The following is a 63,014-nucleotide window of genomic DNA, read 5'->3' on the forward strand; positions in this document are numbered from 1 at the left end:
AACAGTACAAGTGCATTGCAGCCGGTGGAGATTACTTCAAAGCGGACTAGAGTTTCATGCATGTACTATCAATAAATCTGCCCATACAAAAAAAAAGTCTGGAAACTTATTGAAGGCACCTTGTCTCATAAAAATATATATATTATATCTTTTTAACAATAAATAAAATGTTTTATATATTTTTAAGATATATATATATATATATATATATACATATATTACACGGGACTTTGCTTGATGAAAACTAAATAATTTACCTGTTGTCAAAGTAGTTAGAGTTCAATATCAGCTTGAAGTACTTGCTTGTCTAGCTAGACTGAAGAGCTGTGATACGGTGAGTATGGAACTATGTGTGAGATATATATATATATAGTAATTTATAAAATATATATGGCGATTAAGCTACACTGAATATTCTGCGTTTCATCCAACTATAGGATTCGTCAGGCTTATGCATAAGCCTGACGAATCCTATAGCTGGATGAAACACAGAATATTCAGTGTAGCTTAATCGCCATATATATTTTATAAATTACTAACTAGCTCTACCTACGTATTGAGCACTTTTGAAGTAAATACTTAAAGTTTACGCATAAATCTATACTTTCGTATATTAAATTTATGCGAATAAATGAAGTAGTTATATATATATATATATTATATATATATAAGCTGTACCCTGCCATGCGTTGCTGTGACTCAATTAGGTGTAATGGAAATAAAAAGAGAAAATGCATGTTTCTTATATTCTTAGTACAGCAATCCACTCCAAAAAGTGAAAAAGAAGGCAAAAATAAAAAAAAATGGTACTCTTGCAGAATTTTATCTGGATCCTCTGGAGTTTCCGTCAATCATGGCTTGGGCTCGACCAACAATCAGTGGATTAAGTTGAATATTGCTAAAATGTTGAAACATTAAATCGACTTTTTTTTTTTGTATTCAAAAATGTGAGTTTTTAATTAATATTTGAGTAAGTGGAGGGGGGGGGTAACTATACGCAGATTCAAAAAAGAAGTCCAAAAACACATAAATGAAAACAAAGCTAAGTTACGTTTCTAACTAACTGGGTAATTTTTTAGTGTTTTTATTTAATGTAACATGTTTAATCAGCTAGAAAAACTGTTTGTTGATGTATCTGAAAAAGACAAATGGTCACGGACTGTTGAATACATTAAGTTTGGTAAAATAAGATAAAAACTAAAAAAACTATACAAAACAGTGTCAGAAACCCACCGAACATATGTTACCGTGACATAGGCTGACATATTCGGTGGGTTTCTGACACTGTTTTGTATATTTTTTTTTAGTTTTTATCTTATTTTCCCAAACGTAACGTCATCAACAGTGTCCGCCACCATTTTGTATTTACATTAAATAAAACAGGTTTGTATTACTAAACACAGATACAAAAAAGTTGTCTGAAAAAAAATAGATAACAAATAAATGTTACCAAAGGCAAGATAAGTTACTTTTCTACCTAACTGGATAAGTTTTTAGTGTTTTTATTTAATATAAAATGTATAATCGGTTCGAAAACATGCAGTGTTTATCAGTATATTTGAAAAATACAAATAGCGGCAGACTGTGTTGAACACATTAAGTTTGGGAAAATGAGTTAAAACTAAAAAACTATAAAAAATACTGTTAGGAACTCACTCAATATATGTTACCGTGACATAGGCTAACATATTCGGTGGGTTTTTAACAGTATTTTGTATGGTTTCTTAGTTTTAACTTATTTTCCCGAACTTAACGTGTTTAACACAGAGCCTACCGGCATATGTAATTTTCAAATATAGTGGCAAACACTGTTTTTCGAGCCGAATGAACATTTTACATTAAATAAAAACAATAAAAAATTATTCAGTTTGGTAGAAAAGTAACTTATCTTGCCTTTGATAATATTTGTTATACATTTGTTTTTTGTTAACTTTTTCGAATCTATGTGTACAGTAATACAAACCCAATAAAAACACTAAAAATTATCAGTTAGGTAGAAAAGTAACTTATTTTGCCTTTGAAAACATTTACTTGTTATATATTTGTTTTTGTTGAAAACTTTTTCAAATCTTTATGCAAGAACAAACCTGAAGGAGGTATTTTCCTGTCTATTTTTATTTTTGGTACCGCGCTATTTTAAAATAGTTTTTCCAAGTTAAATTTAAATTTCACAATATTGTTTTTATTTATTTTTTTACATTAGGTCCACCTCCACAATGTTCTTTAAAATGACTATTTTTAAAAGTTTTCGACTATGCTGAATAAGAAAATATCATTTAAAATTTGCAGAAGCAAGTAGTTTTCAAGATATATAGACTTGTACAATGCACTATAATTCACTGGTGGCCATGAATAAACACTCCCAACCTCCCCATATTAAGAACGGCTTTCGGAATAAACACCCCCAACCTCCCCATATTAAGAACGGCTTTCGGGATAAATACCACAATTTCTCCCTATGTTAAGAATGGCTTTCGTAATAAACATCCCCAACCTACCCATGTAAATGGACCTAATGTGAAAAATTACCTTTTGTTTTTGTAATAAATTGTTAGTTGAAAGCACAGAATAGTTACAAAACACCATCCCCTCCCCATAATAAGAATGTCTGAAAAAATAACAGTTTTCTTGGTAGAAACTTTTCTGTATTTCACCTAACAATTTCTTTAATAAAGAAAAAGCATTCATATTTTCTTATATAAAAACAACTTCTGCAAAAAAAAAAAAAAAGAAAGAAAAAATGTGTACTTTCAATTTTGTTAAAAAAGTTTTCTTGAGAAAAAAAAAACTTTAACCTAACAATTTAAGGTAAAAAAAAAAATGCAAAAACAAAACAATTGAATCTTAATCGGACCTTATTTCCAAATAGGCTCTGGCTACAATGTTGAATGCGTTGTCCTTGTTGTTGTTTTTTTTTCAAGTTAAATTCAACTTTCACAATTCCTTTTTTATATAATTTCACAATATCATTTTTTAATAATAAATTGTTAGTTGAAAGCACAGAATAGTTGCAAAACACCTTCCCCTCTCCATGGCAAGAATGGCTGAAAAAAAAAAATAAAATAAAAAAGGTACTATTTCAGCATATTACCAAAATTCATATGTATCGTGAATTTTCTTAAAAAAAAAACTGTACTTTCACCTAACAATTTATAGTGTTAATAATAAAAAAGTTCATATTTTCTTATATAGAAACATCTGTTTAAAAAAAAGAATGATTTTTACAACAAAGATGGTTTTGTTAAGGTTCTTCGACTTTTATGTTTCAACTCAAAATGCACCTTCTGGCAAGCAATTTTTTTTAAATTAAAAAATTGGGAAGATAAACAAATGAATTTAAATTTTTAAAACAGGGGATGGTTTTTTTTACTTATCGATTAAAGTCGTCAAATCGTGGTGTATGAATTGAAATGGTATAACTACCGGAAGTAAAACCAAGAAGTCTCGCAGAATCGACTTAAAAAAATATTTTTATTTTATTTAATTTATAATTTGCAGTATTAATTTATTTTAATAACATGAAAACATTCCTCAACTCTAAGGATAGACTATCTGAAAATTTTAATTAAATTGGTAATGTAGAAACATCGTTTTATGAATAACTAACAAACCAAGAATTAGATTTATATATATATATAGATATATATACGAATGCTGAGATTTCTAGTAATGACAAAAATATTAATATATAAGAAATGCAGCTAAAAATGTATAAAAACTTAAAATTCACGAAAAAAAAAATATGAAAAAAGAAATTTATGAGAAAAATGTATAAAAAAATGTACGAAAAAAATATATGAAAAAAAATGTATGAAAAAATGTATAAAAAAATGTATGAAAAAAATGTATAAAAAAATGTATGAAAAGAGAAATTTATGAGAAAAATGTGTAAAAAAAATGTATTAAAAAAATGTATGAAAAGATATGAAAAAAGAAATTTATGAGAAAAATGTATTAAAAAAACGAATAAAAAGAAAACGTATGAAAAAAATATGAAAAATGTACCAAAAAATATATGAAAAAGTATATGAAAAATGTATGAAGAAAATGTACAAAAATTTTATGAAAAAAAATGCACGAAGAAATATATAAAAATTGATAAAATAAAATGAAATGAAAACTATGGAAAAAATATGAAAAATAAATTATGTATTTTTTTAATTTATGGAAAATTATGGTAAAAAAAATATAACGATAAAACTATGGAAACAAAACAATTATGAAGAGTAAAAAATATAAGAAAAAAATTATGAAGAAAAATATTTCATAAAAAAAAAAATCAAGCAAAAATAAAAATTTAAAAATAAAATGAAAACAATATTTGGATCATGTAAACAAAATACAATTTTTAAACATTTTTTTTTTTGATAATTTTTAAATTACTTCTCAATTATTTAAAAAAATATATTAAAAAAATTGTTAAAGAAAAAATAAATTTTTTTAAAATAAAATAAATAAAGTGGGGATTTTTAAGCTTGAGAACTTTTATTAATCTGTGGCGGCCCTACACAAACTATTTATTAGCTGAACAGTTAAAACCATAGCAAAGACAAATCTGGCTTAATGTCAGGCTGCTCAATCGAGTGGTACGAGAAGGGTTGCGTTTGATTGTCACCTGACGAACAAAAGAAAGGCTCCGACTTCATGCACATTCCAGGTGTACCACTAGTAACCCCGCCCATGTTAACATTCCCACCCATACCAGCTGAGTTTACATCATAGAGGCTAGGCTCTAGTGTTGTTTGGGCCGTACTGAAGCAGGCTGAGAAATCAGACTTGGAAAATGCATCTGCCTGGCTGAAATGAGTCAGAGCTTGGTGATAATGGTCATGGAGTGAGCTTATGTTGGGCTTTATGTCAAGCATTTCAGAATTGTTGCAGGAGAGGGAGGAGAAAAGGCAGGATTTTTGGGTGGACGTTTGCGGGTTGAGGAACCCCCCAAGTGGTACATATGATTTCTCAGTATTGTTATTATCACATTCAAAGATGTCCGGCTCAGGAAGAGACTGAAGAAGGCCGTAGAAAGAATTTGAGGGGTGAGCAGGATTTGAACCAGACAAGTCGGCCTTTCGGTCGGCAGGATTCTGGCTGTAAGGTTTAAGACAACTCAGTTGTTTGTCAGAAGGGTTAGTTCTTATGTTGCTATAGTAATGGTTTGATTGTAGATTGGGGTCGAGATTTCCAATGGGAAGGTTTGGTTTGATATCTATCTCATGTTGGTTGGCGTAATTCATTGTGAAAGGTTGCCCAAATCCCCTCACGTCACACCGTTTGCAACCAAAGAGCTGATGGTTGTTCCCAGCGTAAGAACAGGACTGATTCTGAAGTTGATTGCTCGTAGAGTTGGTCGGACACGCCTGCTTTTTATCGTTTTCATTCTGACTACTTGAACTGCTCAACGACGTCATCGCATTCTTATCTTCTTTGGTGTGGTTACCTGTTTTACAGTTCTCGCATCCGAATTGCGATTCTCCATTGTGCGACTTGCCGTTTAAATAGGCACACGAGTTCTGCAACGGTTCAGTGCTGGAATTTGAATTCACGTCAGGCTTGATGTAAATCTGACTTCCGAATGCTGTTGGCTTCACCTCGTTCAAGCTGTTTGTGTGGCTTGGGTTTTTACAATGGTTGCAGCCAAAATGCTGCTGTGTGGGAAGGGATCGACTATCGATATAGGTGCAGGCCTGGTTCCGGTTGAAGTCTGTTGCATTTGAACACATCGGATTCGCGGGCATATTTGTGACATTAGTGAGACTATTGTACGATCCAGAAAACGGAATGCAGTAATTGTCCCCGTTGAGCTGACACATGTGGTATACAGATTTCTCGCATAGCGTGCAGCGACGGGATTTATCCCCTGCTGTGTGGCCGTGAAATCCAGTGTTCATATATAAAATATTCTGGTTGTCACAAGACGGTGGAGCGGCCATCACCGAGTCAACACCAGCATCCAAAGACCTCTGGAGATGTCGCTGCAACTGGCAGGTGTGCGATACCGATTTCTCGAATCCATGGCAATCGAATGGTTTGTTTTCATTCTGAACGAGTAGTTGTGTGTAATGGCCATTGTTCGATTGTAGATTACGATGACGGTTTATGTGGTGACCACTGACAGAGAGAGGTTGATCTTTGTTTCCTTCCAGATTGGCTGTTATCGTGCCATTATTTAGCGGTTGACCATTAATATAATTCGGCATTTTGTTTGCTGTACTGCATTGGTCAAAACCAAAGGGCATGTTACTTGTTTTGCAGCAAAGATTTCCGTTAGCTGACGGATAAGAATGGGGCTGAAAGTTGTTACCGCAGCATGACGGTTTTGAACGTACATCGGTGGCTTCCGTCTTGCAGATTGCTTGAAAGAGAGGATTCTCGACCCTTTCTCCGTGATTATAATGCGTCTTGAGATGCCGGTTAAGGTCGTGCACTTGGGTGAAGGACTTGTTACAACGATGGCATTCAAACGTGCCGTTTGCAGTGCCGATGTTACAGGGATCATTGGCACCGAGAGAAGACATGTGTGTGCGCAGGTGGACGGTGAGGTTGCCCGACCGCGAGAAGGTCTTGCGACAATGATGACATTCGAATTTCTTCTCCCCCGTGTGAGTCCGGACATGCACGCGAAGGCTGTCCGAGCGTGAGAAGGTCTTTTTGCAGAATTTGCACGAGAAGGGACGTTCACCGGTGTGAATGCGGGTGTGAACAGTCAGCGTGCTCGAGTCGGAGAAACGTTTCTTACAATAACGACACTCGTACGGCTTCTCTCGCGTGTGCGTTCGGATATGTCGGGTTAAATGACCAGAGTGATTGAACGTCTTCTTGCAATATTTACATTCGGTCATCATTTTGACACAGGTTAGGTTTCTGCTTTCGGAACCTTCCCCCTTTTTTCTCTTTTAAATGTTTTTTTTTATTTTTACTTTTTTTAAAAAAGTAAAAGAGTGAAATCTTCTTTCTTCAATTATTTTCTTTTTAAAAAGGGTACAATATCCTTTTTTTTTACTTTTTTTTTAAAAATAAAGAGTAGAATCTCTTTTCTTTTTAAAAAAAAAAGAATATCCTTTTTATTTATTTAATGTTTTTGAAAAAAAGGTAGAATATCTTTTTTTTTTAAAAAGACTAGAATCTCCTTTTTTTTAAAAAAAAAATAGAATAGTAGGATCCTTTTTTTTTTTAAAATGTAGAATCTCTTTTTTACTTTTTTTTTTTAAAAAAGAGTAACATCTCCTTTTCTTTTTTTTTTTCTAAAATCAAACTTGGATCTCCTCTGATAATGGATACAATTCAATACAAGAAAATAAAAAATTTTAAACCGCGGACAAATTTGCAAAACACTTATACCAACAAATAAATTCTAATCAGAGTCCATATTTGATACTGATATATCCCGTGAAAAGGATATATTCGTTTGAAGTAGCGGAGTGGGTTTTGCTACAGTTTTGAGTAAGATGACCAGAGAGATTAAACATCTTGCAATATTTACATTCGGTCATCATGTTGGCACGTATTTTGGCTTCCGAGACCCTCCCCTTTTTAAAAATCAAAAGAGTACAATTTCTTTTGATAGATGCAATGCAAGAAAATAAAAAGTTTTAAATTTGCAAGACAGTTATACAGCGTCCATATTTGATAATTACATAAATAATAAATTTTTGTTCACTTTTTTGAGGTTGGCTTCATTTACAATTTTCTTTTTGAAGAGGTCTAAAGTGTAAAAAAAATATAAGGGGGGGATTAAAAAAAAAATCTACATAACCCTCTGTATTTCTCCCCCCTTTTTTGTTCAGTTTTTTGAGGTGGGCTTCATTTACAGGTTTCTTTTTTAAGAAGTCTAACGAGTAAAAAAAATATAAGAGGGAGATTTTTTTTTTTAAAATCTATATCACTCCGTATTTCTCTCCTTTAATTTAATATTATGATGATCCTTTCAGTTTGTTTGGAAAACGGTGTTGATACATGAATGCAGTTAAGCTGTTGATCCCCAAGCCACACGTTCGAGGGTCAGTTCGGTAGAATCTTTAAAGCAGAATCCTGCGTTGAAGAGTCTGAAAGAGGTGGCATCATGCACACAAGAACTCGGACCTGCTTTCTCCAAAGAAGTTAGGAATTAGGAAACATTTTTTTTCCAAAGTTTTTCAGCTGAAAAAATAAAAACAGAAAAAAAGTTCACAATTAGACATTTTGTAAAAATAGAGTCATGTGTTACATGGGTTTGAAATTGTCATAAAAACTACTCTGCTCAATGAAATAAATTATAATTCATTGAAAGTTGTTTGTAAGAGTCAATGTTCATTTGATTTCATAGTAGTAAGATATATGGCACAATCACGTTGACACATCGGTTCTTGCCAGATCACCGAAGTTAAGCACTGTTGAGCTTGGCCAGTACCAGATGGGTGACCATTTGGGAAGGCGAGGTGCTGTATGTACCGTGAGGTAAAATACCAGGTTGAGAAACTGGCGTGGTCTATCCTTCTCTCAAGGGTAGATGGGACTCGCTTAAGCCGTGATGGCGTCATGATAAAAAATACCCTTGATAACCCTGGCAAAGCATCAAGTATTCAGCTACCAACAAGATTTGAATTACACTACAAACTCGTGCAGTGAGTTCAATCTTGGCTGCGGCCATGCTGGATGGATTAGTAAGATAGTCTGTGAGAAAGATTGGAAATATTTCAATGAATAAAGTTTATATAGATTGCCAGACAACAATGATTCAATGAGTTGTGTGTGTCTCTGTGTGTGTCTGTGAGTGGAGAGAGATGTTGCAGAGATGAGCACCCACAGAGAGGAACCCAGCAACACTGATCCATAGATTTAGGTTGACTGGGTTCCACTGGTTTATTGAAGAAAAATTTAGCTTTTTAAAGGATTTAGGTAGCCCCCATACAGACCATTTTATTAGCTGAAAGTATTTTGTTCAAGCTCCTTAGCTTAACATTCACAGGAAACATGAGTTGGAATAGATACAGCAAAATCATTGCCAAGACTGCTGTGAAGAAGGTGGGCTTTCTCTACCATGCTAGAAAGTTACTTACGCCTGAAAGTATCCTGTACCTCTACAAGGCCACCATTCGCCCATGTATGGAGTATTGTTGTCACATTTGGCTGGTGCATCTGCTACTAGTCTCTCCCTTCTGGACAGGGTCCAAAAGAGAGTCACCAACCTGATCGGTCCCAGACTGTCATCTAAGCTTCAGCCCCTGTCCCATCGACGAAATGTTGCATCCCTCTGCTTGTTTTACAAGTATTTTAATGGTGGATGCTTCGACGAACTACAAGCCCTTGTACACCCTTCGACGAAAATATCCCCCGACAAACCCGACAAACAGCAGAGTCCCACCCCTTCACAGTAGAGATCCCCAGATGTAGGAAGGCCTTCTACTCTAATAGCTTCTTCCCCAGAACTGCTAAACTTTGGAATTCTCTTCTGGTTTCCTACTTCCCTAACCGTACTGCCATGCACAAGTTCAAGTGTAATGTGAACAGACATCTTGCTGCTCAACTCCCTACTTAGTATCCCTGTAACTTAGGTCCCTGATAGTAGTCCCCTACATCAAAGTAGCACTATGCCTTGTTTGGGGTGAAAATGTAATAAAAAAAAATTTAAAAAAAAAAAAAAAAAGAAAGAAAATTCAGAAAGTTTTCTTGATTGGTTCAAAATATAATTATTTGTTTTTATTCAGGGTAGTGTCTGTGCAGATGATATGCGCACAAACGCGTTTACGCATTTTGAATGTGTACGTCGATGTGTAAACATCGACTACTACAAGTTCACATAAATACTAGCGTTGGAACAATTAAGCACGACCAGAATCGGAACACTTTGTGGTATTGGAATCGGTATTAAATTCAGAAAAATCAGTGCACTTTTTTCTGATGCCAAAAACGATTCTTTTAATCTTTTTTTTTTTTTAACTTAAATTTCTAATGCTGGTACTAATTATTGATTTTAAACTACCAGCAAAACTGAAATCTATGGATCAATTGCTACAAATGTAGTGCACATAATATTACATGGGGTTTTGCAGTAGTCAGGAAAAAAAACAAAAACTTTAAAACTAAGTATAGGGTGTCCAAAAAATCAATGAAGGGTTTTGATCTTAAATAGATTCTTTATTTTTGACTAGTCTGGGTACCCGGCATTGCTTGGGTCTTTGGAAGTGTGTATTGAGCAAAAAAAAAAAAAATGGTAGTAGACTCAAACCTGTACTGCAAAAGAGGAAAAGAACGTAAAAAAAAAAATGCGACGTCTTTGTTGTTGCATCTGTCAAAATTAAGTCCAGTCAATCGAAAAGAGTAGATGACTTTCTAAAATATCTGCGAAAAAAAGCAACCCCTCATTGTAGAAAACTGCCCCATTGATGGTGAAAGAATTAATGCTTTTGGCCAATTTTTCGATATTTGTCATCCGAGAGTGCAAGGTTTAATACCAGATACTGGTTTCATCATGTTCTGATAAGTTTGTCAGAAGTTTTCGGCAGACATACAAACATACATACACACACACATTTAAACAGACAAGTGAAATTTTAAAGTCTGACAAAGACATTGGGAAATTAAAAAAAAAAAAAAATGCAAAATTCAAACAATCTTTATTTATAATGTCTTTCAAATGTTGACCATTTTCAGCTTCGCATATTTGTGCTCTTTCCAAAACAGATTTGACTAGCCCCAACTTTTTCTTTCTTAAAGAAAGAGTGTATGTTAACAAACCCCAAACCCTGCAAGAATTGAAGGCAAACATCAAGAATGAAATAAGGGAGTTTAATCGCAATCCAGAGAATCTGCAATCTGTCATAATGTTTTGGAAAGAGCACAAATATGCAAAGCTGAAAATGGGCAACATTTAAAAGACATTACTTTTCATAAATAAAGATTGCTTAAATTTTGCACTTTTTTTCTCAATGCAAAATGCGTATTTCTCAATATATTTTAACAAAAAGATTCCTCATATAATAATATTTAACAAAAAAAATATTTAACGTCTACACAGAATAACATGAAACCAATCATTGAATTAGAAAACAATAAGAACAAATAGTGAACTAATGAGACATCCTTTATCAAAGTAATATGCAAATTAATGATTGCAAACATGTAATCAGTATATTATCACAGAAAATTATTGCTCTTCTATTATGGATATAAATTTGACGTTTTAATCTCGCTGTCAGTGCAGTAAATGACCCAACTTTACAAATACAGATAATATTGTGTTGCAGTAGTTTTATATGAATGGAGGGTATGCTTAAAGAAAATTGGAAGGTTCTATTTATAGACACTGGCGATAGGAACTGACCAATCAAATGGAACCACGTTCTGCTAACAACCAATCAGAAACTGGAATTACTCCATAAAAATATTAAATCTTTTAGAATTCTCACACATAATTTTTTGTGTTCACACAAGAAATATCTTTGCTCTTTGTCTGTCAAATTTTAAAGTTCAATGCTTATACAGATCAGCTACCCACCAAAAACTCTTTTTCATCTCCAGGACTTATACAGATTACCTACCCACTGGAAACTCTTCTGAAATTAAACATAGTTTTCAATTCAAAATCTTGCTTTCAGTTAAATAAATTATTTTGTTAAAGTAAAGACTTCTGGCAGAGAAGCTAATAATAGCGGAACCTCGTGGAAATTTCTACAACAATCTGTGATATTTAATTTGTTAATAATATCCCTTCAGAAGTAACAAATGTTTGTATTATTTGGATTATTCCAATTATTGTTATTTTCACGTTTCCGTCAATATAACCTCTGATCTTCTTCAGGTGTATTTTGTCAAACTCTGGAATTTTTCTGTCGGACTCAGGAATCTGCAGACCCATGATGTAGTGAATAAAGTACTTGGTAAAATTCAGTTGTAAAGTTACACTCTTCTGGAGGTTGAAGGTTCAATCCTCAGTGTCAGCGACACTCAAAAATACAATTTCAGATTATTTAGGACTTCCACCCTGTCGTGGATGATGAAACGAGAGTTTGCTACTCTCATCGATTAAATAAAGGGTTCTGTTCAAAATTCTGTGTAAATTTTCAAGTTCGACAAAAACATTCCTGAGTTTGACCTGGAGAAGGTCAGAGGTTACAGTGACTGAAACACTGTGAATCAAGATGTGAACAGTAGTCCGAAAAATCCAAATGTCAGGTTGACAAGAAAGTTCTTGCAGTTTTAAACTTTTACATTTAGATGGACATATCTTTGCTCAAAAAAATTTATTGATCAAAATAACACACTTTTGCCAATGCAAAACAAGTGTATTGATGTCAGTAATGTAAAAATCTTGCATTCTGGTGGCGATGAAGTCGATGAAGGCGTTTTTGATATAGCTTAGGTTTTTGAAGCATTTCTCACGCAAAAAGTTGTCGAGATGCTTGAAAAAGTGGTAGTCGATAGGTGAGAGGTCTGGAAAGTATGGCAGATGAGGCAGAGTTTCGTAACCCATTTCATTCAACTTCTACAGGGTCGGTTTAGTAATGTGTAGTCAGGCATTTGTGTGGGGGAGAATTGGGCCTTTTCTGTTGACTAATGCTGAGTGTTGTTGTCGAAGTTTCTGATGCATTTCATCCATTTGTAGTCAGTACTTCAAAGCCATAATGGTTTCAGCTGCGTTCAAAAAACTGTAATGATGAGACCGGTCAAAGCGGCCACCAAACAGTCAGCATGACCTTCTTTTAGTGCAACTCTGACTTTGGGAAATGTTGTGGAGTTTCGTCAGCATCTAACCACTGAGCTGAGCATCACTGGTTGTCGTAAAGGACCCATTTTTCATCGCAAGTCACAACCTGGTCGAGAAATGAGTCCTTCTTTTGCGTAAAAGAAGGGAAGATGACACTTCATAACAACGTTTCTTTTGATTGTCGTTCAATTCGTGAGGCACCCATTCATCAAGCTTTTTGTCTTTTCAATCTCTCTCAAGTGGTTGGAAATTTTCGTATATGTTACGCCTAATTCAGAAGTAAGCTTTCGAACAGTTGTGTTTGGATTGGCTTCATCTAAGGCTCTTAATCGATTGTTGTCAACATCCGATGGCCGACCACTACATTCATCATCTTCAAGACTCATCACCACCACGAAATTTCTTAAACCACCATTATGCTATGCGTTCAGTAGTGGCTTTTTGGCCTAGCTTGAACTGAAATAAGAAAATTGTGCGAATTTACTTTTTTCCATCTTGTTTTCAATGTTTTGAAAAGAAGACATAATTGTTTTAAAACGACTGCAAGTTAAACAATTAGATCGAGTGAAAAAAAAACTCTTTAAAATGATCTGTAAATTAAAGGTATTATAACAAAAACTTATTTGAAAATTTCCGCAAGAACTTTCTTGTCAACCCAATAATACAAATAATCAATCCTCATCTCAAAAATGCAGAAATGTAATGAATGTCTGTTATGGTCAATATTATTAATCTTTCTTGAAAAAAATTATCATTGTCAGCTAAATATTCTTTAAAAAAATAAATAAAATGAATATATTGCTTATTTATTCAAAATTGTAGCAATTTGATTCTTTTTAATTTTTTTTTCTTTTACATGGAAGGTCACCACTTATCAAGGCCCAGAAGCCACCTTAGGATAAGGATTAAGTGTTAGGTAGATAGTGAGACAACATGATCAGTTATGGTGGAACTTGGGTAGGCCTAGATTATCTAAATGGGCGATTCAATAGGAATTTATTAATATTAGATTCGAAGACGGCCATGTTATAGTCAGCAGGGAAGCAAACCCATAGTATTGCGTTTCACAGACAGACAGTTCTAGGGAAAAAACTTTGCCCATGGAATTTTTTTTTAGTTTTAAGCACAGATAGAGAGTGCATAAAATTGTTGGCAGTTGTGTTTTTTACCGTTAAAATAATTGCAAGTCAAATATTCTTCACATCAATAAAAATGTTACTTTTGGAAACTGTATTTATTGAAAATTGTATTTATTGAAAATTGTATTTATTGAAAACTGTACTCATTGAAAACTGTAATTATTGAAAATTGTATTTATTGAAAATTGTATTTATTGAAAACTGTAATTATTGAAAACTGTAATTATTGAAAATTGTATTTATTGAAAATTGTAATTATTGAAAATGGTATTTATTGAAAACTGTATTTATTGAAAACTGTAATTATTGAAAATTGTATTGTTTTAATTAATGGGATACCATAATTTGATTTGAGAATAATTAATTTTAAAATGAGCACAGTCGAAATTGTTTACCCTAGTGATATTATATTAATCACCAATCACGATCTTTGCTGACCAGGCAATTTCATTTTTTTATCATTATTATTTATCTATTGATTTTTTTTAATAGAAATCACTCCAGACAAGGCATGAAGCCATTTGATATAAGGAGCTAAAAAAAAATATTACTTCAAAATAAAAAACTAGCCAATGATAAATATATATCGATAGATTCCAACCTGAAAAACAGCAATTCTTCCCTCTTTGTCAAAAACATCGCTCATGGAATATGAGAACTAAAGGACAAAATAAAGGAAGCAAGAGTTACATGGTTGCTTCCGAAAGTAAATCCAGGGTTTGCTTTCTACTCATGGAGAGCAGGAAGTAACTATGTGTGTAAGATGATAACAGACAAACAAACATGAAAAATTATATACACGGTGGAACGATAAAATTGTCGCCCTAAAAAAGGTGACATGATTGAATTTCTGTCGACGAAAAACGGTTTTCTTTTTTTGTTGCAGACCATCTACTAGTTGGCCAGTTGTGTACAAAGCCTTTGATCATGTCTGAAAATGACACAATGTTCAACGAGCGAGATCGGAGATGCGCCACTGTACAACTCATGCTCTCTACTGAATTATGACAACAGGATCATTGTCAGCACCCTCAAAATGCATCGCAAGATTGCCACGAATAACAGGGACGTGTCCGGGATTATGAAAACAAAGTTTCCAGCTATGGTTATGATCTTTGGTGTGGTCTCAAGTGAGGCTCACATCTTGCTACGTCACATCTTCGAAGCTGGCTTGAAAGTCAACATCAAAGTGTACCTGAATGTGCTGAAGAGTATGGTGACCCCCTAGTGGAAATAGGTGGCTGCTAGCATACCGTGGGTGTAGCAGCAAGACTTGACACCAGCCCAAAAGTCCAAAGAGACCCAGGCTTGGCAACTTTGTACCCATCTCTCTGGACTACTTCGTTTGGCCCTACATCGAGAACATCACTAACATGAACTTTCACAACACCGAAGCCAGCCTGATCGTTGCCGTTGGCCGAGTATTTGTCAAGTTCTCGTTGGCACTTGTGAAAAAGGCATGCTCCCAGTTCTGGACCCATATCAAGGCGATGGTTGAGACTGAAGATGGCTATATTGAATAGATGTCAGCTCTACTACAAAATCAAGTTACCTGAATTGATTTTTTCATTAAAAGTTTTTAAATAAAGCTGTAGTGTTGTTTTCTTTTTAGGGTGACACTTTTATCGTTCCACCCTGTAGATTCTTTGGGATTTTTTTTTTTTAACATGAGATTATTAATTAAAACATGAGATGACTCCTAGAGAGGCATGAAAAATAAATTCATCATTTGAAACGATACAAATCCCTGTTAATCTCATAATTTACGAATAACAAAAGTAAATGTAAATGACGACTCCATCTTTAATAATTCATGGACAAAAAATGACAATAGTTCATCGACAAACTTTACGGCCAGGAACATTTATACAAAAAGTCCTTTATAAGTCGTATGTATATATTGACCAACATATGTCGATCATATGAAAAGCGAGTGAAAAAAAAAAAGCGACCAAACAAACAATAAAGTTTATTTTTATTTTTTGTGACACGCACTTTTTTTTTTTTTTTTTTTTTTTAACTCACATTCACCCCAAACAAGGCATATTGCCACTTAGACATAAGGGGCTACTATTTTGGACCATGCCTAGGGGAAAAATAAAGATATTGATTTACATTACATTTAAACTTCGACATATCAGTACAGTTAGGGAAGCAAGTAGCAGGAAGGGAATTCCAAAGTCTAGCTGTTCAAGAAGAAACTATTAGACTAGAAAGCTTTCTGGCATTTAGGGACCTTAAGAGTGAAGGGATGAGATTTTGTTCCTAAGCGGGTTTGTCGGGGATATGTATGTCTGGGCCAGGGAGGGGGGGGGGGATATTTTTGTTCTTATCAAGGCCAAAAATCTACTCAAGGATAAAGGTTAAATGAGTGACAAGTAGTCGGTGAGATAACACTGTGATGATTGGTAATGATGATGATGATTGGACAGAATTTGATTATTTAAGAAAGCGGCCCAACAAGAATTTGTTAACATTGAACTTGAAAATAATCATATTATAGTTAGCTGGGGAGCTATCCCACAGTACTGTGTTCCACAGATGGATAGTTCTAGGAAAGAAATTTTGTTCATGTAAGTTTTGTTTAGTTTTAGGTAGAAATTGAGGAGGGTGGGGTTTCTAACTAAAAAAGGGGAAGCATACGATAAAAAATAGGATATCATAGAGTCATGCAAATATAATGATAAGAGTGTATGCCCTCCATCTTTAAGAGCCATAATAGAAACCCATGAAATAATATTAAAAAGTAACTTATGGGTAATTAAATAGATTAACACATATTGATTCAATGATGCTTCTATAGTATAAAAACGAAGAAAAAATATTGAATTTCAAATGAAACAAATGGTACCTACGTAACTGTCATGTCACAAATAGTAACATGTCCAAAAATTACAGAAAACCATAAGGTACAAAAATAATTATTAATGAAAAAGTTTTTGATAAAGTTTAGATGGATGTTCATCAAATGACGTAAGCAACAGAACTTAATTATCTCCCCTGTCAACTTATCTCTTTTTTAGTAAACATAATATAGTGCTTTCACTTCCTTTCATAATAACAAGAATTTAAAACAATTTTTTTAGAAAATTCTTTTTTAACCTTTTAAAACTAAAAAGAATTGATTAATAAATCTAGATTTTTTTTCAATGAAAATTCAACACACAACATATTGTTTTTTTTTCTGAATAATTTTTTAATATAAATTATAAAGGAACAGTTGTCAATTCACTTACACATTTTTTTTTTTTTAACTATAATAAAAAAAACTTAGTCTCCTCTCAACATCACTTTTTTAAAAATTATAAAATATAATAACCAATTTGAAACCGTAAACAGACAGCCATGTTTTTTTGAAAATTTTTGGAGAGGAAATGGTTTTAATGGAGTACTGCTGCCACATCTGGGCAGGAGCTGCTGAAAACAGCCTATCCTGCCTTTACAGAGTACAAAATAGACTTTGTAGCTTAGTGGGGGACGCTCTTTTCTCTTCCCTGCAACCTCTCTCCCACAGAAGAGACGTTGCGAGCCTGTCTGTTTTGTCGTTATTTCCATGGCAAGTGCTCGTCTGAGCTCCAATCCCTGGTTCCCCCTCACCAATCTTTCATAAAAAACACGCATCTAGCTGAAACCACTGTCAATAATTTCCCCTATTCTTTATCTGTGCCTAAATCAAAATGTAGATTCCATGAACAAAGCTTCTTTCTTAGAAGTTCACGCCTGTGGAACTCTCTTCCGTTTACCTGTTTCCCATCTGACTACAACTTGGATGTCTTCAAGTTCAACATAAACAAATTTCTGATAACCCGCCCCCTTAAGTAAGACACTTTATCAAATCTCCATAACTAACGATTACTTTGATATTATCCCATTGACTACTGTACACACAATAACCTTTTCCCCGAGTGGCTTCCGGGCCTTGATAAGTGGTGACTCCCATGTAAAAAAAAAAAAAAAAAATTATTTTTAACTGATAAAGAGCGACTATAAAGGGAGGTAATTCGTTCCTCATGAATTAATGTTTGTAATGATGATGTTTTTTTTTTTGTGTGTGACACTGGACGTCGAACAAGTAACTTAATATTTAGATAAACAACAAAAGTAATTCCCTTTATAAATAAATTTTATTCATGCAGCAGTTTCCTCCCAACTTGCCTAATAATAAAGGAAAAATGAAGACATTTCTTGTCTGGATGACAGCATGGCTCCCAGTGAATGATTGCTCTCTGGTCTAAAAAAAAAAAATAAAAATAAATGTTGGTGCTTCTATATTATAATAATAAAAAAAAATTGAATTTCAAGTGAAACAAATGGTATCTACGTAATTGTCATGTCGCAAATAGTAACATATCCAAAAATTACAGAAAACGATGAGGTACAAAAATAATTATTTATGATAAAGTTTAGATAGAGGAATAAAATTTGTCAGACATTTTGAATTATGTTCATCAAGTGATGTAAGCAACAGAACTTAATTATCTCCCCTGTCAACTTATCTCTTGTTTTAGTAAGCGTAGTATAGTGATTTCATAAATTTTGTTTCATTAATAATTAGTTTTCTACCTTATCGTTTTTTGTATTTTTGGGATATGCTACTATTTGAGACCTGATAATTACATAGGTACAATTTGTTTCACTTAAAATTCAATTTTTTTCTGTTTTTATCATATAGAAGCACTGAATTAACAAATATAAATTTAGTCATAATGTATTTGAAACCACAATATTATAAGTTAGAAACCTGAAGAAATCGCTACTATTTTATAAAAGTCACTGTGTGTGTGTGTGTGTGTGTGTGTGTGTGTGTGTGTGTGTGTGTGTGTGTGTGTGTGTGTGTGTGTGTGTGTGTGTGTGAGAGAGAGAGAGAGAGAGAGAGAGAGAGAGAGAGTTCCTTATTCCGAAACGGTTAAGCCCATCTTATATACACGTAAGGCAAAAGAAGAAAAACAGGATAAAGGCAAGATAATAGAAAGAAAAAAGGAAAAAGTTAATAGAAAGAAAAAGAAAATAAAAGTGAAGTTTGATAACAAAAAGAAAGAAATTAATCATGACATAGCAATAAAAACACAATTTAAAATTAATTGACCAAGTGATGAACATAAGTTCTTGATCCACAAGATATCTCTGCTATTATATAAAAGTCACTTTGTGTGTGTGTTCCTTCTTCCGAAACGGTTAAGCCCATCTTTTACAAATTCCACACAAAGGTAATTTATATTTCTGGCAGTGTTCTTAGATATGTTTTGTACAGACATTTATCTGATAAGTATTGAAAATTGAAAAGAATCTGATCTTAAGAATAGTCTTTTCACATAGATAAAAAAAGAAGAATTTCTACAGGGGAATATTTTACATTGGCCGGTGTAATGTAAAATATTCCCCTGTAGAAATTCTTCTTTTGTATCTAAGAGAAGAAAGACTATTTTTAAGATTGTCAACCCAAATATCAGCTGACATGATATTGTAAACAAACTGACAAAACTTGATGAACGACATTATCATTATTATTTTTAAATTTTATGAATTAGTCCATCGGGCAAATTATTCCTCGTAATATATAATATTCCAACAGAGGATTAATTCTATAATAATAAATACGCAATCTGCATAAATTAAAATATCATGTTTAAGCGTATTGTACGACTGGGCAACGCCGGCCATCCAGCTAGTAATTTATAAATTAAAAGATCCCATAAATTTAGAATGGTGGAAAAATATGATAAAAATAAAATTATATTTGAATTACTAAAGTACAAGGGAAATAACAGAGAAAATCTCTAGTCGAATTATGTCCATCACACTAGACATATTTTCTTTCATATAATACGAAATATATTCCAATGAGCTATTATTTTAAACAATATTCACTTATTCAAGTTATAATTATATTTTAAATATATATATATATTTATACTTTATGAATATTAGAGAAATTAGTTAACTTTAGAATAACAATATACAATACGAAAATAAAATTAACCACCCATAAAATATAAAATGCTGTTTAAAAAGTAAGGAGTTAGTTTCGTACCCAAAACCTAAATAAACCTATTTTAGATATAACACCTGTTGATTGGTCTTAGACAATGAATATTAGTTGGAATAAAATAATTTCTTTGTGGACTAAAACCTTTTTTGAATATTGTTACTCATACGTAAAAAAGAAGACTGAACTAGCTTTACTATTAATCAAACATGTCTACCCAAATAAATAGGCATTGCTGAGTCTTCTATCTATTTTTCTTTCCGACATTATACAAGGTGGAACAATAAATTTGTCACCCAAAAGAAAACAACACTACAGCTTTATTTTAAAACTTTTATTGAAAAAAAATCAATTCAGGTAACTTGATTATGTAAAAGAGCTGACATCTATTAAATGTAGCCGCCTTTAGCCTCAATTTTGTTCATTAAAAACAAAAAAAATTGAAATGCACACCTATCCACTTTAAAATTCTATAAATATTATACTGTGAAAGTTGTACCAATACAGCACAGTTTTTAATTTTTATTTGTTTGCATATTTTTAAACTTTGGTATTATATTCTTCAATTGAAAATGAGTTGAATCCCTTGCTGATTTGTTTTATGTGATTATTGAAAAATAGTTTGTTAATTACTTAGTCGTTGCTAACATGAATAAGTAATTTTTAGAATAAATTGTGTTATTATTATATTGCCAATTATTATTATTAAATCGTGGTATTATTATATTGCCAATAACATGGTACAATAATAACAAATGGAAATTAGCTAGTCAGAATCAAATTTTTATTTGTAAGCTTAAATATCATTTGAGCCTGACTTGGAAAATCCTACAAGATACAGGTTGGAATGCTAAATTTGTCACCCTAAAAAAACAACATTATAGCTTTATTTTAAAAGTAGAGCTGACATCTATTCAATGTAGCCACCTTCAGCCTCAATCACCCCTCAATATGGGTCTGGAACTGGGAGAATGCCTTTTTCACAAGCGCCGGCAAGAGCTCAGTGAATACTCGGCTTGCTGCAACCAGGCAGGCTTTAGTGTTGTGGGAGGTCATGTCGGTGATGTTCTTGGTGTATGACCACACAAAGTAGTTCAACGGGTTCAGGTCAGGGTAGGAGGGGGACCTGTGAGGGAAGGGTACAAAGTCATAGCACTCCTGAAGCCAGACCTCTTCATCACATCCAGGTACACTTTGGTGTTGACTTTAAAGCCGACTTCGAAGATGTGAGGTGGCATTATGTGGCTCTCACTTGAAGCCACATCAATGACTATAACTGTGGCCAGAAATTTCGTTGAGCTATGACCTCAAGCATTGAATCGTCCGGATTTGCATTTTGAGGTTTCTGGCAATGGTCCTGTTGTCATAACTTGGACTAGTAGAGAGCATTAGTTGTACAGTCATGCATCTCCGACCTTGCTTGTTGAATATTGTGTCACTTTTAGACATGATAAAAGGCTCCTATCGTTCTTGGGATTTGTATAAAACTGGCCAACTAGTAGATGGTCTGCAACAAAAAAAGAAAACCAGTTTTCATCAAACGGAAATGGAATCGTGTTGTCTTTTCTAGGGCGACAATTTTATCGTTCCATTATGTATTATCACGTTTTTTGTTTTTTTTTCCTAGCAAAAATTTCTGTTTTCTGATAAATATATGCAAGAAAAGATTCAATACTGACATAATAATAATTGATTTTTTTCTGTTTATTATAACAGATCTGTAAAAAATGTACCGAAATGTTGATGCACTGAAAAAACTGTTTGGTAAGAAAAATAGTTATTTGGAACATTGAATGTAGTTATGTTATTCTTTATATATATATAACTACTTCATTTACTCACATAAAATTAATATACGAAAGTATAGATTTATGCGTAAACTTTAAGTATTTACTTCAAAAGTGCTCAATACGTAGGTAGAGCTAGTTAGTAATTTATAGAATATATATGGCGATTAAGCTAAACTGAATATTCGGCATTTCATCCACTCTAGGATTCGTCAGGCTTATGCGCCTTTAAACTTTAATTCAAACCGTTATATATAAAATAATTTTATAAAATCAACAGTAGATTCTCTACAGTGCAATATAGACTACAATGTATTGTGAACTAACTGCGAAAAGTATATGAAGATTCCTCCAGTGTAACATGATGGGTGCCTCACTAGAGCAGGCAATCAATTGATTGAAAAAATGGGTGATTTCACCGATTTTGATGACAACAAAAATATGGGAGTGTGAGGATCAATGAATGTTTCACACTCCCATATTTTTGTCATATCAAAGAACCTACTGTTGATTTTATATGCCTTGTCTTTCTGCTTGTGTGGTAATAAAACTTCTCAAATGCGCTTGTGATGTTAGGCTGTATAAGGTGTTGACTTTAATCAAAATTGTCTGTTCCTTTTTTTCATCAGATCATTTTGATTATTGATACTTATCGAAAACATTCTGATATAAAACCTATTTAAGAACACTGTTAGATACATAAAGTACATCTGTGTAAAATTTCATAAAAATCGGGCCAGTTATTTTGGAGTTCATAGGGAAAAACTCACACATCCACACACATACAAAGTTCCTTTTATATAATAGTAAAGATAAGCAAGAGAGAGAGGAAGAGAGGCAGTAGAGAGAGTCCCCATTTCTCAATCGTGTTAGATTTATAAAAAACTAGTGGGTGTACCCGGCGTTGCCCGGGTGTTTGGAGGTGTGTATGTAGGAGAGAGTGACCCTGTTTTAATATTATTTAAAAAAATATGATGTTAAAAAAAATTGGAAAAACTAATACAAAGCAAAACAAGAAGAAACGTAAAAAAACGTAAAAAAAACGAAATGTGTAAAAGAGGAAAAAAAGTTTAGGTAGAAAGACAGGCTCGAACTCGAAGCATCGAGGCTAAGGCGGGAAAAAATGCCCGACACGTTACCTCCTACGCCAAAGAGACATACACTTAATAACGGATAAAATTAAACCTTTAAAAACACTTGAGGGTGGTTGAAACTAACGTCAACGTTTTCTAGGTCAAACATGACGTCATTGTCGTAGTAGCAGGAGCAGAGAAAAATGAAGGAATGATTTTTTCGCCACCCTCCTTGTAGAAAAGGGACCAGTTTAGGGTGAAAGAATTAATGTTTTTGGCCAATTTTTTTATATTTGTCGGGCGAAGGTTGGAGCTTTAAAATGATACCTATCTGGCGATAATCTGTGGCCTGGGTCGAAAGTTTTTGCGACACACACACACACAAACATTTTTGCTTTTATATATATAGAAAGTTGCAGTTCAAGCTATTAATTTCTCTAGTACATTGCTAAAACTCTGGATTTTGTTGGGTTTTGTAACTATTAATACTAATACTACTATTTTTACTACATTAAGTAATAATCCAACATTACTAAAACTTCGGATTTTTTTTTTTTTAATATCCAAGTAACTATTATTACTAACACTACTTTTTCTACTACATAAGTATTAATCCAATAACAAACACTGACCAAACAGGGCAGAGATGATTTAATCTTCTATAATATAAATCTCACCTGTCTGTTTAAATGTATGTATGTATGTATGTATGTATGTCTGCCTAAAAATTTCTACAGAGGCGACGGATGTTTACAAAATCGGTTTAAATGTATGTATGTATGTATATATGTATGTATGTATGTATGTCTGCCTAAAACTTTCAACAGAGGCGACAGATTTTCACGAGATCATTTTGAAGTTTGCCGTCTTGGACGACAAATATCGAAAAACTGGCCAAAAATATTAATTCCTTCACCCTCAACTGGGCAGTTTTCTACAAGGAGGGGGTCGATTTTTTGTGAGCCATTTTTGCAAGTTATCGTATCGATTGGATTGACTTTGCCTAATTTTAACGTTCCGAATTTCCGGTCGCGTCATGGAGTAGCGGTAAGACGTCAGATTTTCTTTCACTTCCTTTTCCGCCTTCGTATCACGGGTTCGAGCCTGCCTGCCTACTACCATTTGTTTTGTTTTTTGCTCAACACACATCTCTAAACACCCGGGCAACGCTGGCCACCCAGACTAGTATATAATAAATAGGGTTAGGACAACAGCACATTCTTTTCATTGTTTTGATCCTCAAGTGTGTATCCGTTGATATTTTACATACTTTTATATAGAGTGGTATGGTTCTTGGTTCATTAACTGCGTCTAACTGTGTCGGATATATGCTCGAGAGTCAAAACAATGATAAGAATATTCTGTTGTCATAGTCCTCATAATAAACACAGGAATAAGAATGACTGAAATTTGAAATAGTAGAGTGTAATGGGTTATGTTTGATTTACTTTGGAGGGGGGACACAAAACAGTGGGGTGCAGCAGAACATTTTTATATTTTTACATTTTGCTATCTCCGGTCAGACTTTTTTTTTTTTTAATTTTCTTATCAGTTTGTTTAAGCTGGGGATGGGGCATCCTACTAGATGCCTAACATTCACCCACTAACCCATATTTCAACCGATAGATCTTTTTAAGATTCTGACCGTCCCTTTAAGTGTAATTGTTTGAATCTTTCTTGCACTTGGTTCATCGGGCATATTTGCCAGGTAGTTTATAATAATAATAATAATAATCAACCTTGCGGGAAATCTCACTTGACCATGTACTTGACCAAAATTTTGCAGTTTCTTGACGGTTAGGAGCAACTGTTTTGGTTTCACCTCCATCCAGATTTCTAAAAAACCTTAACTGAATAAATTATTATTATTATTATTATTATTATTATTATTATTATTATTGTTTTATTATTATTATTGTTATTGTCATTATTATTATTGCTGTTATTATTATTATTATTGTCATTATTATTATTGCTGTTATTATTATTATTATTATTATTATTATTATTATTATTATTGCTGTTATTATTAATTTGATTATTATTATCATTATTATTATTATTGTTGTTTTATTATTTTTATTATTATTATATCATTATTATTATTATTATCATTATTAATTATTATTATTGTTATTTTATTATTATTATTATTATTATTGCTGTTATTATTATTATTATTATTGCTGTTATTATTATTATTATTATTGGTTTGACTGTCAAAGTTATTTAAAATTGTGAATGTTGTAGTTTGTTTTGAGTAAAACAAATCTCTTAATTACATTCCTTCTATTTCTGGATTTCAAAGATGTTCTGTGGAATTTCAGGTTCGTTGAGTAGAAATGAACTCTGCCATTGATCGGATTCCAATTTGCTTAACTTGACAGAATCGGGTCAGAGTCGGGGTTAGGGTTACACATTTCTCAAAGTGTTGCACTATGAATGATCGTTTAACCCCAACACAATCAACAACTGGCCGTTAATTTAGAAATCAAACGTGACTTGTTAACTTTCTCACGATCACAGTCATGGTGTGTATATATATATATATATATATATATATATATATATATATATATATATATATATATAATGGTACAGAAGGTCAGAAAAACATTGGTACCGTCGGTTTCAAGCCTAACATACGGGGGACCAGTTAATAGTAAATAATGTTAGGCTCTCGTCAGCCATATTGTTTTATTTGCCATTAACTGGTCCCCCTTATGTTAGGCTTGAAACTGACGGTACCAATGTTTTTCTGACAGTACAGTTTTAAATACATAAATAGTAAGCTTTTATATTGAAGTTTTTTCTTTGTAATCGAGCACTTTGATGGAATTCTTTCCCCAAAACAGTATGTTTGAAATTTAGCCACCCTGAGGAGTCGTAGACAACGAAACACATGTCAGTGGATAATTATATTTTAAACAATATATATATATGTCGCTCCCCATTATTCCCAACTTCTGTTTAGGTAAAAATGCACTTTTGTATAAATAATTGAATTCATTCAAAAGTATCACAAAAACAAATAAATTACATATATATATATATATATATATATATAGTAGAAATGATAATTAATTAATAAAAACTGAAGAAAGTGCTCAATACTGTTGTAGAGCAAATATGCGCTTTATTTTTTGTTACCGTATCTTTCTGTTAAGTTACATTATTGTTTCAGCTATCCGGCCGTTTTTTTTTGTTTTTTTTTGGCGGTCTGTAGCTTTCTCAGACTTTTACAGAAACCCTTTCTTTAAATAATGTAACTTAACAGAAAGATACGGTAATAAAAAATAAAACATATATATATATATATATATATATATATATATATATATATCTGTAATTTACACGCACGGTCAGACATCATTTTTTTAACATGCAAAAAATTATATATTATATGTTAATCATTTACTTGAAATGTACTCAGTTTATACCAATCGTAATTTCTCACAAATAAAGTTTTTATAATGAAAAAATTTTTTTATATAAACTTTGTAAATTATGAAAAAGCTCAAATGAATAAAATTTATATATTCAAATTTTATGATTCGAAAAAGTTAATCTTCAAATATAGAATTTTTCTATTGTTTAAAAACAAAAGAATACGATTTAATAAATCTTTTTCCTTAAGTTTTCAATGTTTATTCATCTCCTCAGAGGAAAAACGCTTTTATTGGTTTGCACTTTATTTGCTAAAAGCAATAAACATAGAAAATGTTTTTTAAAACACTTTAGATACATAGAATATGGGAATTGGATATCGAGGCAGAAAAGGGATATTGTACTTTAAATCCAAAATTAATGTTAAATCTTGAAATGGAAATTCCTGGTAGTAAGAAGGTAAAGAGTTCCATCGTGTCTTGTAATCCTTCCAAGCTATTAAGTTGCAATCGCATGCAAATATATTTCCTTCGTTTCACCGCTGGTTATATAAGATATCCGGCAAAGATTTTGTTTATATATATGTCCGGCAAATATTTTGTTAATATAAGATTAAAAAATTAATTCAAAGTGGTACAAATCATAAAATTTAAATACATAAATTTTTTATATAATATATATTTTTATATAATATATATTTTTATATAATATATATATTTGTTCAGTTTTGGGGAAAGAATTCCATCAAAGTCTTCGATTACAAGGAAAAAATTTCAATATAAGAGCTTAATATTTATTTATTTATATATGAATATAGCTGACGAGAGCCTATTTACTATCAACTGGTCCCCCTTATGTTAGGCTTGAAACCGACGGTACCAATGTTTTTCTGATTTACTGTACAGGTTTAAATAAATAGAATTATTTACTATAATAATTAAATACCTACAGACACTAGTGTTTCATCCTCTCGGGAATCATCAATGCAGGGTATCACGATTAACGCCAGTCGAGAGATTCAAACCCTAGCAACAGAAGTCATATCTGGCTTCATTAGCAAGGACCTGAACCATTCGGCTACCGACAATTGCGAGAGATACAGTTGAAATTAAACATTTATTCTTTTTAAATGCTTTTAACATCAGTCAGAGTGAACTTTTTGTCATTTATTCTATATACATATATATATACATACATATATATATATATATATATATATATATATATATAACTTTTTGTCATTTATTCTATATATATAACTTTTTGTCATTTATTCTATATATATATATATATATATATATATATATATATATATATATATATATATATATATATAAAAGAGTAAATAGTTAATAAAACATGTTAAAAAACACTTTGAAAAAGAGTTAAAAACATATTTAATTTGAAAAGGAAACATTAAATAAGTGGATAATCCTTAATCCGTGGAGTTTCGAAGAAATATTTTCCTTCTCATCAGAGGGTAGGATTTAGCAAAATGCGGGATCGGATGTTGCTTGCAAAAGTATTTGATGAAACTACAAGTAAGTCAAAGATCTTACTTGATAACAAAAAGTGAAGCAGAGGGAATAGGCTGACTATCCATTCACGTGAAATCACTTTTTTCTTCATCCTATTCCCTCTGCTTCACTTTTTGTTATCAAGTAAGATCTTTGACTTACTTGTAGTTTCATCAAATGCTTTTGCAAGCAAAATCCGATCCCGCATTTTGCTAAATCCTACCCTCTGAAGAGAAGGAAAGTATTGCCTAGTCATGAAAGACGCTTAAATATATTTTATGCAAATTTGTATTTATAATTATAGAGCCAATCCTCTATCGATTATTACATTGTACCCAATATATAGTAGTGCCTCCTCGGCGTTGCCCAGTCGTGAAATACACTTAAATATGATATTTTAATTTATGCAGATTTCATATTTATTATTATAGAGTTAATTCTATATTTATTTATCTTTATTATATTGTGTACTAGCGAGGGGTACCCGGCGTTGCCCCGGTGTTTGGGGGTGTGTGTGGGAGGGGGGTTAAAAAAAAAAGGAAGTATGAGGATCGAACCCGAACCCTTGAGGCAAAGTTGTAAATTAAAGTGTGAAAAAAAAAAAGTGCGACGATGCTAACGGAAACACGTTTGAATTTATTTAATTACTTGGATTTGGCAGGTGCCCGTTTTAATGAGTTAATGAGGTCAAGTTTGACTGCAGGATTTTTATTTTCCCAAGATGTTATAGGAAAAAGACTAATCCACATGCGGCGAGTGACAAATGTTGAATATTTATCTTCCCGAAATCGAGCAAATTAAATAGACAGGTGAGCTTCGTTGTTAACTGTGAGATATTACGATTTATATGTGATATAAAAAGTTTTAAAAAGTTGTGAACCGACTGACCGCTTCTCTGAAGAAAGCCTTTTGTAGACATACAGAAAAAGTCAACACACATACAAACATACATACCTTTTCGCTTTTATATATATAGATGGTAGTAATTTCAAAAGTAAAAAAAAAAAACGACTTGGGTGCCATCAGCTAGAATCAAAACCAAAAGATATAGTGCTCCAGCCTTATTCGTTACTATTCGTACTATGTTCTAACGGATATAAAAGCTAAAAAAATAATGTTATAAAAAGTATAAATGTATATTTGTGTGTGCATACAAATAACACATTTAGTCAACTTATGCCTGCCAAGTTCCAATTTTTTTTTTTTCAATTTTGACTCCGTAGTAGTTATTTTTACTGGCTTGGTTTCACAGGTCCAGATCCCCTATATATCAAGTTTCAAGTCTGTGGTGGACAGACAGACAAACAAAATCACTTTTTATATAATATAATTATGCACAGTGAGACACTGTCCTCGAGTGTCTAAGGTCTCTCTGTACAGGGGTTTGTCAGAATAATCTGGCATGAGGATACTTTTTCCATAGAAGTAAACCCTGACCAAATATTCAAAATCACATAGTATTCGCAGCCCAAATAAGATCTCCTCACTACGGCTACTCCACAGCTTTTCCGAGGAATGGTGCACCTTCTCCAAATGATATTACCTCAAGTAATAGCACGAAGCTGGATACTCCACCAGACTAGATATATTCTTGTCCTGGAATCCAGTAAGACCATGAGACCAACATGAAAGATATACTACAACGTATAAAAATGGTTAATCGGGGAGAGGAAAATTATGTTCTCAATTTCTTTACTAACTCATTGTTTGAGAGATAAAGAACTTTAATGGAACATTCGAATATCTGTGTGTCTCATATAGAGTTCAAGTGTTAGCCGCAGGTCGTGGGCCCCCTGATTTCTGAGAACTTCGACTGAAGTAAAATAAAACAAAAAAATAGAAAAAATGCATAAATAGAACTGAGCATGATTTTTTTAAATGAGGAACCCCCAGTGACATTAAGTATATTCCCTGCTCGTTTGTAATAAAAATGTCCTTGTTTTTTCAAACAATAAAAATAAGACAAAAAGTGACTGTAAAAGAAATGAAGCATTTTATTATCTGATGGGTAATGATGGCTCAAGTACTAATTATGATATCTTTACGAGATAATGCAAATATTGGCCTTGTCACTATTAACCGCAACAATTGACAAATAACGGCAGATACTAATTAACCACTCATTTATGACAGTAATGTTAAAAAACAAACAAACATCCGTGTTATGTTATACTATAATTAAGTTTAAAATGCCTCTTTTAATTCACAAGAGACAGTGGACGCTCCCTTGTGAGGGTGGCTGCGTGGGTAATCTATTGCAAAGCAAGGGTTACAAAATCTTTAAACGTCTAATTAGTGTAACGTCTTATTAGTCTAACATTACGTTACCATTTCACTTTACTTTAGTAATTCATAAAAATAAAACTTTACTTTAGTAATCTATATATCTATAAAAGTGAAAAAGTCTGTGTGTGTGTGTGTGTGTGTGTGTGTGTGTGTGTGTGTGCGTGTGTGTGAGTGCGCGTATTTCCCTACCAAATAACTCTGTCAATTTTCAGTCTAGAGACTCGAGATTTGACATAAGGGGTATTAGGATTTGGGAAAATCTTTTTAATCGGTTTTCGGCCAGAAATTTGGCTGTTAAGAGGTTAAAGTACAACGATTTGACCTTTGAAAACTCTACCAAACTCCTCCACCAATTTTGGGTCTAAACACATGAAATTTTAAATGTAGGTTATTTGGATCAAACTTTTTAATTTGATTTGAGCCCAAAAAAAATAAATGATAAGGGGTTAAAATTGGGGTCAAAGTTAAAAAAAAAAAAATGACCTCTGCGGTCTCTACCAAATTACTCAGTCAATTTCTGGTCTAAATATTTGAAATTTTACATAAAACGTATTCAGAGATAAGGCAAGCTTTTTAATCGGCTTGGGTCGAAAATTTGAGCTGCCAAGGGGTCAAAGTTAAAAAAGATTTGACCTTTGCAATGTCTAGCAAACTACTCAGCCAATTTTGGGTCTAAACATTTAAAATTTATACATAACAGGTATTCAGACATGCAGCAAACATTTTAATCAGTTTTGGGGCAAAAATTTGGCTGCCAAAAGATCAAAGTTGAAAGATTTGATCTTTGCAGACTCTACCAAATTTCTCTGCCAATTTTGGGTTTAAACACTTGAAATTTTAGATGTAGGTAACTTGGACATGGGTAAAACCTTTTATTTTGATTTGTGACCAAAATAATAAATGTTAAGGGGCCAAAATTGGGCCCAAGTTATACAAAATTTACCTCTGCAGTCTCTATGAAATTACTTAGAAAATTTTTGGTCTAAACATTTGAAATCTTGCATAAAGTGTATTCACAAGTAGGGCAATTTCTGAACAGTACATATGGCCCGAGCAAAGCCGGAATGAACTGCTAGTTCATAAAAATAAAACTTTAGTAATTCATAAAAATAAAACTTTAGTAATTCATAAAAATAAAACTTTAGTAATTCATAAAAATAAAACTTTAGTAATTCATAAAAATAAAACTTTAGTAATTCATAAAAATAAAACTTTAGTAATTCATAAAAATAAAACCGGAAAGAAATAAATAAAAATCCGAGTCTGCATTTTTCACTTTTTTAACATAAGCAATCATTACTGTTACTATCCCGTCTCAATGCCACTTAAAATGTCTCCAGCTGCCACATGCCCCTCTAACCCGATACACATTTCTCTTTCCTCTGACCGCACGCTGGCCCATTCTTGCCTTCACGTCACACGTCCATCTCCTTCGGTGCTGACTTTGTTTCTTTCCAACCATATGGTGTCTTTTTCCCCCTTTTTCTTTTTCCGCCAGCTTGCACACGCTTCTTAATTTACATACGCGTTCAAACGCTACTCCTGCTGCTAATACAATCGTTTGCCATCAATCCTTCGCTCTGCTGTTATGTTCCCATGCACTCATACACGCTCTCTTACAATTAGTAAAAAGGTCAGGGTCATATTCATGGTCGCGGCATTCTCCCTGCGTTGGTTGGGTTAGCTCTTTTGAACAAGTTCGCCACATTCCAAATACTGACCGACTAGGCAGTGATACAAAGTTGCTTCTACTATGAGTGCAAGCCATTTCCAGTTCCAGAGACGGACCCCATAAAGGTGAGGGCTTTGAGATAACCACACAAATAAATATCGGAAAGGAAGGGATTAAGGTCCGGTGAGTTTGAAGCCCATTTGGAATCACACCTCTTACTGATGAGACAATAATCAAGTTCCCCTCTTTAAGTGAAATACGGTAAAACAAAGACTGTTGGAGACTCATGATATTAACTTGGTGGACAAGTCAGGCAGAAACTGAAGTTTATGTATACCAAATATGGTTGGATTGCAGAAAGGATTGTGAAGCCTATAAAGGATCATATCTACTAATGCAACGACTGCCAAAGTGTCCTCACATATCATTGAATGGCAATAAGACAAAGACTGTTGGACATTCATGACTGAAGCTTGGTGGACAAGTCAAGCATAGACTGAAGTTTATTTGCATCAAATATGGTTGGACTGTAGAAAGTATTTTGAATTTTATTAACGATTCCATGTGTGGCATTGAGAAAGGGATGGCGGATCGGGTTGTACATTTGAGAAATATGACAATTGTTGATTAGAAATAGACAACAAATCTTCGGTAATGTCACTAAATAGGGTTTGAGGGCGATATGAGAAAATAAGTCTGTGTAGGTGAGGACTCAGCATCAAAAGAAAGGTAGGATTCTTAACCTGATTCGGCTTAACCACGATTAAAGTTGCCTTGAACAAAACAGTAAGACAATATATGCATACACATATCTTCGGCCCTTTTACGAGGCTTTACAATTTTTTGGCCAATAAATTTGACTTATTTTTTTATTTTCGTCTTCTTTCTTCTTCACATATATTAAATGCTGTTATCTTTTTTTTTTTTTGAATGCCATGTGATATTAAATACTGTCATCATTTTTATTTTTGAATGCCACGTGATATGACCTCCTGGTAAATTTCGTGCTTGTAAACGCCTGTAAAATTTTCATTACTTTTGTATAAGCAGGCAATATCCCCTGAAGAGGTCTCTAGTTACTTGTAACTGGCTGACTGAAACATGCTCATGGATGTGTAGCGACATATTAATGCTTATGTAAAACAAATAAAAAGTACAAAAGTCTATATTTCAAATTTCATGATGTTGACCATCTTACAATTTATTCCTTTAATTAAGTTGACATTCACAATTCTTGAGAGCACCTGTTTTTGTAGCGCAAAATCATTCATTTAATTATTATATTAATCAATGAATCTATTCTGCCCTTAACTCTTCAGAAGAAATAGCGACTATCAGTACATTAAAAGAAAATAAAATACATATGGACATGACTACAAAATCCGAAATTTGGAAATTTTATTTTTTATTTTATTACGCCATTTTTTTTTGGGGGGGGGGTACAAAACAGGTGCTGTTATTTATTTGTTATATGCTCTGTAATTACATTGAGCTTCTTAAATTAAGGATTGGAGTAAATAAGTGAAATATAATTGGAAAAAAAATATTTCCACAGAAATATTTAGGCAGCATTATTTCCTTTAAGCACGTTTCATTAAATATTACAGACAATTTCTGTCTACCTATTTTGGTTCTGATCCTTTCCAATTTTTGTATTAGTGTTCTTGTTTCTGGCAAGAACTGATTGATGGAACTGCTATACTAACATTTGACTTGAGTACTTTCATATCAGTAGTGATAATGCTTATCATATCCAGGTTTAAAGTGTCCTTTGCTAATTTCCATTCATTTATTTTTACTTTATTCACTCCAAACAAGGCACATTATCACAAAGATGTAAGGACTACAATTTGGAACCATATCAACAGAAACACTATGTAGGGAGTTGAGCAGCAAGATGTCTGTTCACATTACATTTGAACTTCTGCAGATTAGGAGTCAGGGAAGCAGATAACCTGGAAGGAATTCCAGAGTGTAGCAGTTTTAGGGAAGAAACTTTTAGAGTAGACGGGATATCTATAGTGTAGGGGTTGGATTTTACTGCTTTTCGAGTTAGTTGGGTGTATTTATGTCGAGGGGGTACACGTGCTTCCAGTTTGTCAGAGCACACACCATTAAAGTACTTGTAAAACAGGCAAAGAGATGTAACCTTTCGGATGGGGTGAGTTTGGTAGAAGTACAGGACCTATGAGGTTGGAGACGCTTTCTTGGATCCTATCTAAGAGTGAAAGAGTAATGGCAGATGCACCAGCCCAGATGTGGCACCAGATGACCCAGTCGAGGTATGGCACCAGATGACCCAGCCCAGGTGTGGCACCAGATGCACCAGCCCAGGTGTGGCACAGATGACCCAGCCAAAGTGTGGCACCAGATGCACCAGCTCAAGTGTGGCACCAGATGACCCAGCCCAAGTGTGGCACCAGATGCACCAGCCCAGGTGTGGCACCAGATGCACCAGCCCAAATGTGGCACCAGATGACCCAGTCAAGGTGTGGCACCAGATGACCCAGTCAAGGTGTGGCACCAGATGACCCAGCCCAGGTGTGGCACCAGATGCACCAGCCCAGGTGTGGCACCGGATGCACCAGCCCAGGTGTGGCACCAGATGCACCAGCCCAAATGTGGCACAGATGACCCAGCCCAGGTGTGGCACCAGATGCACCAGCCCAAGTGTGGCACCAGATGCACCAGCCCAGGTGTGGCACAAGATGCACCAGCCCAAATGTGGCACAGATGACCCAGCCCAGGTGTGGCACCAGATGCACCAGCCCAAATGTGGCACAGATGACCCAGCCCAGGTGTGGCACCAGATGCAACAGGCCAGGTGTGGCACCAGATGCAACAGGCCAGGTGTGGCACCAGATGCACCAGCCCAGGTGTGGCACAGATGACCCAGCCCAAGTGTGGCACCAGATGCACCAACCCAAGTGTGGCACCAGATGACCCAACCTAAGTGTGGCACCAGATGCACCAGCCAAGGTATGGCACCAGATGTACCAGCCCAGGTATGGCACCAGATGCACCAGCCCAGGTGCGGCACCAGATGCACCAGCCCAAATGTGGCACCAATACTCCATGCATGGGCAAATGGTGGCTATATAAATATATAGGATACTCTCAGGTGTCAGTAATTTCTTAGCATGATAGAGAGAGCCTGCCTTCTTTGTGGCATCCTTAGCAATGTCTTCAATGTATTTGTTCCAATTCATGTTGCTTGTGAATGTTAAACTGAGGCATTTGAATGAAGAGTTCTCAGCTAGCATAGTATTAGTCATGACTAGGGCTATGACAACAGCATATTCTTTTCATTGTTTTGACTCTCGAGTATATATCCGACACAGACACAATTAATCAACCGAGGATCACATCACTCTACATAAAAACATATAAGATATAAAAGGATATATACCTGAGAGTCAAAACAAGGAAAAGAATATGCTGTTGTCATAGCCCTAGGTATGACTATCGGTGGTTGAGAAATTGTTAAAGGAAAGAAGCTTAGTCTTAGTATCAATAGCAGTGTTACTATCCAGGTATATCCGCATTCTACTACAAATTGGAGGTCGTTCTCTAAGGTTTCAGCCATTACCTTAGATATGTGTTTGTTTAAATTTGGCCTTTTTTTGAAGAAGATTGGCCTTCCAAAATTGTATATGGCTTTTTTTGAAGCATACTGTACAGACTAACTAAGGAAGGAACAAGCTGAACATGCGGCGCCCCCCTTCCCAAATGACAAATTTACTTTCACCATGACTAATGTTTGTGCAAAATTTGTTAAAAATCCAAGGCGTGGTTATTGGGAAAAGTGCAAACAAATGAACAGACAAACGATTTTCGGGCAATTTTATTTTTATAATGCTCTTTAAGTAGGCAACCAAAGTTATCCCAGAAGATCCGTTCTGGCATTTACTTTCACCATGACTAATGTTTGCGCAAAATTTAAAAACAAATCCACAGTATGATTATTGAGAAAAGTGCAAACAAATGAATGGATGAATCATTTAAGGACAATTTGATCCCTATAATACCCACTAGGGGGGCAACCAGAGTTATCCTGGAAAATATGTTCTGGTATAAATTTACTTTTTTTTTTTTTAATCCAAGGCGTGGTTCTTGAGAAAAGTGTAAACAAATGAACAGACAAACGATTTGGGGGCAATTTTATCCGTATAATACCCCCCTAGGGTATAACTAGATAACTAGAGTTATCCCAGAAAATCAGTTCTGGCAAAAATTTACTTTCACCATGACTAATGTTTGTGCAAATTTTCAAAAAAATCCAAAGCATGCTTATTGAGAAAAGACTTTGGAATATCCTCTCGAGTCCTTGCTTCCCTGATTGTCCTGACATGCAGAAGTTTAAGTGTAATGTGAACAGACATCTCGCTGCTCAAATACCTACATTAATATCCCTGTAAATTTTGGTCCTAAATAGTAGCCCCTTACGTCAAAGTGACACTGTGCCTTGTTTGAGGTTAAATAATGATTTAAAAAAAAATTAATTAAAAAACAAACAGACAAATAAAAGACACTGTTAATAACCTTAAAAGGAAAACATTAAAGGTATCACTAAATGCTAACTTTTTAAGATAAAACAATGTAAATAACCGATTTAAAACCGACAATAATAAACCTATTAAAAGCAACAATGACAAATCCATTAAAATCAACAATAATAGACCCATTAAAACCAACAATAATAGACCCATTAAAACCAACAATAGCAAATCCATTAAAATCAACAATAACAACCTCATTAAAACCAACAATAAAAACATTAAAACAAACAATTAATAAACCACCAGTCACTGCCGAATCAATAAAATGGTTACTGTCTTATCAAATCAAGCAAATTTTATTTCACTCACGAACAATTATGTAATGTTATTTGTTTATCGTCTAACAAACTTGTCTTTTAAAAACTGGTAGTATGGCGCCTTGTGGCAGACGAGATGCAGCCATCTAAATGCTAATTACGTCACAAGAAACGGATACATATAGAATAAGAGATAGCAAATAATAGAGAAATGGAGGAAGAAAATGTATATAGAGAGAGAAAAGAGAGAGAGAGTAAAGAGAGAAAAGGAGAGAGAAAGAAAGAGAGAACGGATGAGAAAGAGAAAGAAATAGAGAAATGAAAAAGAAAGATAATATATATAGATATAGAGAACGAAAGAGAAACATAGAGAGAAAAAAGGAAGAGGAAAAGAAAAAGGAGGAGAGAGAGAAAAGGGATAAAAGAAGGAGATGAAGAGAGAGAGAGAGAGAGAGAGAGAGAGAGAGAGAGAGAGAGAGAGAGAGAGAACTTAAATTGGCGTGAGTTGCCCAGCTGAATCATGATGGCGGTGTTGTGTGAAAAGCAAGCAAGACCAACACAAAACTAACGGATGTGAATTAAACTGTTTCTTAATGGTCGTACAATAACGCAACACTCGAAACATTCTCTTAACATTATGTCGGTTACAAACAAGTTCACTAACAAAAGGGCGCGCGTGCGTGCGAAGGAGGAGGAGGAGGAGGAGGAGGAGGAGGAGGGGGGGGTTATGCATATGAAGGATAAGAATTATGTAAAAGAGTGCAAGTGTACTTAGTTCGTTTATGCATTCGATATCACGCTTTTTTTTTTTTTTTTTTTTTTTTATTTTTTTTACGAAGGAGTCACCACTTATCAAGGCTCGGAGGTCTCTCGAGGATCAGGGTTGTTGTCAATGGGACAGTATCGTTAGTAGTGAAAATTTGGTAAATTGGATTACTTAACGGGACGGCTCATCAGGAACTTGTTTAGACGACCATATTGTAGTCAGCTGAAAAGTAGGAAAATGGAAGAGAGTTCCACAGTTCTAAGAAAGAAACTTTGTTCATGGAATCTACATTTAGGTTTAGGCACAGATAAAGAGTGGGGGAAATTATTGATAGTGGTTTCAACTAGACGAGTGTTTTTTGTGAAAGTTTCGCAAGGGGGGGGGGCATAGATTGGAGCTCAGACTAGCACTTGCCATGAAAATAACGATAAAGTAGAGACAGGTTTGCAACGTCTCTTCTATGGGAAAGAGGTTGCAGGGAAGAGAAAAGGGCATCCTCTATTAGGTTACGAAGTCTCTGTCAAGGCAGGAATTGTTATGCAAAAACAAAAAATTACTCAATGAAAAAAAAAATAATGCAGTAAATTAAGCGATTTCAGAGTGAGAGAATTTATTATTATCATTATTCCAGTTCAGTGAAGATCAATGGTCGTTGCCATCGAGAAATCAATGGCAAACGGCGATTGCAATAACACAGTCATTTTCAAAAGTTATCGAAAGAGGTGAACAGTACTTGACATCTGGAGAGACTTGTCGTCACTCAGCCTCCAGGGAACAATACAAATTGTTGTCAGTGAGTAATCTTTAATGATGACCTGTGTAAACATTCCCAGTGAGTACAAAAACAAAATAATAATAATAATAATAATAATAACTAGCAGGGATACCTGACGTTGCCTGGCATTGCTTGAACAATGAACGAATGTTTCACAACTCCCATATTTTTATTGTTACTGAAATCAATGAAATTGTCCATTTTTCAATCAAATCGATTGATTATTTGCACTAGTTGAGGACCCATCGTGGTACACTGGGAGGAAGAAAAGAAACTTGAGCTCTTTCAGCTATAATCGAAACCCAAACTTATGAAGAATTCTTGGTAAAATTATTTATTACAAATAGAAGGTCATAAAAATTAACCGATATTCACTCGGAAGGAAAAAGATGTAAGCGTGGCACAAAATAACACGCACGCTATCGTATTAATATATAGACAATAATAATAATAATATCACTGTCACCCCCCTCCCCCTAAAAAAAGAGTGAAACCAAATAGCCAAGTAGTCAAGGAAAGACCGAGGAGTGAGAACTGACCAGACCTCCACTGTATAAGTGCGAAGAGAACTGGGACCTTGGAGAGGCTTATTGCCACTCAAGTTCCAGTAAAGACCAATGGCCACTGCCAATGAGAAATCAATGGCAAACAGCTGTTGCGATAACGCAAATTTATTTGCAAATGGTATCGAAAGATGTGGAGAGTACTGGAAAATCTGGGGAGACTTGTTGTCACTCAGCTTCCAGGGAACACTACAAGCTGTATTGAATGAGATCTTTGATAACCTGTGTGAAAGCTTCTTGTGAGCCCTTTTTCTTGATAATAATAATAATAATAATAATAAGAAGAAGAAGAAGAAGAAGAAGAAGAAGAATAATAAGAAGAATCAGCAGCAACATTCGTTTTACATACTGGCATGTGTCGAACGACTTTTTTTTTTTTTTACTTCCAATGAACACACTATTCAGTCCATATAAAAATACTTAAGAAATTAACGTTTTGCAGTTTAAAGTATTTCAATAAATATGAGACAGGTGTCAGTCAAGACATAAACAAAAATATTATACAAGAATTACCTCCCTTACAAATCCAAATTCTTGCATATATTAAATACTAGCGGGGGGGGGGGGGTACCCGGCAATGCCCGGGTGTCTTGAGGTAAATCAAAACTCGGGGGGGGGGGGGGGGTAAATAATAATAAAAAAATGTTTTGGTAGGTGAGTATGAGAATCGAACCCATACCCTTGAGTTGGAAATTAATGTGTGAAAAAAAAAACCATGCGATGTTACCATTGGGCCACCGCGACATACAGTGTAGATGTGTTTTATCTAACTATAACTATATAAACAGGCGTGCGTAATAAAAGTTAACTTTGCTGCTTCCATTTGACCTAATTAAGAAGGTCAAATAGAAGTCACGCAGCGTTAAGCGTCTGTTCCCGGCGCATTGCCGCAAACACGTCCGTTTGAGTTTAGTTTCATTTTATTTATACTAAAAAGCCCAATCAACACGCGAGAAGCCAAAATAACAATAATTTTGTAAAAATCGACGTAAATAAATCTATACGCTACGCGCTTTCCTAATTCCTAGATATTATGATATAGGACCTATATACACAGTTTTAAGCGAAAGTAACGACCCCGGGAGCACGTGCGAAAGAAGCCTTTTGAAAACATACACGAAATGATCACACACATTTTGCCTTTTATATATATAGATTAAATTGTTTTTAATACCAATATGTAGTTAAATTTCTTCAGACTATTAAAATAGTTTCCAACGCTATTGATAATGTTTACTCATTTATTGATTTGATTTTTATTATTGATTATGTTTGAATTCATGCTTCGAAACATGACATGGTTCATACATTTATAACGTCATATCAAAGCTTTAATTGTTTTGTTAGGGTAATGTTTTAAGCTCTATTTATAAGCAAGACCAAATAATTTAGTTGGTAAAAGCTCAAACTTAACATTTCAAGGTTTTATTTTTAATTTCCGTTAATGGCATCCAGTTTATTTGTTGGTAATTTGTTACTAATTACTGCAATCGTCTACATTTCTAAAAATCTCTGATATTTCAAAATTGAACAAATTCTATAATGTATTTATATCTATGCCTAAATCTATCTTTATCTATGCATAAATCAAAACGTAGATTCCATGAACAAAGCTTCTTTCTTAGAATTGCAAGCCTGTGAAACTCTGTTCGGTCTGTCTGCTTCCCACTTGACTACAACCTGGATGTCTTCAAGTTCAACGTAAACAAATTCCTGATGAACCGCCCCTTAAGTAGACACTTTATTAAATCTCCACACTAACGTACTGTACTTACAATAACCCTTATTCCTGAGTGGCTTCCGGGCCTTGATAAGTGGTGAACACCTTGTAAAAAATATATATATATAATTAGAACATTGTGGCAGATGGACAAAATCTCTATTTATATAAAACTAGCCTGGGTGCCCAGTGTTGCCCAGATGTTTGGGGGCGTAAAAAAAAAAAAAAAAACAAGTGGTGGCAGGCAGTGAAAGAAAACCTGACGTCTTACCCCTACGCCATGATGCGACCGGAAGTGTATCAAATCAAAAAGATGACTTGCAGAAATGGCATTGCTTTTAAACCTCCCATGAAAGTCATCTATCTATATATATAAAAGCGAAAATGTATGTATGTACGCTTTTTCTCGATGTCCACAAAAGACTTCTTTCAGAGAAGCGCTCGCTCGCTTCGCAACTTCTTAAAACTTTTTATAGCATCCATAAATTGTAATATCTCACACTTAACCACAGAGCTCGCCTGTCTATTTAATTTTATTGACTTTCAAACGTTAATTATTCTACATTTCCCGCATTGGCACGCGTTACATTCGGTTTTCGATACAAAAAAAAGCAAAACTCGACTCTAATCACAGGCCCAGAGCCAGTGAACATTTGGTCAATGTCCACTTTGTCATATCAGACAGGGGAGCGGGTTTTTAAAAACAAACAAACCGATTTATTGACCTCATTAAAACTGTCCCGCACAAAATGCTAACTGCTGAATACCTATCGCCGTCACGTCAATCAAAAACGCGCACCTGTTTTTTTTTCACACTTTACTATTTTCCAACTGCGTGTCGTAAAGGCTCCGTTTTTTTTCACGGGCACCTGTTTTTTTCACACACCTACAAACACCCGGGCAACGCCAGGTACCCCTCGCTAGTCTATATATCTTCTATATATATAAAAGCCAAACGTCTGTGTGTATGTATGTATGTTTGTTTGTAACGCTAAAACTTTTGAAAGACGGAACCAAACTTGACAAATTTGGTATCATATCGAAGCCCCATCACCCGGATGACAAATATCGAAATTTCACGTCAAACGGACCACTAGAAGTTGGTCAACTGATCAGTTATCTTCGAGGGGGGCCCCAAAAAAACCTGTCATTATCTATATATATAAAAGACAAATGTTTGTTTGTAACGCTAAAACTTGAGATGAAAGATTCCTCTCCCCTAAGAATAAAACATATGTTCAATATCTGCTTTTGTTTTTTCATTGTTTATACGGTCCCGAGCAACGCCGGGTAGCCCTGCTAGTCTATATATATAAAAGCCAAACGTCTGTGTGTATGTATGTATGTTTGTTTGTAACGCTAAAACTTTTGAAAGACGGAACCAAACTTGACAAATTTGGTATCATATCGAAGCCCCATCACCCGGATGACAAATATCGAAATTTCACGTCAAACGGACCACTAGAAGTTGGTCAACTGATCAGTTATCTTCGAAGGGGGCCCAAAAAAACCTGTCATTATCTATATATATAAAAGACAAATGTTTGTTTGTAACGCTAAAACTTGAGATGAAAGATTCCTCTCCCCTAAGAATAAAACATATGTTCAATATCTGCTTTTGTTTTTTCATTGTTTATACGGTCCCGAGCAACGCCGGGTAGCCCTGCTAGTATATATATAAAAGCGAAAATGTATTTATGTATGTATGTTTGTGTGTCTGCTAAAAACTTTCGGCAGACACAACAAAAATTCACAAACTTGGTCTCATATGAAAGCTCCACCTTCCGGACAACAAATATCGAAAAATTGGCCCAAAATGACCATCAGAAGTGCGTCAACTGATCGATTTTCTGCAGGGGGGGGGGCTCAAAAAGTGACATTTTAATGTTGAACATTACATATTTTTAAATCGATTTATAACTGCCCCAAAAAATACGGGCGCCAACTCTTCTACATAAAGTATACACGCGGTCGTTTATTTTGGGTCAACTTGTATTTAAAACCCGCTGAGTCATGTCACGTGATCTTGACGTCAGCAAGCTCTAATGGCAGTCTGAATTTACAATTTAAAAATGTTATCGGTAAAAAAAAATTAATTAAAGCTAAACTATGAACTTCTACGCTATGGCAAGTTACCAAATTTATTAGCACATTCAAAATAGTTAGATACGATAGTTAAACAAAAAATAACAAGCCAAACATGTGAAGTAAAAAAAAAATACGCTTACAAAAAATATTAACGATCAAAGTTTTTAAAAATAAAAACAGCCAGACGCCATTTTCCAGTCTTTAGAGTAAGGAAGACAAAGTGAGAGAGAGAGAGAGAGACACACACACACACACACAAACGCAAACAGAGAGAGAGAGAGAGACAGATAGAGGGAGATGTCTAGACAGGAAACGAAATACGTAATTTAATAAAAAATAAAATACTGCTACGTCATCACGTAACGCTTCCGCGACGACCTCATTTAGTGGCTATCTGTCAATCAAACCTCTTTCACTCGCTTTATAAACCTTAATTTAACGCTATAATCAATTCCTCTTACTCTTAGTCTAGACAGTTAAGTGGTTGGAGTTAGTTTCACCTCCGTGTTCCGGGTTCAATCCAGCCTCACAACCAAAACTATTTTTTTTCCTTCTACATCTTTAGACACGAGGGCAACGTTTCTTTATTTTTTTTACTTCGCTTATTCTTTAGTTTACTTCCCCCCCCCTCCATACACACAGCGGTTTTTTTTTCGCCCTTTTTTTTTTTTGATTTGGTTTTTCCGATTTTTTTAACATCGTCCCCCCTCCATACACACACTTAAAAACACCCGGGCAACGCCGGGTAACCCCCCCCTGCTATTCTATATATATAAAAGGCAAAATGTGTGTGTGTGTGTATGTATGTATGTATGTATGTTCGCTTTTTGTGTATGTCTGCAAAAGGCTTTTTTCTGGCGGGTTCTCGAGGCCGTCGCTCATTCTTAAAACTATTTATATCATGTCGAAATCATAATATCTATGAGTTAACAACGGGGGTCGCCTGTCTATTTAATTTGCCCGACTTTGAAAAGCTAAATATTCCACATTTTTGGATCGCCGTGTGTGGATTCAGCTTTTTCGTATAATAAAAGCAAAACTAATTCGAAGCTAGGCATCATTCGCAGCGCGATCACCGGAACATCCAAAAGCAATCAGCTTTGATCAATGCGGAGTTTCTCCTTATATCAGACAATTGCTATTCAATTTGGAAAATCCCCTTTAAATGAGGATCTGGTCCCCCCCCCATCATCTTGGGGAAGCCAAAACTGCCCCATATTGAAACAAAGTAAACAAACCCCAAAAGACTGCCCTGCAGTAAATAAAAAACTGCCACGTCATCGTAACGCTCCTGCGATGACCTCATTAAGCAGCCACTTGTCAATCAAATCTCTTTGACTTGACTCACTTTTTAACCCTTGATTTAACATGTTTATCAATTCTTTTCCCCTTGTGGCCGAGATGGTTAGGTGGTTGGCTTTTTTCCCCATTTCGTTTCCAACTTTGCATCAAGGCTTTGGAGTTCAATCTTACCTTCTTACTAAAACTTTTTTTCTTTTACACCGCCAAACACCCGGCCAACGTTTTTTTTTTAACACACACACCTCCAAACACCTGGGGAATGCCGGGTACCCCCCCCCCCGCTAGTTTTTATATGGGGGAAAAGCAACTCCCCCAAAAGAGGGGGCATTCTGACAGTATTCAAAGAAATAGTAATTGTCTCAGTATGAAGGGTTTCCCCTACACTGACCAAGGACCAATTACAGAACAAATACTACCTGGCCGGAAAGCCAGACATTTGCATTCTAATAGTTTTGCTTTATTTATATGAAAAAGACAAACAAACAACCGACACGACGGGATGGCGGAAATTTTTTAAAACTCGATCAAAAAAAAAAAAAGGTAGAGACAATATCCGTTTGCGAATCTGAGATCTAGGAAGTATAAGTTAAATCCTTCTTAGATAAGAGAAAAATTCCAGGTTGCCTTGATGGTCGTACATCGAAGTAGCTCCAGTTCTCTCCAAACTCTACAACACATGCCTTAATGAAGCTTGCTTTCCGGGCTGTTGGAAAACTGCTTCTGTTGTACCAGTATTCAAGAATTCTGGCGAAAGGACTGACCCATTAAATTATCGCCCCATTAGCCTCCTCCCACTTTTTGCCAAAATATTTGAGACCTTAATTAACCATGCTCTAGTCCATCACCTTACAGATGCTAAACTTCTGACTGACAAACAATATGGATTTAGACAAGCCCGTTCCACAGCAGACATCCTAACTGTGATCTCTGAACGCATATACCATTCACTGGACAAAGCGGGGGAGGGCAGAGCGGTAGCTCTAGATATATCTAAGGCTTTTGACAGGGTATGGCATGAGGGTCTCCTCAGGAAAATTAGATCATACGGTATCACTGGTAGAATACTTAACATAATTAAATCCTTCTTAGATAAGAGAAAAATCCAGGTTGTCCTCGACGGTCGTACATCTAAACAATATGATATAAATGCGGGGGTGCCCCAGGGTTCTATCCTTGGACCTCTATTGTTCCTGATATTCATAAATGACCTCCCCGACAAAATTGCCTCTGAGATGGGTATATATGCTGATGACACTACACTCTATGGCAGGCACGACAGGAAGACGAATGAACACATTTCTAAAGAAATGGCAGAAACACTAGAGGAAGACCTCCAATCTGTGGTGGAATGGGGATAAAAGTGGTTGGTCGCGTTCAATGCTGCCAAGACTAAACTAGTTTCATTCAATAATTACAAGAAACCCTCTCTACCACCTATAGCAATGGCCAATGACTCTTTATCTGAGAGTACATCTTTCAAACTCCTTGGCCTAACGTTCACAGGAAACATGAGTTGGAACAATTACATTGAAGGCATTGCCAGGGCCGCTGCAAGAAAGGTGGGCTCTCTCTACCGTGCTAGAAAACTACTAACACCCGAAAGTATCCTGTACCTCTATAAGGCCACCATTCGCCCATGTATGGAGTATTGCTGTCATATTTGGGCTGGTGCATCGGCTACTAGTCTCTCCTTGACAGGGTTCAAAAGAGTCGCAAATCTGATAGGCCCCAAACTGGCATCTAAGCTTCAGCCTCTGTCCCATCGTCGAAACGTTGCATCGATCCCTCTGCCTGTTCTACAAGTATTTTAGTGGTGAATGCTCTGCCGAACTGCAATCACTTGTGTCCCCACGACGTGAGCACCATCGACAAACCCGACAGGCTGCTAAATCCCACCCCCACACTGTAGAGATCCCTAGATGTAAAAGATCTTTCTACTCCAATAGTTTCTTCCCCAGAACCGCTAGACTCTGGAATTCCATTCCAGGTCCCTGCTTCCCCAGCAGTACTGACGTGCAGAAGTTCAAGTGTAACGTGAACCGACATCTTGCTGCCCAAATCCCTACATAGTACCCCAGTAGTTGTTGCCCCTGATAGTAGCCCCCTACACCAAAGTGGCAATGTGCCTTGTTTGGGGTGAAAATGTAATAAAAAAAATAAAAAATAAAAAAAAAGTATAAGAAAACTTCTTCCGGAATCTAACCAACGCGAGAACCCCCACCCGAAAAACCTTTCCTGGACATACACAAACGCGCGTGGCCATTTTGCCTTTTATATATTAGACTGACAGGGGAAAGGGGGGGGGTCGTAAAATAAAGTTTAAAAAAAATGTTTCTTTTTAAATACAGGACTTGGGTGCCATCTTATTGTGCTATTAAAAAAGAAATGCTGCATGGTGGGCGTGCATAAAAAAGTTGAGAATTTTAAAAGATAGGAGAGAGAAAACGTTATTAAAAGAAAAAAATGCCGCATGCTGGACGCAAACTTGCAAACGTGATGTTCATAAAGAAACACTCTATCGATTGGACCAAAACGTCACACATTTTTTCGTGTTGCAAATTTATCTTTTTAAAATGAAAGGATGAATTAACCGTTTGTGCACGATTAACAAACAGCGTTGAAACCAACATTTTTACCTCCCCCCCCCTCAAGCAAAACAATATTTCTACATAAAATGATTGACGATTTTTTTTTTTTTTTATTTGATATTTCGTGTCCGAGAGATCACTCTTTCTAATGGTACCTGGTTTATGCAGGTTCAATACGGATGACATAGCTTTTAGCGGACATACAAACACACAAACGACTGAGATTTATATGATAGAAGATGAGGAAGAAAAAGAAATCTTGAAAATCTTTCAACCTCGGAACTATTTAAGATGTTGTTTTAAAATATCTTTAATCCAAAACCCCTTAATTGGAAAATCGCCCTATTTTGTAATTCAGTCATTCTTTTTTGCAATTGCCATATTAGTTACCTCCCAAGAATTTACACCGGTCTCCGCATAGAATTGTGATCTTATTGACAACATAATATTAATGTATTTCTAGGAATCATCAGTTCTTTGCTGTTTAAAACAAACATTTTATCATAGTTCCTCAGCAGTGTTTATCAGACATCACCTCTCTAAAAACAAAACATCAGTGAACACATTTTTATTTTTGGTAGTATTTTTTTTTAATTTCAAAAATCACAGTGTAGTATCTGTTCTGATGCTACACTCAAGTTAAGTTGTCCTTAGTCAATGCAGGGGAAACCCTTCTATACTAAGGCAATTTTTATTTTTGCTTACATCCAGAGTGCCCCATTTTGAGTAGCTGGTTTTTCCTCAACATTAAAAATGGCTTTCAATAACATTTTGCTCCCATGAGGAGACAAATAAATAATATATATATATATATATATATATATATATATATATATATATATATATATATTGAATATCAGATTGCGGTGTTAAAGGTGACTTTGCAACTGGGTTCGAATCCTCCAACTGGCAGTAATTATAATTTCCTACACTGAAGATTGCATAAACATGACACACTAGTGTCTATAGGTAAAAATGATAAATATTTAAAATAAAAATATTGTTATTGTTCCTTTTAACAGTGATTGGGCTTTTATGAGAATTTAAAAAGAAGCTGTAAATCTATGCATAAGACGATGTTCTGGTTGCGGCCGTTGAACGCTAGATAACTAAGATTACTGTATATGTCCCCAATTTAATATGATATAGAAATTAAATTGTCTTTTTTTTCCCCAGTATTCATTAACGGTAGCCTAGAAGTGAATACTTGACTTTGGGGTTAACTCTTTATGATCTGTTTGAATTCGTTCAGTCGAAAATAAATGAATATAATGGCATAAATAAAATGTTTTTGACTCCTAACGGGGTATAACGCCAATGATTTCACCAATCGTTTTTATAACCACCGGCTGTGCTAACCAAACAATGAAAATCTTCCAAAGTTACTATAAAAATTGTCGAATTTTAGATTCAATCAGTTCACCGTTAACTACGTCACGGACTGCATTTGATTCCTGGCCGCCATCTTTGTTACTAGCAATTACTGCCGCCATCTTTGTTACTGGATCGAGACTGCACTCTGTTCAACATGTCTCAACACTTAACAAATATGATATAGAATTTAAATTGTCCTTTTTCCCCCGTGTTAATTAACAGCAGCCTAGGGGTAAATATAAGACTTTGGAGTTAACCCTTTATGACTTGATTGAACTAATTCGTTCAGTCGAAAATAAATGAATATAATGGCATAAATAAAATAGGAATTGATTCAAACACGCTTTGTACATATTAGTTTAGTATCTAGTCAGATGTCATTACCTCCACATTGCAACTGTCCATTAATTACATTCAGTATGCCTTCTAAAATTAACAATAAATATTTTTTGAATCATCTACATCATAATTCATGTTATAAAGGGTTAGAGGTAACCTAGCAACTGGGTTCGAATCCTTCAATCAGCAGTAATTATCATTTCCTACACTGAAAGTTGCATACGCATGAAACGTTAGTATCTGTAGGTAAAAAAAAATAAACATTTAAAATAAAACTACTGGGTGTTTATTCAGAATTGCACTTGTGGCAGATAATAAAACTAAAGGAAATACAGAAAAGTTTGTATAATGTACGTACTAGTCATGGAATGAAGACGACATATTCCAAAAATCACGTAATTTGATTACATAGTTTTTTTTTTATTTAAAATATCTAATTTTACAACTAAGTAAGTTGTAGTGTTTTTGTCAGCCGTGAAGAAATCCGATAAAATAAATAAGGGTGAAGACAACTCAATTTAGAATGTCAAGTCAAAGTAAACCTTTTGTTCAATACAATTTAGTAGTAAAATTGCTAAAAATCGTAACTTTTGATTTTCTTAGTAAAAAAAAAAAAAAAAAACATTACTGGATTAATTTACATGATTTTTGGAATATGACATCTTCGTTCTGTGACCAAGTACATACACCATAAAGATTTTTTTGTATTTTTTAAAATAAGTGTAATTCTTAATAAGCACAAAATACTGGTGTATATATATATATATATATATATATTGTGTCAGGTCATGTCATATGCTACTGGTACCATGTAACCCAGTACTACCTGCCTCATGGTCGGGTCACCGGCGACTAAACTGGTTCCCCCACCAGACTTGTTTGGTGAGGAGGGCGGCTAGTCTCCCTGGAGGATTAAAAACAAGACCTTCCAAAGGGCGAATGAACTCTTTTTCTGGGTCAACGGCCAACTAGCACCGTGTATATTTGTGTGTGTGTATATGTGTATTGGGGTGGAGAGGGCTCCCGTAAGCCAGCCGTGGTGAAGGCAACCTTTCTAGGAGAAGCAAATCTCTGATTTAAAAAACCATAAAGCGGGAGACCAGTACTCGCATTAAGCTGGTCTGCAGTTTAATTTGTTGCTGGCTATCTTGCTCTTGCTTGCTCAACATTTTGAACCGAGAGAGAGACTTAGCTGTCGTACAAAGCTAAGACTCTGTAACATCATCTTTGTATAGATACTCCCTCAGGCATTTGGGCTCATGGATTTTAAATGTCTGAGGGAGTGGCACTCGTCTGACAAGACGTTGCAATCATCATATATATATATCACCAAAGTTAAGCAACGTTGAGCCTGGTTAGTCACAGCAGATGGGTGACCATTTGGGTATATATATATATATATATATATATATAAAAAGCAGGCTCCTTCAGTCTTGGACAGACTATGGATACCCACAAAGGGTTGCTTGCACGTGAAATTTTTTTGGCAGGAGGTGCGCAATCTCCAACCACACCTCTCCTGAGACGACATTGTTAAATACCAGTGGCAAGTGAAGTACAGGACGACTGGAAACAAATGCTGAGATAAGCAGAGAGCTCATACAGGGCCTAGAATTCCCAAATGGTCACCCATCTGATACTAACCAGGCTGAACGTTGCTTAACTTCGGTGATCTGACGAGAACTGGTGTGTCAATGTGATTATGCCGTATATATATATATATATATATGTCCACTGTTTGTGGGAAAGAATTCTGGCAAACATTGGTACAGTTGGTTTAAAGCCCAATATAAGGGGAACCAGTTAATGATAAATAATATTAGGTAGGTAGAGAAAACAATGGCTGAGGAGAGCCTAATATTATCTACCATAAACTGGTCCCCCTTATATTGGGCTTGAAACCGATGGTACCAATGTTTTTTCTGACCTTCTCTCCAGTTTTTAAATATATAATTTCACCTTTTTTATGTATCAATCCTTCAATTTATGAAGATCGATGTAATAAATAAATGACAAAAGTCTATATTCCAAATTTCAAGCTGTTGACCATCTTACCATTTATTCCTTAAAGTATGTTTTACGTTCACAATTCTTGACAGCACCTGTTTCATAGCGCAAAATCTCTCAAGTGTTTGGATCTTGTAATCATGCCCATATGCATTTATTTTCTTTTAATGAATTAACAGGTGCTTTTTCTTCTGATGAGTTAAGGGCAAAATAAATTCATTGATTGATATAATAATTAAATGAATAATTTCTTGTTACAAAACAGGTGCTGTCAACAATTGTGTATGTCAAACATACTTGAAGGAATAAAAGGTAAGATGGTCAACATCTTGAAATTTGGAATGTAGACCTTTGTCATTTGTTGTATTTATATAATCTAATACATAAAAACAAAATGTGTGTGGGTCGACACACACGAAGGATCCTGACCAGATCGGTATCATTTTCAAGCTCGATCTTTCGGACGACAGATATCGAAAAATTGGCCAAATACGTTAATTCATTCACCCTCAACTGGGAACTTTTTTACAAAGAGAGGTTGATTTTTTGCGTTGACATTTTCACAAAGTCATCATCTCGGTTGAATTGACTATGCTTAATTTCAATGCTCGGGACTTTCGGTCGCACCATGGAGACATCATCTAAGACGTCGCATTTTTTTTTAACCTTCTTTTCCCCTTTGTGTTACAGGTTCGAGCCTGCCTACTACAACTTTTTTTTCTTTTTTTTAAAACCTCTATCCACCCAGGCTGCCTATTGTTGTTTTGATCCCCCCCCTCTTCTACCAAGAGAAATAAAGTTTATATCTGTTATTAAGAGCATCTTGTCCTTAAATGAATAAGTGAAATATATATTTTTTTATACAAAAATAAAATATTAAAACGCTAACTTGGAGTGGGAGAGGTGATACCCGGTGACATTTTAGACTTAAAAATAGATTTCTTAGTTTTCTCAGGAATAAATTGGGCTTATTTTCCGATGGCAAAAACGATTCTTTGTTTCTTTTGTTTGTTTGTTTTTGTTTTGTTTAAAATAATTTTAAATTGCTGATATTAAGGATAAAATAATAAACATTTATTCATTTTAATGCTACCAGTAAAACTAAAGTCTATAGATCAACCTCCACAAGAATATTTCTACGTTTGCAAAAATATATGCACATATGACATGATGTTTTTTTTATGATAATTCAAAAATGAAAAGCAACAACTTTATAGTTAAATATTTAGAGATTTTAAATGAATCAGAATCAGTAATTGTATCAGAATCAGAAAAAATATTGAAATCATCCCATATATATATATATATATATATATATAACGGCATAATCACATTGACATACCATTAGATCACTGGAGTTAAACAACACTGAGCTCGGTCATTACTAAAATGGGTGATCAATTGGGAATTCTAGGTGCTCTGTGCGCATATATATATATATATATATATATATATATATATATATATATATATATATATATATATATATATTATATATTGTTTTTAAAATGTAATTATCCACTGACATGTGTTTCGTTGTCTACGACTCATCAGAGTGGCTGGTGTTGGATAATCCAGATCATCGTGATGATATTAAAATAAAAGTTGGTCAGAAACTTGGATGCAGATGCCCGGGGATGACATCAGAAGAGGTAAAAATGTGGGACGTAGAATCCTCAGAGATTGGGTCAGTGATATTGGCCCACATTTCAAGACAATGCATGTTGGAATGTTAACGTCATCTGGGCCAATAAAAGAGAGAGAGAGAGGGGGGGGGAGATGGTTGGGAGAGAGAGAGAGAGAGAGAGAGAGAGAGGGAGGGGGTGAAAAGGGATGGTTGGGAGAGAGAGAGAGAGAGAGGAAGGGGGTGGAAAGAGATGGTTGGGAGAGAGAGAGAGAGAGAGAGAGAGCGACCACAACGCCCAACCCAAGCGTCACTTCTTCTTCACGCATCAACCCCACGCTGCACACTGTCATTAATGTCAAACGTGCCATTCTGAAACTGAAAATATTTTTATAACCAGCTGCATGTGTTTTATTATCATCAACAAGTGTATATATCAAGAAATGACAAAAGTTGATTTTTAGAAATTATATAGCCTGAAAAATATAACTGATGATCAGCTGCGGCGGATATATAACAAATGTCATTGTAAGCACTGAATACACAAGAAGTGCAGTGGAATTACTTGTAAGTTGAAAGAGGAGAACCAATCTGTGTGCAAAAAGTGTAACTAAATAAATGGAGATGGATGAGAACTCAGATGTGGAGAAAGTATATTTGCGTGACGAAGCTTTTGCAATTGTCAGAGTTTTGTTAGCTTGGTAATAATATTGGAACACAGGGTTGAGCAGGTGCTAGTGTAATTGTAAGAATTGGGATGGAGTAAATCACTGTTTTATGGAGGGGAACAAGATACGGTGGATGTGCTGAGATCGGATGACCTCAGAGGCAGATTAAATGCAGACAGTATAGAGAGATGTGTGCAGAACAGGAGACTTTGATGGTATGGTCACATTGAGAGAATGGGTGAAAGTTTAGTAAATGTAGAACAGTTGAGGCAGCAGGTTCAGTTCACAGGTGGAGACCAAGGAAAACATGGGGGGAAGTGTTAAAAATGGACCCGAGGGAGAGGGATAAATGCAAACCTGTGCAGAGATAGGTTAGTTTGAAAAGCAATTTCCTATAACCGTTCAACGCATGCCAACATATAAAATGAACATAACGCTTAATATGATGCTGCTGCTGCTGCTGATGATGATGATGATGAAAATCCATATATTAATATGATGATGATGATGAAAAGCCATATATTAATATGATGATGATGATGATGATGATCCATATATTAATATGATGATGATGACGACGATGATGATGAAACTCCATATATTAATATGATGACAATGATGATGATGATGAAAATCCATATATTATTATTATTATGATGATGATGATGATGATCCATATATTAATAGAATAGCGTGTATGTTATTTATTTTGTGTGTCACGCTTACATCCGAGTGACTGTAGTTTAATTATTATCGATTTCAAATTCTTGTAATAAATAATTTTAACAAGAATTCTTCATAAGTTTCGGTTTTAGTTTTGATTTTATCTGATGGCACCTTAGTAATCTATTTTTTTTTATAAATAATTTCATCACAAATTCTTCATAAGTTTTGGTTTCAGTTTCGATTATAGTTGAAAGAAATCAAGTGATATATATATATATATATATATATATATACATGCATATATTTTTTCATAAGTTTTGGTTTCGGTTTTGATTCAAGCTAATGCACCCAAGTCATATAGATATATTTTTTTTATTTTTGAAATCGCAACTTTATGATATATAAAAATTGATAGAACATTAACTCTATAATAATATAGACAAATCTGCAAGAATTAAAATATCATATTTAAGTGTACTTTATGACCGGGCTACGCCAGGGCGCCCCTGCTAACTTAGATAAATACTTTTGCAGTTTTAACTATAATAATCTGAGAGCGTCTCCATTTATGCTGAACATCTACAGAATGCCAACATCAATATATTACGTATGAATGAGTCCACTGTGGAATATCTACCAGGTCCTTCTAGTTATTAATAAATATTATTATTAATAAATATTATTACATGAGCAATCATTTCAAGTTAAAATTTTAGTTTCGTTTTCAGATAAACCCGACATCAAGTCAAATTCGGTGGCCATTTTATTTTGATTTCACTTATTCACATAATGTTGACACATTTTAAGTGTGCTCTGCTCAATTTTACATGCATAATACTAAGTGAATTTTAACTTAAATGATTCCACATTTATGAAGAAAAAAATCATAAAACCATTTTTAATGCCAATACTGATTTTTTCTCGCGTTCTTCTCTTTAAATATTACCAATGTCTAGCACCTTTTAGATAACCTGAGAATCAGTTATGTGGTCTATGTATATATATATATATATATATATATATATATATATATATATATATATATACACACACACACAAATTACCATTAACATATGAAGCGATGCTCTTTGTGTAGACAAATTGAGCTTAGGTATTTGGACAATGTCAAAACATTGTTAATTCACTGCCCGCATCCATATAGTGCAATGGTTAGAAGCTCCAACTGTCATTAGGGCGATCGGGTTTCGATCCTTGCTTGAGGTAGTTGCTTGTCTAGCCGCACTGATGAGCTGTGAAACAGCAAAACAGTACTGTATGTGGATGACACACATATATATATATATATATATATATATATATATATATATACCTTTTTCAATGCAAGCATTGCCGCTGAAACCCAAGTGCTACTGTGATAGGGACCAAATTTATAAGGGAGAAGCCAGGTGGGAAGTTGAGCAGTTAGATGTTTGTTCACATGATGATGATGATAATGAAATTTATTTTTCTCTTAAATCTAAAATGCATGATTAAATGTCAAAATATAATTCAATTCTTCATATTATGATTCAAAATACGTTGAACGCTGTAATTGAAATTCAAAAATAAAAAAAACACTCATCTAACTACAACCACTATCAACAATTTCCCACACACTCTATCTATGCCTAAATTTAAATGCAAATTCCATGAACAAAGTTTATTTCCTAGAACTGCCTGCCTGTAGAACTCTGTTCGGCTGGCTGGCTATGGTCATCTTCAAGTCCAATATAAAAAAGTTCTTATTGAACTGTCCTGTTAAATAATCAAATTATACCCAATTTACACCATTAACAATTACTACACTGTTGTCCTGATGACCCTTATCCTCAAGTGGACTTCAGGCCTTGATAAGTGGTAACTCTTGTAAAAAAAAAAAAAAAATCATTACACTGTTTATTCCTTACTCTGGATGGATGCAAAATTTGCCATGAACTGCCCTGTTGGTATTCCCTGATGAGGATGCCTCAGGTGATAAGCAATAAATCTACCCCTCTCCCAAAGAAGGAAGTAATGCTTCCAGGGATAGCCCCCACCCCCGAGATCAACCAAAACAGATACTACACTTTGAATTGTTTTTTTGTTTTGTTTTTTGCAAATAAAATTAAATTCATTTACAAATTAGGTACAAGATCATGAAAAGTCTGAGAAGAGAAGGTAAGTGGTAATTGTCTGTATTTTTAAGATGAGGAGTTTTCATTTATTGAGATTGTCGGACTGACTTCCTCATCTTGGTTGTTATAGTCACAACGTTTCGGCCGTTTTGCCCTCCGGTTTCCATCAGGTGTTTTGTATCGAACTGGGGAACCGTTTGTTAGGAGTCTCGAACCCAACCCCTTATTATTATTATTATTATTATTATTGTTGTTGTTGTTGTTATTATTGTTGTTGTTGTTGTGTTGACTTCCTCATCTTGGTTGTTATAGTCACAGCGTTTCGGCCGTTTTGCCCTCTGGCCTTCATCAGGTGTTTTGTATCGAACTGGGGAACTCCCGTAATAATAATAAAGTGTTGGGTTCGAGACTCCTAACAAACGGTTCCCCAGTTCGATACAAAACACCTGATGAAGGTCGGAGGGCAAAACGGCCGAAACGTTGTGGCTATAACAACCAAGATGAGGAAGTCAGTCCGACCATCTCAATAAATAAAAGGAGGTGAGTGGGTCATCTTTTCTAACGTATTATTATCGAGATGTATTTTGACTCATCTAAGCAATGCCCTTTTCATTTTTTCATTATTTCTTCCTCACTTTCATTTCACCGGGCACCACAATACCACATTTACATTCCCAATGATTTGAATTGAATTTCGTTTATAAAAGAAATATCTATTATTTGGTTTGTTTCGATTACTGTTCTCATCTTGAGTGTTATTCTCACCTCCGACCATCTTCCGGTGTATCTTGTCAAACTTGGGAATCTGTACTGAATTTCAAACAGAACCGTTTATTTAATCCAAAAAACCCATGGTTTAACAGATAAAGCACTAAGTAAAATTCAGTTCTAAGTGACACTGTCCTGGAGGTTGAAGGTTCAATCCTCAATACGGGTGAGATACTAAAAATATAATTGCGAATTATTTAAGACTTCTACCTGGTCATAGTTTTGTTCATTTATTTATTTATTTTTTATTCAATTTTCACCCCAAACAAGGCACACTGTCGCTTTGAAGAAGGGGGCTACTACTAATTTCCGAATTCAATAGAGAGAAGATCAGAGGTTACACCAGCCGAAACGTTATGAGAATAACACTGAAAATGAGAACAGTAGTCCGAAGAATCCAAATATTTTATATTGCAAATGGCGCCATCATATTAATGAACAATTCATTTTCATTTGGATTATTTCAACTACTTTTCTTATCTTGAATGTTATTCGAACAATGTTTTGAATGATTTAACTGCCAACCTTCTTCAGATATGTTTTGTTGAACTTTCACTAACCATGACCGCGTAGAAATTTTAAGTAATCTATAACTGTATTCTTAGTATTGACCGTTATTAAGGATTAAATCTACAAGATCATGCTACCCCAGTGAATTAAATAAATAATTCCGTTTGAAATTCTATAGCTTCCCAAGTTCGACAAGACGCACATGAAGAAGGTTGGAGGTTACATCAGCTGAAACATTGTGAGAATTACATCCAAGTTAAAAACAGTAGTTCAAATAATACAAATTATCAACTCTCATCTCAAAATCTATTAAACAATATCTTTCTAGACGTACTGTTAATTTTCATAATCTGTCACAAAACAAAATCATTTCTAGCCATTTTGAGGTTCAAGGACTAAAAATTTTCAACAGATTGTCATGGAAAATGTGTTCACCAGCTCCTAGCTAAGATCCACTTAAATATTGAATGTCTACCTCCATCTGTCCTCTACCGGCAGGAATTGTCATCCTACACTGATGATTGCGTAAGTATGAAATATAATTATTATTTATTTATAATTGTCAAGCCTCTTTAAGAATACTTAAGGCACTGCCTGGGAAGTATAAACTAGGAGGTAATCAACTAGAGTTTATGTAACGTTCACGACTTCCTGTCGTTCAAACACTATGAACTATATAATGTCTGTGCTCAAATTGAACGTTTATTAGATCTTAATTCCCTTCCTTCTTGTGACAGTTGTTTGGTGGCCTGGAGTTGGAGGTTTACTAAATGGAGTCAAAGGTGACTTCGTGGCTGGGTTTCAATCTCTCGGCCGGCAAGAATTGTCATTCTACATTGGTGATTGCATCACAGGTCATTGCGGAACCAGACCAAGTTACTCCGACCCCACCCCTGCCCATGAATTAAATAAATAGTTCGGTTTGAAATTCAGAATGAGAGCACGCTACCCCCGTGTGTTAAATAAAGGTCTCTTTTCGAAATGCAGTACAAATTCTCAAGTTTCACAGAAAGATTCCTGAATTCGAAAAGAAACACCTGAAAAAAGGTCAAACATCGCATCAATTGAAACATTGTGAGAATACCATCCAAAATGAGAACACTAGTCAGAATATGATTTTAAAAAATATCGTAAAACTCCAATTTAACTTGTAAATACCATTTTTTAAAAATGGCATGGTAACATAAGTGCATAAGCACCATTTTGATTATTAACATCTACGATTTATTTAATGAAAAATAAAATAATTTTAGCCTATTTTTATTTTCACTCCTTTTTTTTCAATGACTACTGTTCGAATGTTAATATTTTATATTTAGCATGCAAATATTTATAATATTAATCATTAAACTGTGTAAATCTTAAAACCTAATAAAATTATAACAAAGATTAATTATTAATTGCAGTTTGAAAAAGAAAATCGTTCCATACTTATTAAAAACTTCGTATAGTTAACACAAGTGCTGACGTCACCGATTTTGTGCTTCGTTCTTCACAATCGGTTGGAGGTTCCTCTTTAAAACAATAATTAAAATAAGTAATGTTGTTCAAACGATCGTACTGATTTACCGGGGATGCTAAAATGCAGAAGTGTCCATTTCTTTTTAAACCAAATTTGTTGTTATTATCTTGAATTTTTCGACTTTAAAATGGTTGCTATTGAAACAGCATTAAACAAGTTTAAGTTTTATAACAATTTGACTTAATTAATAATTGGGCATTAAATTATTAATTGAACCAAATTTGTAACTAATTTTTATTAAGGTAATGACGTTTTGATTTCTAAAATTAATAAATTTTAATAGCTTTCAAAACTTAATATATGCGTAGAAACATTTTAAATATTTTGTTTAGTTTAAAGGCTTCCAAATTTCTTTCAAATGTCGAAAGGTCATGAAGAAATTATGTAAGTCGTTTTTAAGTCAAACATCAACAAAAAATTAAAATATCTGAATTATTTAAAAATGAAATGCATTCGGGTGGATTTAATTGCGTAATTAAATTATTTTTAATATTATTTCGTTTTAGTTAACGCTATTGCATTTTTTTATTATTCAATAAGTCACGAAGAGGCGAGAAACACAGACGCAGTACTATAAGTTTATTGATATAACAATGTGAATATTAAATAATATGTAGGAATATTTGTCGGAAATATATTTTAAGTCTGGGAAATTCTGACAAACTAAGAATGCAATTTTTTTTTTAAGTCGAGGAAAAAAAGATAAACAAACTTTAGTTTTTCAAAACATTTCGTATAGAAAAACTTATAAAAGGGATTTTTTTTATTTTTATTTTCAGCTTTTATCTTTCTTTGGATAAATTACACACATATGTGTATATGTTTTCTTTTTTTTTGTTGTTGTTTTTGATGAAAATATGCAAGAAATAAAAGGAATGTATGAAAATGAAGAAAAAAAACGAAACGAAATTTATTAATAAAAAAAAGAAATATGGTCAAAAAGTGAAACGAAATAAGAAACCATTACTTGGCATATTTTTTTAATTTTTTTTTAATTATTATTACATTTTTTATTTTATAATTTAAAAACGTATAACTGAGTTGGCTAAGCTAGAATTAATATACTTCGCTTAAGATTACATAAAAGAAAAAAAAATCTATCAAAGTGAAAATTGCTACTATCCATCTTATTATTTTTTTTGTTTGTCCAATAAGAAATGTAGCCAAGTTATTTTATTTAGACATTTTTTTTTCAATTATTTGATGGAGAAATAATACAAAGAAATCCATTTTTATTATATAATTGCTTAATGTTGTATTTGTGGCTACGTATTTTCTATAAAAGTTCGGCATTTCAATAATGCAGGTCATATGAGGACGGAATAAATGACAAGCAATTGAAAAGAGCAAAAAAAAAAAAAAAAGTGAGAGAAGGAGGGGGGAGTGAGTGCGCTTCGGACCAAATGCCAGAAGAAACGGAAAGAGAGAAAAAATTAAATAAACAGACTGATCTATGGAGAGGAGAAGATGGCATTTTAAAAGAAACCTGGTTTAGCATCCACAAGAAATTTATAAAATATATATATATTCATAGTCCGTCTAAAAGAAATTAAAAACAAATTAACAATCCAAACTAAGACAGGATCGTTCTTAGTTTTTATCAAGTGCGTGTTTTTGTGATCTGTGCGAATAGCAGGGATTATTATTATTATTATTAATTATTATTATTATTATTATTATTATTATTACTACTACTACTACTGAAGGGTGTTTGGATCGGTCTACAATGACAGAAAGAAGGAGATGCAGAAAAAATGTATAAGAAAATATAGATTATTTATGCAAAAGTATAGAATAACACGATTAAATACAAAATAAAAATAGCATTCTCTATTTTTTTTTTTTTTTTTAATTTTAACCCCACCCCTGAATACAATATAAATAGATGACATGTAATGTATATACATAGTTCAAGCTAGGGCATATAATGAGGGTCCAATCTGCACTAAATAAATTACTACAGACCGATCACTCATTTTTTGGCCACTTTGCAACCCATACTCGCACCGTTTCCGACGCTCAATCCTACCCAACAAACACACATGCACGCAAGAGAAATAAATAATAATAATGATGATGATGATAATAAATAATAAAAATAGGAAAGGTAATGGATTAATCGTGTTCGAGGTGGGGGTACCTTGAACATTTTTTTTATTTTTATTTTTTATCAATTCTTCTTTCTTTCCTTCCTCTTCTAAAAAAATCCACAAACTTGCACCCAAGGGGGTCCCCATTTTTTTTTTTTTTTTTTTTTCTAAAAGCCCGTAGGGGGGATGGGATATTTTCTTACCTTGCATATAAAAAATAAATAAATAAATACCAAAAAAAAAAAATTTTTTTTTTTTTTTGGAATCAGCTTGGGTGTTGGCAGTTCTTGGAGTGGACATCCATCCACCATTCGCGGTGACCACCGAAAAAAGTGTACCTGTTAAAACCATTCGATTATCCGACCGCACGTCCCTCGGCAATTTCCGTAGCCGCCGGCGGCAGCAGTAGCAGGAGCAGCCGTCACTCCAAGAGAGAGGAAGGGAGGCCGTCCGTTATGACCACTAACATTTAGCACGGACCTTCCACCCACCCCACCCCCCACCCCCGGACCGTCCACCACACCCACATCTTTTCCTTTCAACCTCATTTTGCTTTCTTTTTTCCTTTCACTTTTTCAAAGAACGGCCGATTTGACCAAATAAAATCTTAATTTAATTCGTATTTGCCGCCCGAAATGGTAAATAAACTAAGGCCCTAAGGTAATTGGTTCTTAATTCAACCTAATTATAAAAAAAAAAAAAAAAACAGAAAAATTTTTTATGATTTACGTACCCATCACGGAATGGAAACGTCATACTCCAAAAATCATATAAATTGATCAAGCAGTTATATTTTTATAATGAAAATAATTTTTAAGCGATTTAAAGTGGTTAATGTGAAATTGTTACCATTACAAGGTTGATCTCTCAAGTTTGTATTATTGTGGACTTATCTGCTCTTGTTTTTGTTTTTGTTTTCAACATGACGACGCGAGATAGTCTATTTTTGCTTACTCATATAATTGGATTTTCTTAGTTAAAAATAAAACTACTTGATAAATTTACGTGATTTTCGGAATATGACGTGTTTGTTCCGTGGCCGGTATGTACATGATAAAGATCTCTGTATTTTTGGTTTTAAGTGAGTTAACCTCAATTAAATACCTCAATGTCAATTCCATCACTAACAAATACCTTCTTTTCTTTTTTTTTAATTATTATCAGGAACTATCTAATTAATTTATTTTATTTAGCCAACAGTCATTAAAAAAATTTAATGCACAAATATATAATACCTTTAATTGTTTATTTTATTACGCAAGCAAAATAATATCGTCTTTCGGAAATTGACTTCAAAAAATAGCCTCAAAGAGAAAATAAATACTGTATAAAAAAAAATGCAAAACAAAAGTTCTTAGTATTCAGGTCAATATATTCACTATTAATAAACTAATTAAAAATATTATTCACTAAAAAAAATGTCTTTAAACTTTTTATCTTTACCTTTTAATGTTAAGCATATTTTATTTTTTTGAAAAATAAAGAGCGGGAGTAAAAATGGTCAGTGGAATCGCCCCCTCTCCCCTGGGTGTTGTTATAGATTAGGCAATGGTTGTCAGTGAAAACATCCCGCGAGCCTTTATGCATATACATTTTATTAGCTGATATAACAAAAAGATTCTACTACTTATTTATTTAAAACTTACAACTGCCACTACTACTACGATTATACTACTACGCATTGAAGTATTTATGAATGAAATGTTCTATTTTCCTTTCATTCATTAAACAAATGGGGGTACAACGCAACGAGGTGTCAAAATTGTCAGGAGACACCTTTGTACCTCTGTGTCTATGATGTAAGCACTTTAGTTGTAAAATAGACATTTTTTTTTTTTTATTTCGTTGAAAGCTAGAAGTCAGTAATGGCACACAAGGGCATATAATTGGAACAATCCAAGTTCTACTGGATTTTCGCTTTTTTTAAATTTTATTTTGTATTTTTTTTTTTTTTTTGTAGAGGACAGGACAGCTAGGTTTGAATTTAGTAAATGCAAGCATCAAATATTTTTATTCTTATTTTTTTGGAGTAGTTATAGAGAAAATATCCTTATGTTCTGGAATTTTGTAGATGAGGATTGATAATTTGTTGTTATATTCACGACGTTTCGGCCGATGAAATCTCCGACCTTCCTCGGGTGCGTAGTTTAGAACTTGGAACTTTTTAGTCGAATCTGGGACTATTCTTCGTCGAATCAAAATCAACCAACAGTTCGAATAAGTTTTTTTTTTTTTTTTTTTTTTTTTTTGGCATTGTTTTACGACCTGCCCCAGTATAAACATCCCCAAAACCACCCCATGTTAAGAACGGCTTTCGGAATAGCCCCCACACCTCCACATGTTAAGAACGGTTTTCGAAATAGCCCCCCCCAACCCCCACATGTTAAGAACGGCTTTCGAGGTTGAGGGATGTTTATTCCGAAAGCCGTTCTTAACACCGGTAGGTTGGGGTGTTTATAATACGCTGGGCCGGGGCAGTCGGGGCTTTTTTTTTCTTTCTAATTTTATATTTATTTATTCGCGATATCATAAATATTCTTTTCTTTTCTTAAACAACAACTATGAACAGATTAAAGTTCTACTGTAGGAGATCCTGTTCTCCTGTGGGAGATGTTTCCTTGAACTACTTTTGCTTTTTCTCGTTCACATGCCCCTATTCGGAATTCGTAGCAGCGGGCCGGGACGATATCAGTAGACTTTTTTTTTTAATGTTTAACATATTTCAAACTGACATAAACTATAGCACAATAAAAATAATTAAATTAAAACCAAGATCATTTTTCGGTATTTTTCTTCTTTCGAATTAATCAAGAATAGAATTTTTCTATTCTTTACTTGATTATTAAATTTAAAAAGTTTTTTCTAGCAAATTACCTAACAATTTAATAAACAAAAAATATCATAAAACTGAATTTAACTTAAAAAATACTATTGAAAAAAAGTTGGTAAAACTTGTGGAGAACGCTCTGTTTTACGGTTGTCTTAAAAATGGAACGGACATTTAAATTTCGTTGTGTTTTAATTTTAGTCCAACTCACCGTTCACATTCGACATGTCAACTTTTGTCGGTTTTCGGGTATACTGACTAGGTTGGGGGTGTCTATACCGAAAGCTGTTCTTAACATAGGGGTGTTGAGTGCGTTTATTCATTGTAAACATTCCCGAAAACCGGCAAACGTCGATGT

General features: G+C 34.2%; 1 protein-coding gene across 1 annotated transcript; it reads right to left on the reverse strand.

Moving 5' to 3' along the window:
• Window positions 1-4,466: 4,466 nt before the first annotated feature.
• Window positions 4,467-60,300, reverse strand: LOC145252465 (uncharacterized). Its single transcript, XM_080111883.1, has 2 exons — window positions 60,033-60,300; window positions 4,467-8,136 (listed from the first exon to the last, which is right to left on the reverse strand). The coding sequence occupies exon 2, from the start codon at window positions 6,840-6,842 to the stop codon at window positions 4,533-4,535; it is 2,310 nt and encodes a 769-aa protein (XP_079968009.1). The 5' UTR covers window positions 6,843-8,136; window positions 60,033-60,300; the 3' UTR covers window positions 4,467-4,532.
• Between the last annotated feature and the right edge of the window lie 2,714 nt (window positions 60,301-63,014).

This window comes from Euprymna scolopes, chromosome 29 (assembly GCF_053919585.1).
Source record: "Euprymna scolopes isolate OS-2025 chromosome 29, ASM5391958v1, whole genome shotgun sequence".
Classification (NCBI taxonomy): Eukaryota; Metazoa; Mollusca; class Cephalopoda; order Sepiida; family Sepiolidae; genus Euprymna; species Euprymna scolopes.

What these genes read in the sequence shown, in the direction of transcription:
- LOC145252465 (XM_080111883.1), bottom strand. Translation starts at nt 6,842, where the DNA reads ATGATGACCGAATGTAAATATTGCAAGAAGACGTTCAATCACTCTGGT.